Below are 72089 nucleotides of genomic sequence, written 5' to 3'. Positions count from 1 at the left end.
TAAATGAAATAGAGTCATTTAACGTGACCATGAATACTTTACAACTTACCTCAATACTAACTAGTAACCCTTTTACACAAAAGAGTTTTTATGGGGTTTTAGCATGTGACCAACTGCCTAAGGGTAGAATTAAAAAAAATCCTGCTTTGATCATCGTGAACACTCATCCTCAGAATTATCCAGGGGAACATTGGCTGGGCCTTTATTTAAAAGATGGGAACGGTGAATTTTTTGACTCATACGGTTACCCCCCGGATTTCGGATATTTTCCTAAAACTATTATGGAATTTTTATTCAAAAACTCTACACAGACTGTATTCAACAACCAACAGCTGCAAGGACCAAAGACCGCTACATGTGGACATCATTGTGTTTTTTTCTTATATCATAGTTCTAAAGGTCTTGCCTACCGTGAAATCCTGAAACTATATAGTGAAAATGTTGATAAAAACGATTATATGGTCTACAATTTCATTCAAAAAATATATCCCTCTAAATCAAAATATATGTGTGACGATGCGTGTGTGCAGTGTGTAAATTCCTGCCAGGCTTTTAAAAACAAATGTTTTAAATGTTAAATAAAAATGCTGTTTGAGACAATAAATCCTCAAACAATATATTTTTTATTGAATGTAGTCATTTTAAAAAATCAACAAGTATATTTGACACATGCATATGTACATAAAAAAGCAAACATTGAAAATACACAAGAAAAAAAGATTTACAAATTAATAGTCTTCCCAGTCATTTTTTCTCTTTTTCCTCCTTCTGGAGCTCTTAAGAGGGTTAATTTTAAAGGCCTGCACACGGCTGCGGGTCTGGGTATTAGGAATCACAGAATTGGGGATATTTATGCATGCTAGACCCTCTAGGAATTCATCCCAACCTGCTGGGGCCCTACGATCTGTAACATTACTGACCCCGGTAACTGTTTTAATTAAATCAACCATATGGGTTCCTCTCGCCACATTACCCCGTAAAATAAACTCTCCTTGATCGTTCCACAAAGTAGTACTAGAGTTCTGGATCATGGCCTGTAAAATAAATTCAGCATTCCTCTTGGATCTGTGAGGGACGCTTCTCATAACATAATCCTCTATCTGAGAAACTTTCTCTTGAGCAGTACTCTGTCCATCTTGAGGAGATGCCTGGGGCCCAGTTGTATTATCAGTGACAGCATCATTAGGAGGGGTTAACAGTGTAAAGTATTAGTTTCTTTTTCATCCTGTTTAATCAAGGTCAGATACCTTTGTAAAAAAGCAGTATATAGTTTAATTTTTTCATAATCGCTAATATCAGTTCTCAGTAACACACTTTTCATATCGTTATCAAGACGGCTTTCCACTGCTTTTCTAATAGGTTCAGGAGAAGTGGAACGGCCTTGTCGTAGTCTGTCAATCTGTTGTTGGGGAACGAGGTACATTTTCTGAGCATACTCCATACTTTTAACGTCTTGCTGTTAAAAGATCTGATAAAAAAGGGATGGCAATGCCTAACAAGGAACCTATAAAACCTCCTTTTTGGTTTACTGTTTTTCTCTTCTTTTTTAGAGGTTGTTTTTTATTACATAACTTCTTTATTACAACTTTTTTCTTTTTTAAGTCTTTTTAATTGGGCTTTGGTCAAAGGAATATTCCCCCTTAAAGTGTTTATGGCTATTTCAACAATAGATTTGATAAGATCATCAGAGGCCTCTTGTAAAACGATTCTTCTCTGGGGAGAAGACCCGCTGACTAACCTTTTTAAGAGGGGGAGGTTTCTTTTTATTCTAGCCGACATGTTGTCTGCTGTTGATAAAATAATCTTTTTAAGTATCTACAACCCTTTATAACCTCTTAGCCTTAGGTTTTTTCATAATATAGGTAGCAGGCCAATCAGGTTGGAACAAACCTGTTCGTAACCGATAATCTTCAGGGGTCTGTGCTTTTAAATCTACCAAGAGATAACCGTACGGTTGTTTTGTCGCATCTTCAAAAGCTTCTAAAAAGAAATTAGAGTTTCGCGGGTACATCTGTCTCGCTAGGGTGTTAATCTGCAGCTTGTCTCTGGGATTTTTAAAAAGAATCATTAGCATTTAAGTTTATGGTACGACTCATTTTACCCTGAAAAAACAAATTTTGTACTAGATATAATATACATAAATTCCTATGGTGCGTGTATTTTGTAAAGGCTTTCTGTATTTCATCATTTTCACTAGCTACCTCCATCAAATCGTCAATAATGATTAAATTGACTTTGTTAGGGGGGAGTAAGGTATCATCACAGAGAGATGAGGGTATCCCTTCAACAAATTTTAAATTGGGAAATTTACAAGCTAATTCATCGTATAATTTTTGCCAGCAACTATAACAGTATATTATATTCTCAGGAATTTGCGACAGAACCTGTGAAGAGTTTTCTAAAAGTTTTTTCACAAAAAAACTTTTCCCTGAACTAGAGGGTCCCGATATGATTGCTGCAAAAGGGATGGAAAGACGTACATCAAAACCTCCTTCAGTATCCATAGGGCAATGTGGTGTAGTCAGACTTCAATACTCTCTTATTGTACACAATCTGAAAAGTTTTCCTGTGTGGTCTATTTTCTAGCTGAAACTCTTTTTTATTTCTGTGAATTTGGGTCCCTTCGATCAAGATTTTTTCAGGAGGGGTGTCTCGATCAGGACTCACGAAATTCTGAACCAAATCTTTCAGAGATGAGAGATTAATAGTTTTGGAGTTTTCGTAATTAAGGGTTATGCCCTTAATTTTCAGACATGTTTTGCCGTCCTTTGTTTTATAACCGTATGTTTTAGGACCCCCTGAAACAAATTCTGTAATGTAATCACCCGGTTTAAGCTCACTGGTCAATTCCCCTAGATAATCACCTAGCGGAGGGTTCCAATCTCCTGGTTTGCTCACAAAGATTACAGAGTCGGTGTCATGGTAAAGGCACCTTCTCTGTAGGCGATCCATCAGGTCATACAGTTCTAAACGAGCGTATGCGGTTGTAAAGGCCGCGATAAAGATGTTTACATTACCAGGGGGTGTGTACGAGTCAGAAGCGTAGCGCCACTGCACTTGGGCCACGTTTTCACCGACAAAGAAAAAATGGGAAACCTTGTAGCGTTTTTAAAACACATACTGAAAAAATGCTGCAGGGTTTCTAACCAACGTCGTGGATAATGGGTTTGTTTTCTGCCCGAACTTCCCCCAAAGACTGTTGAGAAACAGTTTGGAAATCTGTCTTTTGGCAGGGTTCACTGTTATGTTCTCAGGGTCTAGGGCTATACCTTCTTTGAGAAGGTGATCGCTGATGTACTTCTCTTTGCTCTGGGCATCAACGCATTGAGATGGGTATCCAGAACTCTCTTGCTTACCCTTCAGATGGGCATTGATATACCCTGTAAACAGAGTATCAGAAGTCTGAGGGAAATGCCAAATTTCATGGATTTTAGTCACCGTATAACCCTTCTCAAGGGCTTTGAACACCTCCACAGAACACCAGACTCCTGTTAAGGATCTTTCAGCCTCATCATGGGTGCACGATTCTGTCTGATTTAGTGTCTCTGTACAAGTGCGACAAAGGGTGAACATCAGTTTACCACAGATTCTAGAGGGGAGCACTGGAAAATACAGACCCCTAGGGGGCAACACTGTTAATTTAAACAGACCAAAGTAATTACTCAAATCCTCAATGTCGTGATAAATTATGGTGGGGTGCTCTATGGGATACGTCTTGGTCTTGTTGACAAAGGGGTACAAACTTGTGAAATCGTAGTACTCTATCCTCTCGTTTTCTTCAGCTACATAATGCAACGTGATAGCATTCGTACGGCCTCCGAATAAGGATTCTCGAGGATTAAGGCGTTCTGGACCCTCATATTTACTCACAAAAGTCTGAACCGACGGATCCTGCTTTTTTAAAGCATTCCATTCATGTTCCCATATCACCCGTACATCTAGACCATAGACCTTTTTCAGCATCTTAACCTTAGCGTTAAAATGCTGGAACATCGTCCCGCACGATTCCTTAGTTAAAGGATGGCTGTCATTAGAGTCGTAACACACGGCGCAGCCATGGTAGAAACAGCCTGCAAATTCATAGGCTGTAGGAACACCCTCTACAACCGCGTAACCATCCACAAAATATCTCCCAAACTGTTTCTCACCATCGTTCAAAGCGTGCTGAATGTATATATTTTCAGTTTCAGCAACATACAACAGCCACTGTATTGAAGCATTTGAAAAACTCTTCTGCTGCTTTGCATAATTATCAGCGGGTACAATACCTATTGTGTTCTGAGGCAGAAATTTAGTCCTGTACATAGCCATGCACAAGGAGGCGATTGTAGTGCATTGGAAGGGGTCAATCTCGCCTACTTTGTAAACTTCTGTTTTGAAACGGATACACGCTTCTTTTAAAATCTCGACATCGTTCTTACAGTAAAACACCATCTCCTTTTTGAAATCAAACACGCCATCCTTAACGGTCGCATACCATGCATAAAAGTCCTCGCGGTCTTTAGCCATCATCTGGTGAATACCGTAGTACTTAGGATCCGGATACGGGCCCACATAGGTCTGGTTTTCAGCAGTATTGAAGAAATGTGGGAAATACCCTTTAGCGGCGTCAAATCCCATCGCTTTAGGCATAGCGCTCAGCCGCATAGGTAAAAAGTTCAAAGAATCAATATACCTCATATTGAAAGTTTTGTCAATGAAACACATCAGCTTGCTCCCCTGAGATATAATCTGGGGGGTGAGGGCATTGTGTACTAGATGATTCATGAGCAGATAACCATCATAACCTTTTGAGTTATGCGCTATAAAAGTATAGTCTTTATATCTGTAATTACGGTATCTCTGAAAGAAGGCCTTCACACAATCCTCTCCATCCCAAGACCATTCGACACCATCCAAATGGATGCAATGCAGATAATTGGGTACATGAACACCATCCTCCTGTCTACATTCAAAATCATAGAAGACATAATTCGTAGACACTTCAGGGGCCCTGAGAGGGGATATGAAGCATTTATGTGGGGAGTCAGGGTCCAGCGGGGCCTTACATGTCCTACACTGCGCTGCTAAACACATATGCTTTTTTGGTTTATCAGGATTGATGGTGACTAACCTACAACAAGATTCACACAATTTCAAGGTATCACAATGTGAAAACATCAGATCTAAAGTAACAGTGGAAGGGGTCCAAGCAGCCTTATGAGAATCATAACAAGATTGTGAACGACAATTTCTATGACACTCATCACATTTAACTTTCCCCTGAGGATCCTGAACACAGGATTCTTGAAAGCAAACATTGCAATAGTTCTCGCATTGATGGTCTGCCTTGTTGCTATAGACAGTGTAGCAGTGCTTACACATGTAACGGGCACCCAGAAAAGCCTTCAGATTTACAATGCCGTAATAATGCTGGTCATGAAAAAACAGAAACACCGTTTTTGCTTTAAGCTGGGGGGTTGTTTCGTATCTTGCAAAAGTATCTGTTTCAGGACATCTGTAAACCACTACGATTTTAACTTCAAGAAGCTGTTCAAATTTAGAAATGTCTGCAAATGAAACCATCTGATCTTTAGTCAAACCCACTGCTTCTTGCAATTTTAACCCCTCAACCACACATGCACTATGCGTTCTATCAACTTTAGGAAGCATCAAACCCGCTAAACAGTAAGAAAAGCACAGCTGATCGTCTTTGTTATAACAGATGATGAGATGTTGGGCTTTCTTTTTAATGATACCGCTGTTCATAATGGTTGATAAACCACGCGGCACTCCCCCGCCTCGGGGGCAACGGATAACATTCACTACAAGCATCAGGGTCTCATCAGCCAGAATTGAACTATGACTTTGCAGTAGGGATTCAATATGGAGGAGAAATTCATCAATAGACAGAGTAGCACCAGTCATGTTTAGAAATACCGGGATATCCAGCGAATCAGCTCTTAACTCTAGGTGTACAACGTCATCCGGTTTCAGGGTTTCCCTAATTGAGGCTATCATACTTTCTAAAACCTCATGCATTACCACAAACATTTCACCATAAGAACCAAGATCATACAGCCGTCTGAAATTAAACCTGTACCTCAACTCTGTGTTATTAAAGCGAGGGCGTTGAATAATCTGTACCCCATTCTCAGTGTTTTCAACAGATGTCTCTTCTGAAGAGGTCGTACTAGCGCTATCAATTGAAGAAAAAGATTCCTGACTACTATCAGAGTCCGCATCTCTTATAAGACCGCCTCCTTGGATCGGTAGAGTGCCAGGCTTTGACATACCCGAAGTACCAGGTCTTTCATTATCAACAGTGCAGGGGCCAGACAATTTTGAAGTACCAGGTCTTTCATTATCAACAGTGCAGGGTGCAGACAATTTTGAAGTACCAGGTCTTTCATTATCAACAGTGCAGGCAGCAGACAATTTTGCTAAAGCAGCATCCAAACACTCTAGATCATACATAGGATTAACTACAGAGCTTTCAACTTTTACAGTAATAGGAGTACATGGGGGGGTTTCTTCATTCAAATCAGGTAATGGAATGTTTGCACACGTTTCAGAAACCAGTTGTGTTATATCTTCAAGATTACAAGGAGGGCAATTTAAATCAGTTACCAAACTATTGCTAAGATCTAAATTAGATGCATCATCTAGAACAGGTCTTAGAGAGGTGTTAACAGTAGTCTTTTTAGCATTAAGCAGGGTATGAACATCGGCAGCATTGTCCATCTTCATTCTATCTTTTTTAGTCATTTTTTATCAGACGTGTTTTTTAATGATCTTAACACAGGTATAAGTTGTTCAATGTTACCTTCTAGGAGTTGTAAGATAAGGCTGAGATGGTTAAGATTATCTGAGACAAGGAACGGCGGTGAATCAGTCTGGGTAGCTACAGAGACCTTCTTCAGACGTGGGTCATCAATGATTAATGTCCTTTCAGCGGTTTTGTAGATCTTAGAGCTTCCAGGTAAAACAGGGGATGCGCAAGAGTATCGGAGGGTACGTCCTCTCTTCTTTTGTGGGGCTGAATAAGAGAAAGACATACAGGCTTGTAGAGTTGGCAAAAAAACCCTCCGCTTTTAAAAAATAAATAAATACATAAATAAAGAAAGAAAGAAAGAGGTCTTAATATACGTACCGTGAGAGATGTCTCTAGAAGAGTTGAAACGGGTTGTAGGGGTTTCTACCGGGCCGTGTATGGTTTCTTTAGTATGTGTAGGAGTCTTCTTAGGAATGTCAGTAATTAGGTTTCTCTTGAACCCTGCATCAGCAGGGGATGCTGGGGTTTTGCAGAACTTGGAGGAACTGTGCAGTGTTGGGGGTGCTCCAACTGCTCCGGGTCTACAAGACTTTTTCCTTTGTGGGGCTGTATAAGATAAAAACAAAGAGACTTATTGAGATGGGCTCTTTAAATAAATAAATAAATAAATAAATAAATAAATAAACAAGTATTAATACACGCACCATGAGATTTAGCCAAGGGTTTTATAAAGCGATCTTTAGGGGTGACTGCTGATCCATGAGAGTCTTTTTTAGGGCATGCTGGAGGCTTCCTAGCCCTCAGTTTACCCTTAATGGGGCCTGGTTTGTTGACAACAAAGTCTTCCAAAGTCCAGACTTTATCAGGATCTGAAGGGTTTAATTGTACATCCTTGACAGGCTTTGAAAGAGGTGTGGCATCTATAGTTTTAAAAAGAAAATTGTATTAGAGAAGAGCAGCATTTATATATATATATATATATACACACACACAGAAACATTAAAACTCTGAGAGGAAAAAACAACACTTACTGATATTAGTATCTACTAAAGCCTCTAACTCAGCCACTACAAGCCGTTCCTGACTGGGGCTACATATGTTATCGGCCAGGAAATGGAATGAATCGTCGACTGCTGAAGCGTCAGAGGAATATTTAGCTGTAAAAATAAATAAATAAATAAATAAATAAATAAATAAATAAATAAATAAATAAGTTAAAAGGGTCAGAAAAAAATAAAAAATAAATAAAAAAGACTTACTAATATTGCTTATAATTTCTGAAAATATTTTATAATCTTGGGATGCTGTACAGAGAGAACCGGGCAGGAGATCACACGACACAGCTGTGAAATCTGAGGGTGATTACGTTATAAGAACAGTGCTAAAATAAAAATAAAAAAGAAAATAAATAAATAAAATAAATAAATAAATAAATAAATAAATAAATAAATAAATAAATAAAGTATATAGGATGTAAAATGTTCACTTTAATACAAAGAACATATTGGTAACATCTATCAATGTCCAAATTACATTTTAAATCGTTTTTAGAGGACCTTACACATATCCAGGGGCACAGCCACTGCAATATTCAATTCGACCAGCAGATGGCAGTAGACGGCTTGCTTAATAATGCATCCTCTGCAATATTCAATTCGACCAGCAGATGGCAGTAGATGGCTTGCTTAATAATACAGCCACTGCAATATTCAATTCGAACAGCAGACACAAGTCAGCAGCATGTGTTTTTTTTCAAAGATCTGTCTACCCCCGTTTGAATACAGTACACAGAACGATCAATTAGACATGGCCGCGCGTCTTTTTTACACTCAAAGATGTAGGCGCAGTGAAACTATCAAATACTGTTATTTATATTAAAACGTTAGTTTTTACTATGAAACACGTTTTTTATACAATATTTATTTTTGAAAAATAATTAGAAACCGATGCTACAGACACAAGTCAGCAGCATGCTTAATCCGGCAGCACTGATACATTTTAACAGAAAAAGATGATTCTTGCACCTAACCACGCCGTGTATGGTTTTAAAATGTTCACTAATACAAAGAACATATTGGTAACATCTATCAATGTCCAAAATAACAGACAAAACGAGTACTAAAGTAACCACAACATTTTTTAAACATCAGACAACAAAACGGTATTACATTTTAAACAGGCGCCTTTGAAACAATTTTAAAATAAATGCACATACCTAATTTGCTGTCGAAGTAATCCATTATTTTAGAGAGTCCAAAGCATACGATATTTTCCAACGCAGATCAGGCAGTCAGGCAGGGAGTAGTTTTATCCAAAATAAGGTTTTCGGTATCAGCACCGTGCAGGCCTTAAATACTGTTACCTGAAGGAGGCATAATTAGATTAGCCATTACCCCTACCTTAAATCTATTGATTATCTGTTTTTTTTTTCAAAGATCTGTCTACCCCATTTGAATACAGTACACAGAACGATCAATTAGACATGGCTGCGTGTCTTTTTTTTTTTTTTTTTACAGTCCGATGATGTTGGAGCGGTGAAACTATCAAATACTGTTATTTATATTAAAACGTTAGTTTTTACTATCAAACACATTTTTTATACAATATTTATTTTTGAAAAATAATTAGAAACCGATGCTCGAATATTAAAACCGATGCTACAGACACAAGTCAGCAGCATGTGTTTTTTCAAAGATCTGTCTACCCCCGTTTGAATACAGTACACAGAACGATCAATTAGACATGGCCTCACGTCTTTTTTACACTCGAAGATGTAGGCGCAGTGAAACTATCAAATACTGTTATTTATATTAAAACGTTAGTTTTTACTATCAAACACGTTTTTTATACAATATTTATTTTTGAAAAATAATTAGAAACCGATGCTACAGACACAAGTCAGCAGCATGCTTAATCCGGCAGCACTGATACAGTTTAACAGAAAAAGACGATTCATGTACCTAACCACGCCGTGTATAGTTTTTTAAAATAATCGCAATAAGATAAATAATATTGTGGAAACATCAATCAACGTCTAAAATAAGTTTTTAAAAAAAAATACTGTTACCTGAAGGAGGCATAATTAGATTAGCCATTATCCCTACCTTCACTCTATTGATTATCTGTTTCTTTTTTTCAAAGAGCGGTCTACCCTCGTTTGAATACAGTACACAGAACGATCAATTAGACATGGCCTCGCGTCTTTTTTACACTCGAAGATGTAGGCGCAGTGAAACTATCAAATACTGTTATTTATATTAAAACGCTAGTTTTTACTATCAAACACGTTTTTTATACAATATTTATTTTTGAAAAATAATTAGAAACCGATGCTCGAATATTAAAAAAGAGCTACAGACACAAGTCAGCAGCATGTGTTTTTTTCAAAGAGCGGTCTACCCCCGTTTGAATACAGTACACAGAACGATCAATTAGACATGGCCTCGGGTCTTTTTTACACTCGAAGATGTAGGCGCAGTGAACCTATCAAATACTGTTATTTATATTAAAACGTTAGTTTTTACTATCAAACACGTTTTTATACAATATTTATTTTTGAAAATAATTAGAAACCGATGCTCACATATCCTGGGGTGCATCCCCTGCAATATTCAATTCGACCAGCAGATGGCAGTAGACGGCTTGCTTAATAATACAGCCCCTGCAATATTCAATTCGACCAGCAGATGGCAGTAGACGGCTTGCTTAATAATACAGCCACTGCAATATTCAATTTGACCAGCAGATGGCAGTAGACGGCATGCTTAATCCGGCAGCACTGATACAGTTTAACAGAATAAATATTATTCTTGTACCTAACCACGTCGTGTATCGTTTTAAAATGTTCACATTAATACAAAGAACATATTGGTAACATCTATCAATGTCCAAATTACATTTTAAATCGTTTTTTAGAGTTCTCTGTAAAGTTAATAGAAACAGTATGCAAATACAGGGCATTATGGGTAGGCTCCTAAAATACCCTAAAACCTTTACAATTCAGCCTGTGCTAACCTTTATTGGATTCAAAAACAACTTTAAATCGTTTTTTGGAACATGTTGTAATATTAAAATCAACTATTAGATGGAAACATGTTTATTATGGAATTGACACAGCTACCTACCACGGCCTGGAAATCCAACCGAAATGTAGGGCCCGGCGCCTTTGAGACTTGCTATTATGGGTTAGTTTTCAGTGTAGTATGTGTATAATATACTGATTATGAGACTCTTTTTAATGTTTAGGGACTCTCTGTATGGTAATAACCCCTGGTTATTGTTATAGAGGGTCTCAAACATAATCAAAAATGTTTAGGGACTCTCTGTATGGTAATAACCCCTGGTTATTGTTATAGAGGGTCTCAAACATAGTCAAAAATGTTTAGGGACTCTCTGTATGGTAATAACCCCTGGTTATTGTTATAGAGGGTCTCAAACATAGTCAAAAATGTTTAGGGACTCTCTGTATGGTAATAACCCCTGGTTATTGTTATAGAGGGTCTCAAACATAGTCAAAAATGTTTAGGGACTCTCTGTATGGTAATAACCCCTGGTTATTGTTATAGAGGGTCTCAAACATAATCAAAAATGTTTAGGGACTCTCTGTATGGTAATAACCCCTGGTTATTGTTATAGAGGGTCTCAAACATAGTCAAAAAACATTGCATTACGATACAACTTGCTTTCTCTTCTTTCTTTCTATCTTTTCTTTGTAGTAGTCTATAAAATAAGGATACAACAGATGCCATTTTTAGGTAGGGCTATTTTTGACGGATGTACGGTAAAAAAGGGACGGGTCATAAATCACTCAAAGCGTGGGGAAAAAGGAAGGGGCTTAAGGGTCATAAATCAATCAACCGTGGGGAAAAGGGGAGGAGCTTAAGGGTCATAAATCACTCAGGGGCGTGGAAGGGGGCGGGGCTTACAGTCATAAATCAATCAAAAGACATGAAAGGGGTGGGGCTTAGGGTTATAAATCAATCAAAAGATGTGAAAGGGGCGGGGCTTAGGGTCATAAATCAATCAAAAGGGGCGGGGCTTAGAAAAGTGACAGACGCTGTCGTACCATTACTACTAACACTGTTTCACAAGCTATTGTAAAGTGCTTGAGTAACTTTGATGTTAATTTTGATGTCAGTGCATTTCTCTGTATATTTGCTGTTTTTTTTTTAATAATAATATGTATAAGTCGTTTATTTTATATTTTCATGCACATTCAGTAAAATACGATATTTTACCCGTGACAATGCCGTGAATTTTAAAGAAAATGTCAGTGATTTTCACAGGGCCTTATTTATGTAGTGTTACAATGTTAAAATCAGCACAGCTGGAAAAACAGAATACGCTGACATGCATTAACTGTCCAGAGCTAATAGCTAAGTATTTTAGTTTATCTGTTAATCTGTATCAGGGCTAATTCATAAACTCTAGACGTAGTGAATATATCTGTATAATTTTACCTGTATGTTGATAATAAAACCTGATTACTGTGATTTGAAATTGTTAGTTGTGTCTAGTAATTTTCACTCTCGTGTTTCAATAAAGATTAAGAAAATATTAGGCCTTGTTTTCTTACAATTTGGCAACCAATTTCAATAAGAAGTCAGGAATACCCGCATTAAGACACATCAGTCATTTTCACTCTAGCGTAAGCAGTGAACAGGGAACAGGTTTTTAGAATTGACTAGCAGTTATAATTGCATATAGAGAACCTATTGATAAATAAGGATTATAACCTAATTACTATAAGTAGGGAAATAGTGTTGGTTTTACCAACCCCTGATATAAAGCATGTAGTGGGAGAACAAATGGGTAGTGTAAAGAGTGGCTGAAGAGAACTGTGAGGGGGTATAAGTGCCACAGTTTCACCAGAGTACACTACCATACGAGTAGAAAAGTTGGGAGTTGTTATTGCCGCGAGGGCCAGAGCACAACGTCTGGACATAGTGCGTACCACACAACTTAATAAAAAAGAAAAGTAGGCTGGCTACTGCGCTGCTCGGCTTGGAGGCAAGTCACAAAGTACAGATAAAAAAAATAAAAGTTAACTTCATGTCACGAGAATGCATGCAAGATTAAACAACAAATCTGATGCAGCTTAATGCTGACATCCACTTACATTTTAGAAAATAATTGAAAAGAATTGAAAGAGCAAATGAATGATACACAGGGAGCCATTAAGTGCAAAGCAAAAACAGCAGCACTGCATACACACCACAACCTTTCAGCTCCTTTTGACATCTAGAGCTGTAAAGTTTTATGTTTGTATTTTTTTTTCTAAGGCTGCTGCTTTTATTTTTAAACTTTTCTCTCAATTGGGGTACACATACACACACTTTACTTTTATTTCTGTGTGTGCATTGAGAAACCTGAACTTTTTTTCCCTCCATGCTTAATGTATCTCAGACCATGCAGCAACAGGGGCTGACATTTTTAAACATTTTACAATTCTCTTGTTATAGTAAGAAGGTATAAATCCTTAATTATCTCTACCCTGTAATCTCACACACTGCCAAATGCCCTGTCTGTTTGGGGAAACAGGATAAGATCTGGTTACTTTGAAGTTCAAAGTGCCCATTGAACTCAGGCAAAATATCCTGCTTTTCAAGGTGCTATTTCCCCTTACAGTGTGGATTTGGGCATTGGTGTTAAAAACATGATCACACCCGACAGAGTTAGGTTCCCACAGACAAGGTGTCAGGCTTTGGTTGGGGGAAGGAGGGGGGATGGTTTTGTTGGCTACTATACCTCTGTATTTTTAGTTTTTGCTTTCCATGGATTTAGTTTTTTGTGGTAACTTAGAAACTTGAAGTTTCTTTTTCGATTCTGGGTGATGTGCTCAGAAATAGCTGTTTTGTGATAAGACAAAAATAAAAAGACTTTGCCCTCTATCTGTCTCTCTCCCACTCTCTCTTTCCCTCCACCTTCCTCCTCTCTGTCTGTGTCATTCTCTCTCTCTATCTTTCCCTTCCCCCTCTTTCCCCCTCATTGCTCATAAGGAGGGGCTGCTTGTCAAGGAATGTAAGGGCTGTGGGTGGGGCTTGGAGGCTTTATGTAATGTTACAATGTTAAAATCAGCACAGATGGAAAAACAGGAGAGAGTCTGACACACACCAATTGTCCAAAACTTATAGCTAAGTATTTTACTTTATCTGTTACTCTGTATCAGGGCTAATTCATAAACTCTAATAGTAGTGAGTTTCTCTGTATAATTTTACCTGTATGTTGATAATAAAACCTGATTACAGTGATTTGAAATTGTTAGTTGTGTCTAGTAATTTTCACTCTCCTGTTAATAAATATTATTTATTTATTTATTTATTTATTTATTTATTTATTTATATTTATATAGCGCCTTTAACCAAGGCGCTTTACAATTATTAAACTAAACAGTACAATCAAGAGAAATGACTGAAGGAAGAAGGTACGTTTATTGGGCAAGGGTGAGGAAGTAGAGAGTGGTGCTACTGTGAGAACAGAGGCTAGGGCAGGGTTGGGCAAGCCAGCAGGGTCCTGACCGGGGGTTAGGGGCTAGGGCACACAGTGGGATAGGCTAGGGTGAAAAGATATGTTTTAAGGGAGGAGCGAAAACTGCGTAGTGTAGGTGACTGTTTTATATTGAGTGGGAGTTTATTCCAATGAAGGGGAGCCAGAAGGGGAAAGGAACAAAAACAGAATTGGGCACAAGGCGAGGGTGGGACCGAGAGGGATAACAGAGTTTGAGAGCGTAAGGGACGGGAGGGAGCATAGTAAGTGATAAGTGCAGCCAGGTAGGGTGGGGCGAGACCATGGAGGGATTTGTAGACTAGAGTAAGGAATTTAAATAAGCAGCGATAGTAAACAGGGAGCCAGTGTAGCTGGAGGAGAAGAGGGGAGGTATGAGAGGAGCGGGGGAGGTTGAATATGATACAGGCAGAGGCATTTTGAATTTGCTGTAGTGGTGTGAAGGCGTAGGAGGGAAGGCCAAGGAGGAGGGAGTTGCAGTAATCAAGACGGGTGAAGATGAGAGCATGAACCAGGAGTTTAGTGGCAGAGAAAGAGATGGAGGGGCGTATTTTGTGGATGTTAAATAGGTGGAATTGGCAGGTGCGTGTAGTGGCCGAGATATGATCAGCAAGGGAAAGGGTAGCGTCAAAGATGACGCTGAGATTGCGAGCAGAGTTAACCGGAATGAGGGACGGGAGGAAATGAAATGGTGGGGGTGGGAGGGGGAGAAGAAGGGGAGGGGAAGAAAAGGATTTCAGTTTTTGATGGGTTGATGAGGAGGTAATGGCGTGCCATCCAAGACTGAATAGCAGTCAGGCAAGCAGTTATACGGGTGGAAAGGTCAGGGGTGAAGGAAGGAAAGGAAAAGAAAATCTGGGTGCCAGCAAAGAAATGGTGGGGGAAGTTAAATGAAGAGATTAGAGCTTCAAGAGGTGAGGTGTACAGAGAGAATAACAAGGGTCCGAGGACAGAGCCCTGGGGAACACCAACAGTCAGAGGGGAGGGAGAAGTGAAGTGCGGGAGGATAGGTATGAGTGCAGCCAGCTAAGGGGTCTTCCAGAAATGCAGAGGTTGGAAAGGGTGGAGAGGAGGATGGGATGATCGACTGTGTCAAAGGCAGAGGAAAGATCAAGGAGAATGAGAACTGAAGAGAGGCCAGCGTGGGAGGAGTTGGCCAGATGATTCTGGACAGTGAGAAGGGCAGTCTCTGTGGAATGGAAAGGACGGAAACCAGATTGGAATCGGGGGTAGAGGGAGTTGGCAGATATGTATTGTGATAGGCGTACGTGAACTAGACGCTCAAGGAGTTTTGAAAAATATGGAAGGAGAGAGATTGGGCGGTAGTTGGCAGGGCAGGCAGGGTCGAGTGTGGGTTTTTTTAACAGAGGAATGATTTTTTTTAACAGATACCGGTGGACAGGGAGGAGTTAAAGAGGGAGACTAGACAGGGGAGGATAAGAGGGAGTAAAGTGGGTATGAGGGAAGCAGGGACGGGATCCAGGGGGGAAGAGGTTGGGTGGGCCTTGGAAATGATGGAGGAGAGTTCAGAATAAGATGTGGGGGGAAAGTCAGTAAAGGGGGCTGTCACAAAGACAGCCGGAGTGGGTGGTGTCAGACCAGAGCCAGGAAATAAACAACAGAGAGGTGTGGTTTGGTGGAGCTGAGCGAATGGTTTCGCTCAGCATTTAATAAACAGAACAGAAAATAAAAAGGTTTAAACAGAACGCAAAAACAGGACACGGCACTTGCGGCCAAAATAAACAGGTAAACAAAAACGAACAGACACTTAAATGGTGAACGGACATACAAACGGTGAGTGAAGCAAAACAAACGTTTCTTTCTTTCTTTCTTTCTTACTTTCTTTCTCTCTCCCGTTCTCCACTCACGAACACCCAACCCCGAGTGAATGAAAATGTGTCTATATATACTGTTGTGCTGGGATTCAATTACTAATTAATTATTCACTTGAATCCCAGCACGTGAATTCATTACATGCAACCCCGTGCTCACATATTACATTTAACCAGCACGTGAAGTGATTTGTGCCCTCCTCGTGCCAAATACAAATCTACATTTTTAAATACACGTGAAACACAGACCCGTTTATATCCTGTGTACCAATCTCTATACACCAACATTAACACACGCACGCAACATACAACATATAACACACAAATGCACACAGGGGCATTAGGAGCAGATGAGGTTGAAATCACCTAGGAGAATGAATGGGTGAGGGAGGGGTAGGAGGGAGGAGAGGAGGCAGTCAAGATGATCGAAGAATGAGGAGGGAGGGCCAGGGGGACGATAGATGACAAGGAAGGTAATGCGGTGGGGGGAGGTAAAGGAGGTAAGTTGGTACTCAAAAGAGGGGAAGGTGGTAATAATTGGGGGAGAAGGTGCAGGGGTCCAGGAGGAGGGTGTAAGAAGGCCAGTACCTCCGCCTTTACCAGCCAGGCACGGGGTATGGTAGAAAGTGGTGACTGAGGAGGTGAGAGCAGCAGGGGTGGCCATGTTCTGTGGTGAGATCCAAGTTTCAGTGAGCGCAAGGACATCAAGGTGGAGGGAGAGGAAGGCATCTAAGGTAGCTGCGGGTTTGTTGCAAACTGAGCATGTGTTCCAGAGGCCCGGTTTGATTAGGGAGGGATAGGGGGAGGTTCAGGGATTTGGGAGGTCAGGTGATGATGAGGAAGGGGAGGTTGGAGGGAATGGAGCTGGAGGGAATGGAGCGACGGAGGTTGATCACTTTGCGACGGGGAGAGATAGGAAGGAGGGGGATGTGAAATGTAAGGGGGGTACTGGGAGGCATGAAGGGGTCTGGGGTAAGGACCGAGGGAGAATAGTGATCAGAGTGACTCAGGTTGCCAGGGGCAAGGAGAAGTTGAACGAGGAGTAAAATGATAAAAGGAAGGGGAGGGGGGAGAGGGGAGGGACATGGGTGAAGGACTCGCTCTTACAGAGCCCAATAAATTGGTGAAATCATGAATGCTCTCACTTAAACAGGAACAGGGGGTGGAGATACCTAGGGGGGAAAGAGGGAAGAGAAGTAGAGAGACAGACTCACTCACACTGAGTCTGGGCATTGGCTACAGGGTCTAAACTGAAGCAGGGGGGGAAAGGAGTGGGAGTAGTTAAGTTTAGGTAGGGTACAGGGGAAAACAGAAAGAAAGAAAATGAACTGGTTATTCGTAGTGGTTCCAGAGTAGGTAATTATCAGTCCAGGTGGGAGAGAAACCAGTCAGCAACAATGCGGGTGTTGAAGGCCAAGGCAGGACAAGACATGGACGAGCACACACGAGCACCGCTCGGCGCGCCGCTATGCATCGAGCTTGAATGTAAATAGCGTCCCAGCCGTGGCCTGATGATGTAGTTGCCTGCTCCGCCTCCAGCAGGTTAGAAGCTGCTGGGATTTAGAGTCACAGTTTTTGAACAGCAGAGTCAGGCGAGCAACAAACAAACAGTGAGAAGTGCAGAGCTGATTGCAGACACAGACCTCCAAAACAGGAACGCCAGGACACAGAACAGCAAATGCAGACGGTAGACAGCAGGTAGTTGTGGTGAGTGGTGAGTTTGAATGTTGAATGAGTGCTACGCGGCGAGCTTGAATGTTAGGTCTTGTTTTCTTACAGCACACAATTATGCTGAGATGGGAAGTACAGTACCTATAGAAAGTCTACACCCCCTTGAACTTTTTTTCACATTTTGTTGTGTCAGTGCCTCAGAGTTTCATTCATTTAAATGAGGATCCACTTATCTACACACCATACTCCACACTGTTAAGGGGAAAAAGTTTTTATTGAGAAAAAAAAAATTATATATTAAAAATACAAAACTGAAAGATCATAATTGGATAAGTCTCCACCCCCCTGAGTTAATACTTGGTGGAAGCACCTTTGGCAGCAATTACAGCTATGAGTCTGTTGAGATAGGTCTCTACCAACTTTGCACACCTAGATTTGGCAATATTTGACCATTCTTCTTTACAAAACTGTTCAAGCTCTGTCAAGTTTCTTAGGGAGCGTTGATGGACAGCAAGTCATGCCACAAATTTTCGATGGGATTTAGGTCGGGGCTCTGAATGGCCCACTCAAGGACATTTACCTTTTTGTTCCTTACTCCCATGTAGGTTTGGCTGTGTGCTTTGGGTCATTGTCATGCTAAAAGGTGAACTTCCGTCCCAGTTTCAGCTTTCTTGCAGAGGGCAGCAGGTTTTCCTCAACAACTTCTCTGTACTTTGCTCCATTCATTTTCCCTTCTATCCTGACAAGTGCCCCAGTCCCTGCCGATGAGAAACATCCCCATAACATGGTGCTGCCACCACCATGCTTCACAGTAGGGATGGTGTTCTTTGGGTGATGCGCTGTGTTGGGTTTGCGCCAAACATAACGCTTTGCATTTAGGCCAAAAAGTTCCATTTTAGTTTCGTCAGACAACAAAACCTTTTACCACATGGCTACAGAATCTCCTGAGTCTTTTTTTGCATACTTCAAACAGGATTCAAGGTGGGCTTTATTGAGTAATGGCTTCCTTCTTGCCACCCTACCATACAGGCCAGATTTGTGGAGTGCTTGGGATATTGTTGTCACATGCACACTTTGACCAGTCTTGGCCATAAGCCTGTAGCTCCTGCAAAGTTGCCATTGGCCTCTTGGTAGCCTCTCTGATCAGTCTCCTTCTTGCTCGGTCATCCAGTTTGGAGGGACAGCCTGATCTAGGCAGGGTCTTGGTGGTGCCATACACCTTTCACTTCTTAATAATCGTCTTGACCGTGCTCCAGGGGATATTCAAGGCCTTTGATATTTTTTTATACCCATCCCCTGATTTGTGCCTTTCAACAACTTTGTCCCAGAGTTCTTTTGAAAGCGCCTTGGTGCTCATGGTTGAGTCTTTGCTTTGAAATGCACTACCCAGCAGAAGGAACCTACAAGAACTGCTGAATTTATCCTGAAATCATGTGAATCACTTCAATTTAACACAGGTGGAGGCCACTTAACTTGTTCAATTGATTAAAGCATTCAAAATTCTAAAAGGTATTGACAATGTCGACCCAGGGGACTTTTTCAACCTGAAAAAAGAAACAAGGACCAGGGGTCACAAATAGAGATTAGATAAAGGGGCATTCAAAACAGAAAATAGGAGGCACTTTTTTACACAGAGAATTGTGAGGGTCTGGAACCAACTCCCCAGTAATGTTGTTGAAGCTGATACCCTGGGATCCTTCAAGAAGCTGCTTGATGAGATTCTGGGATCAATAAGCTACTAACAACCAAACGAGCAAGATGGGCCAAATGCCTCCTCTCATTTGTAAACTTTCTTATGTTCTTATGTTCTTCTTAATAATTGGTCAGCACAAACAAAAAATAATATGGACTGGAAAACTGCACCTAAGACTGAAATAAACACAGTTCTAAGAAGTTTCTTTGCTGAAGTGAGAACATCAGCTAGCACACAGTATTTAGTTAGCAGCTAGAAGCTTGCAAGCTGGCCTGAATGGTTTTTAAAATTTTTCCACAGTGGGAAGATCTATAAAGCTAATTTCACATACACACTTTAAAAGAGCAAACAGCGTCTTAATTTCTCCTGAAAACTTACATGTGACAACAAAAAGTCACAACATCACCTTGCTGTAACCCAAACAGACTTAAACAAACTTAAGACATCGGTACTCAGGACGCAGATATCTCCCAACCCATTTTAAAAGTTATTTTAAGAAGCTATTGGGCACCTGCTGAGAAAGACAGGAGTCTTGGAGTTACATCCTCTCTGCAGTACTGTCAACTTGTAAAAAAAGGCAGAAACTAACTCCCCTACTCACAGTGCCACCTACTGCACAATCTGTCCAACTGTGTAACCAGCCATTTAATTTAGAAAACTGTACATTCCCAGGTACAGTCAACTTCATGAGACAAATACTGAAAATATTCTGATCATTTATTGAATTTATTTGAATTTATTTATTATTAAAAATAATTTGTTTATCTATTAAATTCATTGGAACTATTACATTTATTGGAACTATTTCTCCTAGCGTAGTAATATATTTAGGTAAAAATAAACCTATATTCATTTTTAAATACAAATGTGTCTATATATTTAATTCTAAAAACTAGTAACCCATTTCATAAGCGCAATAAGACACTCTAGAATAACCGCACTTCCTATAATAACCACTTGATTGTGGTGTGGTCTGTGACAAGATCAAATGAATGTCCCATCAGATAATATCGTACAGAGTGAGTAGCCCATTTAAAGACCAAACACTCCTTTTCAAATACGGAGTAGTTGCGCTCCTGAGGTAGCATCTTTTTACTGAGATACAATATCGGGTGTTCTACTCCGTCTACTTTTTGGGACAAGACAGCACCAAACCCACATCCGACGCATCGGTGTGGAGGATGAATCTCTGGGTGAAATTTGGGGCACTCTTTTTGGTGAGGTCTACTAAAGGGTTAACCACTGTGGCATACTCGGGGATAAAGCGGCGGTAATAACCGGCTAATCCCAGTAGTGACCTCACCTGAGTCTTGGTTTTGGGGATCGCCGCATCGACCAAAGCCTGGATTTTGGTGACAACGGGTCTCACCCTTCCATTTCCCATTAAAAATCCCAAATATTGAGTTTCTGTCTTGGCAAACACACATTTTCTCAAGTTAGCTGTCAGCCGTGTTACCCTTAGAGACTGAAGGATGGCTGTAACCCTAGCCAAATGCTCTTGCCAGGTGGCGCTGTAAATCACCACATCATCAATATATGCTGCTGCATATTCATGATGTGGGCGTAAAACCTGGTCCATCAGTCTCTGAAAGGCAGCGGGCGCACCATGTAGCCCAAACTGCATGGTTTTAAAGTGGAACAGCCCTTCTGGTGTTGAAAATGCAGTTTTCTCTCTAGAACTGCGGGTTAAGGGGATCTGCCAGTATCCCTTTATCAGGTCCAGAGTAGAGATAAACTTCGCCTTTCCCAGTCTATCTAGAAGTTCGTCGACCCAAGGCATAGGGTACGAAATCGAACTTGGCAATAGCGTTTACTTTCCGGAAGTCCACACAGAAGTGCTTGGTGCTGTCTTTCTTGGCCACTATGACAATTGGACTGCACCACTCGCTCCTGGAAGGTTCAAGTTTGAGCATGTCCCATACCTCTTTGCGAACGCCACTTCATCGACTTTCCGGGATCTGGTAAGGTCTCTCTCGTATTGTGACACCTGAGGAAGAGATAATGTCATATTCAACCAAGTTAGTCCTGCCGGGCAAGTCAGAAAAATATTGCTCCTCAATAAGCTTACGCAGTTCCTGTTGCTAATCTGTAACCAATTGTTCCGCCATCGAAATGATTTTAGTGCTAGGAGTCTCTGGACAGGGGCCTAAATTATCCTCTACATTGCCTGGGACTATAAATAAGACCTCCCTTGCCTGCCAGGGCTTTAATAAATTTATATGATCAATTTTACGTTCATTCCGGCGGTCGGGCTGTCTAATTTCGTAATTCACCTTTCCTATAGCCCGAATCACTACATATGGCCCCTGCCATTTAGCACATAATTTTGATTCTGAAGAGGGAAGCAGCAGCATTACCTTGTCTCCTGGTCAAAAGGTTTGAATTCTTGCATTTTTATAGTAATGCTGTTGTTGCCGGTGCTGAGCCGATTTGAGGTTGTCCTGGGCCAAACGACCGACTAAATCCAGGTGAGGTACCCAGCAAAAGGGATATTATGCGCCAGCCTCATGACCTCGGTCCGACAAGATGGGGGGGAACCAATAATTGTGTTACAGGCTGTTCTGTGCCCGTGGCTAGATTTACCCTATACAGTAATTGCACCTTGATACTGAAGTGTGGAAATACTGGCACCCCAGCGCCATCAACATCCTTACCTTCAATAGACCGGACCTGCCCCCAAGTGTGCACTAGTGATGGGTCATTATGTTGGCCCCACACTATGTACACGCTTGAGTACCACATGTCCAATATATCGAAAGGGGCAGGAGCAACCTCGCCCTCTCAGTCACACTGCGTTCCAGCTCCCTTTGACTGCCATTTGTTACCATCCGAGTGCTCTCCCACCAGACCCCAGCCTTGTCTCAGTGATGCTCCCTCCCATTTTGCGGTCCTTCTCTCTTTATTCGTTTTTCTAGGACGGAAAATAGGAGAAAACATTTCAGCTTGAAAAGGAAACACATCACCAATTCGATCCCTTTTTCTTTTTTTCTGCCACGTTTACGTGTGCAGCTGTGATAAAGAGAGAAAGGATCGATGCTGCAAATCTCCCTCCCGATTAGAAAGGGTGCTGTGTAAAGGTGAGGGTATGCTGCCTCCTAGATTTGCCACCTAGGTGGTAGGTGGAAACCGGAAGGTGACCATATTAGGAGGGGCGCGTAGCTGCAAGTACTGCAAGTACAGCAAGCTGCAAGACGATTCCATTGCAGTCAGCTGCGGGGCAGCCCTCTATTGGAGAAACCATGGCGACGCGTTGACTACAGGGAGAAGTTTGCTGGGTACAAAGAGGAAGCAGCTACGTCAGTACCGGAACTTTTGCGCTGAGAGAAATGAGCCACCAGCCGGAGCTGTTCTCGTTTTGTTTTGTGTTACGTGCTGTCTGTGTTTATCTTTACAGCGGAGGAGTAGGAGCGAGGGGCTGCAGCCACTGAGCCAGCACAATCCCTGGAACACTTCCCTCACAGCACGGCACCAACCACTCACCACAATCCCTGGAATTACAGAGCACAGTTTTCGTGCACGGAGGATCGTGGATTATGAGTGTTTTTCTTTTGTTATTTTGTTTCATAAACTTTATTAAATAAATCACTGACATTTTGGGTGAATCTGGTTTGGACATTGTATTTATTGCACCACGTCACTCGCATCCTGTCATAGTTGGTGTCAGAGTGGGATCCAGAATGGACGCCGTCGTGCTTGGAGCAATATTGGAGGCACAGGAGCGAAGACATCAAGAGGGAATGGCAACTATGATGGAGCGGATGCACGATGTTCCTGGAAGCCAATCGGGAGAGGGAACCGGCGACCGAACCAACAGTACCCTTACCGAAAATAAGGGTAGTAAAAATGTTGCTGGAGGATGATCCCGAGGCCTATTTGTTGGCCTTTGAAAGACAGGCAACAGCAGCACAATGGCCTTGGGATTGGTGGGCTACTCAGCTGGGACCCACTTTGATTGGGGAGGCCCAGGCAGCCTACCAAGCCTTGACTAATGAAGATGCCCTCAATTATGACCGAGTGAGGCAGGCCATTCTCCAGTGGCTGGATATTTCGGAGGAAACACATCGTCGCCGGTTCCGGGAATACCAGCGACCCCCAGGACTGCGACCTCGGGTGGTGGCGCAACAGCTGGTGGACCACGTGACCCGGTGGCTATGCCCCGGCACCAACGATGCAGAACAAATTACAGAGATGATTGCCATCGAACAGTTCATACAGGTGCTGGGGCCAGACACGTAAAACTGGGTCAGTCGCCACCGTCCCACCACCCTGGATGCAGCAGTCAGATTGGCTGAAGGGTTTGAGGATGCCCTGCGTACCCCTCCATTGGTTGCCATCCCGACTCCTGCCTCCAACAAGCCACGAGCGGCGGAACTCCCACCACCACGTCTCACCCTCACTTCCCCCGGACCAGCACTGCAACGTCACCCCATGGGCGGCCTCCCTCCAACACAATGGGGATCGAGGGCGACCCCAAGCGGGGTAAGAGCAGAGCACCCCTCCCCGTTGTCGAGCCGGCAACGGGACACGCAAGCTCCATGGGCACCCTTTCGCCCCACTTGTTACCGGTGCCAGGAGGTCGGCCACCTCGCCAGGAACTGCCCGGCGGCCATGGAATGTGGTGTGGCCTCGCATTATGTTCTAACAGCACCAGGTAAGTCCAGGGGTAATGATTGGGAGTGGCCTTGTATTGTTAATGTACGGGTTGGTGATGTGAGCACCCACGCATTAGTGGACTCAGGATGTGGGCAAACTTTGATTTTGAAAGCTCTATTGAAGGGGGTACCTTGATGGTCACGGGGGGTTGTGGTCATTTCCTGTATCCATGGGGATAACAAGGACTACCCCCCCTCACCAAATTTGACCCAGCACAATCCCTGGAGCACTTCCCTCACAGCACGGCACCAACCACTCACCACAATCCCTGAAATTACAGAGCACAGTTTTCGTGCACGGAGGATCGTGGATTAGGGTTTTTCTTTTGTTATTTTGTTTCATAAACTTTATTAAATAAATCACAGACATTTTGGGAGAATCTGGTTTGGACATTGTATTTATTGTGCCACATCACTCGCATCCTGTCACAGCAGCTGAGACTGCTATTATTTGCATTAATTATTTAAATTTTGGCCAGTCTCGGCCCAGAATAACTGGTTGTATCAACCTTCCCGCCACCCCTACTATCAGGTGACGTTTTATTGGTCCTACCAATAAGTACATTTTTAGTGTGTGGTATGCCGCCGTGTCTCCATGGATACAGGAGGGACACCTGACCTCATGGCCGCCACGACACACCACCCAAGAGAGCTGTTATAATCAAGGTCTGCTCACATCCTGTGTCCACTAATGCGTGGGTTTTCACATTTCCTAAAACCACATCAATCTTACAAGGCCCCTCCTGACCATTTTCCCCGCACTTACCTATTTCAGGTGCCCAATTACACGAGACCACGTCACACTCCATGGCAGCGGGGCATGACCTGGCCAGATGTCCCTGTTGGTTGCACCTAAAACAAGTTGGGGGGACACGGGGCATTGGTAAGATATCAGCCCCGTTGCAACCAAGACCATCTCCATAAGATGCTCGAGAGTGGCAGGGGCGTTGCACAGCCTGAAATGCATGACTCTAAACTGCCAGAGCCCCCTGCCGGTGGAAAAGGCTGTCTTTGGTTGGGCATCGGGTGCCAGGGCTACCTGATAGTAGCCACTCCGCAGGTCGATGGAGGATAACCAGGAGGAGCCTGCCATAAGGTCCAGTATGAGTCTTGTTACTTTTCTTGTCATTCAGATGGCGATAGTCCACACAAAGTCACCACATGCTGTCCTTCGGAACCATCACCACTGGCGCCGTCCAGGGGCTGTCCATCGGTTCGATCAGTCCTACCTCTGTCATATCTTTCAACCGGTGAGGCCTCAGTTTAACGGGAGCTGCTTCCCCTGTGTTGATTGTGTGCTGGACCCGGTGGGTGCGTCCTGTCTCCTCTGTGCTGATTGCGAAGCTGTCCTTGTACTCCAACAGCAGTTCCAGCAGCTGGGTCTTCTGCTCTGGGCCAAGCCCCTCGCAGTTGCGATGCCAGATAGCTATCACTGCAGTTAGAGTCGCACTTCCGATGTCTTTGTGCAGGGGTTGTGGTGCCATGTTGGAGGGGGTTGGGTTGGGTGGACGCTGGAGGGGAGCTGGTGGGGATAACTCAGGATGGTTGTTTGGCAGACGTGGTGGCCTATTCTGAAGCCACAGGCTGTCATTTGGGGCTCCTTTAAGAAGAACATAAGAACATAAGAAAGTTTACAAACGAGAGGAGGCCATTCAGCCCATCTTGCTCGTTTGGTTGTTAGTAGCTTATTGATCCCAGAATCTCATCAAGCAGCCTCTTGAAGGATCCCAGGGTGTCAGCTTCAACAACATTACTGGGGAGTTGGTTCCAGACCCTCACACTTCTCTGTGTAAAAAAGTGCCTCCTACCTTCCGTTCTGAATGCCCCCCTATCCAATCTCCATTTATGACCCCTGGTCCTTGTTTCTTTGTTCAGGTCAAAGAAGTCCCCTGGGTCGACACTGTCTATACCTTTTAGGATTTTGAATGTTTGAATCAGATCGCCGCATAGTCTTCTTTGTTCAAGACTGAATAGATTCAATTCTTTTAGCCTGTCTGCATACGACATGCCTTTTAAACCTGGGATAATTCTGGTTGCTCTTCTTTGCACTCTTTCTGGAGCAGCAATATCCTTTTTGTAACGAGGTGACCAGAACTGAACACAATATTCTAGGTGAGGTCTTACTAATGCATTGTAGAGTTTTAACATTACTTCCCTTGATTTAAATTCAACACTTCTCACAATATATCCAAGCATCTTGTTAGCCTTTTTTATAGCTTCCCCACATTGTCTAGATGAAGACATTTCTGAGTCAACATAAACTCCTAGGTCTTTTTCATAGTTCCCTTCTTCAATTTCACTATCTCCCATATGATATTTATAATGCACATTTTTATTGCCCGCATGCAATACTTTACATTTTTCTCTATTAAATTTCATTTGCCATGTGTCTGCCCAATTTTGAATGCTGTCTAGATCATTTTGAATGACCTTTGCTGCTTCAACAGTGTCTGCCACTCCTCCTATTTTTGTGTCGTCTGCAAATTTAACGAGTTTGCTTACTATATCAGAGTCTAAATCATTAATGTAGATTAGGAATAGCAGAGGACCTAATACTGATCCCTGTGGTACACCACTGGTTACCTCACTCCATTTCGAGGTTTCTCCTCTAATCAGTACTTTCTGTTTTCTACCTGTTAACCACTCCCTAATCCATGTGCATGCATTTCCTTGAATCCCTACTGCGTTCAGTTTGAGAATTAATCTTTTATGCGGGACTTTGTCAAAAGCTTTCTGGAAATCTAAATAGACCATGTCGTATGCTTCGCAGTTATCCATTGTCAATGTTGCATCCTCAAAAAAGTCAAGCAGGTTAGTTAGACACGATCTCCCTTTCCTAAAACCATGCTGCCTGTCTCCCAGGATATTGTTACCATATAGGTAATTTTCCATTTTAGATCTTATTATAGTTTCCATAAGTTTACATATAATAGAAGTCAGGCTTATTGGTCTGTAGTTACCTGGTTCGGTTTTGTCTCCCTTTTTGTGGATCGGTATTACGTTTGCAATTTTCCAGTCTGTCGGTACAACCCCTGTGTCAAGAGACTGTTGCATGATCTTGGTTAGCGGTTTGTAAATAACTTCTTTCATTTCTTTGAGTACTATTGGGAGGATCTCATCCGGCCCAGGGGATTTGTTTATTTTAAGAGCTCCTAGTCCCTTCAACACTTCTGCCTCTGTTATGCTAAAGTTATTTAAAACTGGATAGGAACAGGTCAACATGTGGGGCATGTTGTCCGTGTCCTCCTTTGTAAAAACCTGTGAAAAGTAATAATTTAATATATTTGCTATTTTTTTTTCTTCATCTATGATTTTGCCATTTGTGTCTTTCAGACATTTAACCTCCTCTTTGAATGTTCTCTTGCTGTTATAAGATTGGAAAAACATTTTGGAATTGGTTTTATCCCCCTTAGCAATATTGATTTCTATCTCTCTCTTGGCCTTTCTAACTTCCTTTTTGACTTGTGTTTGCAGTTCCAAGTACTCTTTCTGTGTACTTTGTTTTTGGTCACTTTTAAACGCTCTGAAAAGTGCCTTTTTTCGCTGAATATTTTTGTAATTGCTCTATTAAACCATTTTGGCCATTTTGTTTTAGATTTAGATTTTTCTACTTTTGGGATATACTACATTTTTAAAAAACATCTATCCTTTTTCTGTGGATTTTCTCTTTATTTTACTCCAATCTACTTCTGTTAGTCTCTGTTTCATACCTCCATAGTTTGCTTTTCTAAAATTGTAAACCTAGCTTTAGTCATTACTTTTGGGGTTTTAAAAAACACTTCAAATGAGACCATGTTGTGGTCTGAGTTTGCCAATGGCTCTCTGACCTCTGTTTTAGTTATTCTGTCTTCATTATTTGAGAAGACTAAATCAAGGCATGCCTCCCCTCTAGTCGGTGCCTTGACAAATTGCATTAGGAAGCAGTCATTTCACATTTCCACCATTTCAATTTCATCCGTCGTGCTCCCCACCGGGTTCTCCCATTTTATACGGGGGAAGTTGAAATCCCCCATTAGTATGGCTTCTCCTTTTCTACACTCATTTCTAATGTCATGTATAACAGATTATTTTGCTCAGCTATTCAAGACTATTTCTTATGTGTAGCGCTACCCCTCCACCTCTTCTGTCCTGCCTGTCTTTCCTATACAGTGTGTACCCACTAATATTATATTTGTCTCCATCACTCTCAGACAACCAAGTTTTTGTAACACCCATCACATCGTATTATGTAGACATAATAAATACTTGTCGCAGGAACTACAGCTTTTTCAGTGTGACCTGATTGATGAAGACAAACATGGTGATCCACCGAATTATAAAATATAGTCAACCCTCTTTATACCGCCAGGTAAGGACCATGGGCAAAAACAGGCAATAAGCGAGGGTGGTGTTATAGTGAGGGTGAACAAAAAAAAAAGAAACACACACACACACACAACCTACTATATTTGCAATAAATACAAATGTTTTATTTTTCCAGTTATACAATTACAGTATCTCCAGGCCATTTTAATAAAACATTAATCTTTTTTAAAACTACAGTACTAGTTCTTAACACAACAGTAGGTCTACTAGTGACGTTTTAACATCTTTTCCCATCTGTATGAAACATACACAGTTACTTTAAAGGAACAATTTATACTTAATAAATAAATAAATAAATAAATAAACAATTAAAAAGTAAACACTCATTTAGTGTCAAATCACCCAAACAACAGTTCCATAAAAACAAAAAAGCGTACCAATTTTTTTTTTTTTTTTTACTGTACTGGTCATTTGAACTTCACTGCTTCTAGCACGACTGTAAGCCTGCAGAATACTATCCCCGATTGAGCACTTCCATATATTTATTTTACAAAGCAATTTAAGCTCAACAGCATTCTTTTTTAAGCAGCTAAAAAAAACCATTGAATATGTACAGGTAAACACTTTTTTTTAAACGAAAATTAAAAAAAAAAAAAAAAAAAATTCTCCCAGCCAGCATGTCTGAGTGAGCCCCATATGTGTTACCCCCTGGGCCCCAACTGGGCTGCCCACATGGGCCCCAGTTAATTTTGGCCACGGGCTCCACGTGGGCCCCATATGGGCTAACTCCTGGGCCCCAACTGGGCTGCCCACATGGGCCCCAGTTAATTTTGGCCACAGGCTCCATGTGGTGCCCTAACTGGGCTAAAGGTGGGTCCTGCATGGGCCCCATGTGGGCTGTTTATGGACTCTTTGTGGGGTTCCTCACTAAAAACCCAGGTTCCAACTGGGCTACATATGTATTTGCTTTTTTGAGCCTGCATTGAAACACTGAAATACCAAATTCATATTCTATATATTGTTGTCTCATAATACGTTGTGTTATATATTTAAATACAATTAGTTTAATGTTAAATATTTGAGAAAGAACAATATATTTAAGTTACTCTGAGACAAATATTACAATGAATGGGGAAACAGATTTATGATCACGCAAATTTCCATTAGTAGTTTCAATTTCACTTAAACATCCCCTCATAATGTTTTCTTAAAACTATATAAAAAAATACATTTTACATACCTGCACATGGCTAAATAGTTTGTTCTATCAAAGCATCCAAAATAAAAAAAAACATAATTTTACTCATATTTCATAACCATATCTGTTTTATTATCTATTAACATACCATTTTCCTTCAACCTTATAAAAACATACAGTACATATGTAAAGTACAAGACAAGTAAAGAGAAGACATGCACAATTTTGAAAAGAAACCGTTTATTTTAGAACCTTACGTAACATTGGCAAAATATTAATGTCTGCACAAATTTATTAATGTCTGCACGAGTTTATTAAGTCTGCGTGACTGTCAGCTAGGTAAATAATAAGTAGCTGACAGTCACGCATTCTCACGAGGAACCTAAAATAAAATAAAACAATAACAAATAATGGCGGTGGTTTTTTCGGCCGCACCACATACAATACAATAATTTATAAATTATATAAAGGGGCGGGACACTCCGCCACATGCCCCCAGTAGACTGGTGTTTCAAGGAGAAGGGTGGGATGCTTCTCTGTCTCCATCTCCAGCTCCTGTTCCACATAATTTCCACTTTCCTGATGTGGGAGAAAAAAATAATTGTAAAATGAGCATTTGTGTACATCCAATTATTGTTATTATTATTGCTATTATCATTATATGTTGATTTGCTTTAATCAAAATTGTTATTAATATATTGTAGCATGCATGGGGCTCGGCAGCAGAAGACATAAGCTCGATATATGCTCCTTGCAATGGAGCCGGCTCTTTTGTACAGCGGTATCAGCGCTATGCTTTAGTGCGAGAGGTCCCAGCTTACTGCCCGCCCTCCGCCTGTGTGTGGATTGCCTCGCCCTGTGTGATATTATATTATACAAAAACAGTATTTTAAAAAAATGTATTAGGACCTGCCTTAACTCATTATATATTTTTGTCTTATAGTAGGAATATTTCATATTTTGTTGATTTCACGAAGAGGCTCAAAAATATGATTTGACCAAAAATATATACTGGTATATATACAGTTGCAGACTGAAGTCTTGGCACCCTTCATTTAAAAGCATTATTCACAGATTAATTTAGTTTCACACGAATTGTTTATTAAACAATACTTATTTATCAATTATATATGTTCAGAGTTTGAATTTTCAGAGAATGAATAAGGCCCCCAAGAGCCTATAAGGTATTTCAGGGAGAAAGATTGGATGGTTCCCATCTCCAGCTCCCGTTCCACTTTATTTCCACTTTCCTGAGAGAACATTCTAATAAAATAAGCATTTGTACACATCCAATTATTATTATTATTATTATTATTATTATTATTATTATTATTATTATTATTATTATTATTATATGCACATTTACATTAATTAAAATACTTAATATATTATAAGATTTTCCTAAAACAACATTTTTCTAAAATGTATTAGGACCTGCCCTAACTTTATATCAGCGCATCTCTCCCAGAGGCCCTTTTTGCTGTCTTGAACTGCGTCTCTCTTTTTCCTTCTCAGCCCTGCGCACACGATTTCCATCTTGATCTTGGCTTCCGGTCAGCCACTTTGAGACAGCTCTCTCCACATCCTTACGATTGTTTGTGGCAGTTTGTCTATTCTTTTTGATAGCTTCTGTTGATTAAAAGAGGAAGAAAAAAATATTTTTACCTTATCTAAAGCAAATTACATACCTACATAAGAAGAAAAAAATATTTTTACCTTATCTAGCAAATTACATTTTCTTACAATGGTATTGTAAGAAAATCCAAGGACTACTTTTAGCAGGGGACCCACCCACAATTATGAAGCAAAAGTGTCTGACTGCTCCCGTATAAACTGAGTATTCCTTCGCCAGTACACAAGGAGAATTAGTCCCCAACAAGACTAATTCTGCATGGTTTGTCCAAAAACGCTGCACATAGCAATTGAAGATATATATATATATATATAATTTACTTTAGATAAGGTAAAAATGGAATTTTCATAATTCTAGTAATCACGTGAAATAAATTGAATGAACTCTTCTTGCAGAGTTTGACGAGGATCTACAATACAGAACACTTCAATTCTAAAATATATTAAAGGGTTTTTACTGTATGCAACTTCAAAGTGACGCAAAGTCCCAAATGCAGTCTTGCCATGCCGACCAACATAATTGTATTCTAGTGACAAGTTATTTGTCATGACAAAGTTAATTATGCGTTTAGCCACCTCATGTACATTTCTTCACCCCAGGTCTCCAAGAATACCAACCTAATAAAAAATAAAATAACTGGTTATAATACGTTTCAGTTATCTAATAAGTAGATTGTAATGGTACATCTGTAAAACATATGTGTCCAAAGGGAATTTGGGATAAATTAAAAATCATAAATAGGTGATAAATCCTAATAAAATGTCAGTATTCATTTTATTATAGTCTATAGTCTAGTGAGAATAAAGTTAACATTGAAGCTTGAAAACTAGGATAATTTTAGAGATGGTATCTTATTTTATAATGACTAGTGACTATGATGTCCATACTGCAGTAATAAAATATATAGGGATTTTGTCCTGAAAGACAAAACATTAAAAAAAAACAAATATTGTGGGTATTATTGCAATGTACTTTACAAATGCTTAAATATGTAAGACTGTAAATTGAAAAAAAAAAGATGTTCTTAAATACCAGGTCATAGCTTCAACATATCTACAGATTGCCAGTGCCAGTATTTAGACAAGGATTGGTTTAATTATTGTATTAATATAAAATATTTTGAAGAAAACTGTGAAATACACTCACCACCCCATTCTGAAAAATTGGATCAATTAGCTTCTGCTCCATAGCCTCAAACTCGGCAGAAGACTTCAGGGGATACGTGGCTCCCTCTGACAGTGAAAAGTCCTCATGACCTCTACTGGACTGACGCATTAGGGACTGAATCATGCTGCCTTGTCACATATGGTGTCAGGAATGGGATGACAGCGGCCCCAAGCGTCAGACCAGGGAAAGTGCATTCTTTTTTTGAAGTGTCCTTTTGGGAAAAAATAAAAAAATAAAAAAATTAATAAATAAAAAAAAAAGGATTACAAATATCGTTTTTGGGGGAAAGAAAGAGGAAATGGAAGGCTGGAGAGACGGCTGCCGGGACCTGGAGGACCTCCTCGGGGGCCTCGAGGACCAAGGCTGGTACCTTGCCTGTGGGGTCTATGGACACACAGTGGCGATCTGCCCCTTCCAAGGTGAGGAGGAGGAGGAACTGGCCCAGGAGAGGTAGGTAGGGAGAAGGAGTAGGAAGAGAAGGGAGAAAGGAAAGCAGCAACAGCAGGAGAAGGTCGGGGATGATGGCTGGGAGGTTTTTTTAAAGAACCTTGCGGCAGAGTTATGCCCTGACTGTGGGGCATATGGGCACACGTTAGCCATATGCCCCACGCAGTATGAAGAGGAGGAACTAGCGCCCAGACGGGGGGACCGCGAGCGTCCAGCGCCCAGACGGGGGTACCGCGAGCATCCAGTGTCCAGACGGGGGGACGGCGAGCGTCCAGCGCCCAGACGGGGGGACCGCGGGAATCCAAAGCCCGAGAGGCAGCTGTTCCCACCTCCACCAGCAGAGCAAGAATGCCTGCTGTCCCCACTTCCACCAGCAGACGGAAATTGCCTGCTGGTATCACTTCCCCCACCGTCACCATCACGAGGAGAGGAGCCGGAGCTGCCTCTGCCTCCACCATCACCACCACCACCAACAGAGGGAGCATGCCTGCTGTCCCCATCACAACCAGCAGAGGAAGAATGCCTGCTGGTTTCCCCATCACAACCAGCAGAGGAAGAATGCCTTCCGAGACAGAGGGAGACCCGCACCCGTCCCCTGCAAGTAAGGTAGAGCTGCACCAGTCCCCTGCAAGAGAGGGAGAATCACACCAGTCCCCTGCAAGAGCAGGAGACTACACGCTGCTCCCACCTCCGTCGCCAGGAGACTACACGCTGCCGCCACATTCACTGGAAGGAGCAGAGTAGCAGGAGCTGCCTCTGCCTCCACCGCAAGGAGCAGAGCTGCCTCTGCTTCCACCACCTCCACTGCAAGAAGCAGAGCAGCAGGAGCTGCCTCTGCCTCCACCTCCTTCACCGCCTGGAGCAGAGCAGCAGGAGTTGCCTCTGCCTCCACCACCTCCACCAGGAGCAGAGCAGCAGGAGCTGCCTCTGACTCCACCACCTCCACCAGGAGCAGAGCAGCAGGAGCTGCCTCTGCCTCCACCTCCTTCACCGCCTGGAGCAGAGCAGCAGGAGCTGCCTCTGCCTCCACCACCTCCAGGAGCAGAGCAGCAGGAGCTGCCTCTGACTCCACCACCTTCACCGTCAGGAGCAGAGCAGCAGGAGTTGCCTCTGCCTCCACCACCTCCACCAGGAGCAGAGCAGCAGGAGCTGCCTCTGACTCCACCACCTCCACCAGGAGCAGAGCAGCAGGAGCTGCCTCTGACTCCACCACCTTCACCGTCAGGAGCACAGCAGCAGGAGCTGCCTCTGCCTCCACCACCTCCACCAGGAGCAGAGCAGCAGGAACTGTCTCTGCTTCCACCACCTCCACCGCCTGGAGCAGAGCAGCAGGAGCTGCCTCTGCCTCCACCACTTCCAGGAGCAGAGCAGCAGGAGCTGCCTCTGCCTCCACCACCTCCACCAGGAGCAGAGCAGCAGGAAATGTCTCTGCTTCCATCACCTCCACCGGCAGGAGCAGAGCAGCAGGAGCTACCTCTGCCTCCTCCACCAGCAGAGGGTGAATACCTGCTGGTTCCGCCTTCACTGTCGTGGGAGGACTGCTTGCCCCTCCCACCTCCACCAGCAGAGGGTGAATACCTGCTGGTTCCGCCTTCACCACTGTGGGAAGATTGTTTGCCGCTCCCACTTCCACCACCAGAGGAGCTGCAGCTGAGTTTTGCACCGCCCAAGGATGCCTGCCTCGCACCGCCCAAGGATGCCTGCCTCGCACCGCCCACGGATGCCTGCCTCACACCACCCAAGGATGCCTGCCTCGCTTCACCCAAGGATGCCTGCCTCGCTTCGCCCAAAGATGCAAGCCTCGCTTTGCCCAAGGATGCCAGCCTCGCATCGCCTGGGGTTGACTGGTGCTCCGCATCGCCTGGGGCTGCCTGGTGCTCCGCATCGCCTGGGGCTGCCTGGTGCTCCGTAATGCCTGGGGCTGCCTGTTGCTCCGCATCGCAGCAGGAAGTACTGTGGCCGGAACCCCACCAAGGGGAGCTGCCGGCCACGAAGAAGGGGGAGGAGGTCCGGAGACCACAAACCCCAGCAGCGGTTTCGCTGCCGGAGATCATGGGGAAGGTCAGGAGACCTGCTCCCACTGCAGCACTTTCGCTGCCGGAAGTACTGTGGCCGGAGCCCCACGGGGGGATCTGCCGGCTACGAAGAAGGGGGGAGGTCAGGAGACCACCCCCCAAGCAGCCTTTCCGCTGCCAGGACTACCCCAGATGGTGGAGCCAGACTGGGAGCCATTAATGTCTCTGCTGACCGCATTTCCGCTGTCAGCTGGGAAGCTGCCGACATTGCCACCAGCAGCAGAAGAGTGGCAGGAGTAAGCCACCCCGCTGTCAGCATTTCTGTTGACAGCCTTACGACCTGTGGTCCCCTTGAAGCCTCCAGTTCTGGCCCAGGACTTTGTGCTGGACTTTGGGGCTTTTAAGGGGGGAGGTGGCCATTGAGGCCATGTGTGCTGCACACAAGGGGGGAGGGGGGGGGGGGGGATATGTGGCAATATGTCCCGCCCCTGTGTGCATTTGTGTGTTATATGTTGCATGTTGTGAATTAATGTTGGTGTATAGATATGGCTGCACGGGATATAAATGGGTGTGTGCAGCACAAGTTATTTAAAATGTATAATTGTATTTAGGCACAGGAATTTCACTTCACGTGCATTTAAAGTATTTAATATGTGAGCATGAGGTTGCACATAATTAATTCACGTGCTAGGATTCAAGTGAATAATTAATTAGTAATTGAATCCCGGCACAACAGTATATATAGATGCACGTTTCACTCACTCTGGGTTGTGTGTTCGAGAGTGGAGAACGGGAGAGAAAGAGGAGAAACAAAAATAACAAATGCTACTCATGCGAAAGGGCTCACACGATACTTGTTTGGTTCGTCCACGTTGTTTGTCTGTCTATCTGTCTGTCTATTTATTTTGGCCAACGCGCCGGTTTTTTTGTTTGTGCAGTCAGTGTTCTCTGTTTTGTTCAACCTTTTTATTTGCAATAAACCGGCGCAAGCAAGCGCCTTCATCATTTCACCGTCCTGTGTGTGTTTCCTTTCCGGGGTCTGACGTCATCACTCAGCCAGCCTTGTCACACCTGCTTTTCCTAAAATACGTATGTCATATACTTTCCAGGATTCACTGGAGTTCACTTCAGCTTTCACAAGCCTCTCTGCTTTGGATGACTTGCAGGGAGACCAATAGCACTTTTCTTCCTCCTCACTTGTGAACCACGTCACAGGGATGACTGCCACAGATTTGGATTGGGAAAACTCTACCACAGCAAATGGTAGCATTGTGCTACAACATGAAAAACATTGTAAAAGTTTAGAATACAAGAAAGGTTAAAAATTAAAGGAGGCCAATCGACTCATTTGTTTGCAAGTGTTTATTTATCCAAAAAATACATCAAAATATTTCTTGAAAGAAGTGTTTTCTATTTACAGTCCTGAATAAAAAAAAATCCATGTCTGTCCCTGGGTCCTTGTTTGAGTGAGCTTGAAGATTGTGAATACAGTACTTGAATTAAATGCTCACATCATTTTCTCTGTTCTAAACTATAAGATTCAGTTCCTGTAACCTGTCAGTGTGTATCATACTTGATAGTATCAATGAGTATGCAACAGTTGCATGGCCACAAAAATCTGCTTGAATGGCAACAGTACCAACTTTTTGGCTAAGTCACACACTGAAGCAACATGTAATTTTCCAGAGAGCTTAGATATAACACAAATTCCTAGACAGGCTGACTCAAGAGGATACTGAAAGAAAGACTCTATCCTTTCAAAATCTTCAAAAACAATGTGAGTTTCTCCCAAAGGAGAAAGTAGGATGTCTCACAAGGGCAACTCTGCCATTCACCTCAAAACAATTGTTTGCTTGCGAGGATGAAATGAAGGTGTCTTTTCCTCGATACTGTCTGTACTGGAGACAATTTTTGTATGTTTGAGGCAGTGGCCCGGAAAAGTTGGCCTTTCCATGTTGACTTGCTATTACATTTCATTCTTGATTTGTCTGGTTTTGTTTTTCTGTAATACGTCGAACAATTTGACCGACTGGGTTTTGTGGTCTTCGTACCATTTTCTTAATTCTGCCCACAAAAATTCTCATAAGGAAATGCGGAGATGTTGTCTAATGCCCCATATCTTCTTGCGTCCTGCACAAGGTGAACCAAACTGTGTACCTTGTATACCAGCATCTCATCTCTGTAGATGGCAGCAAAATTCTTAACAGAGTCAGCAACTCCTCAGCATAATCGCAATACTTTGAACAAAGAGCTGGATTCAGAAGAAAACTAATTGCAACTGAACGCGGCATGAAGTTGCGATACATAGGTCTAGGAAGATGATCTCGCAGTACGATCGGGCCAGTGTAAAGCAAGAATTGACGGAATTCAGTAGCTTTCCAATGCCTGACCTCTAAAAGAGATCTAGGCTTCCTTGTGAACTCCCTTGGTAGCCTCTGTCTGATGGACATCAATTCCTCTGAAATAACTTTGAGCAGATTAGCTGACATTCTGCATTTCAAGGGCCCCTTGATCCACGAAAAAATGAGCTTTCTGACAACACCTAAGCAAACAAGATGCATGTAATCTAAAGGAAACTGGGTAACAAAGCCAATTCCTAATTCATTCAGGGGTGAAATGTGTGGTGTTCCTCGTCCCTCATTTCAGCAAACTGGATGTCTGTCTCTGCTGATGGTTTCATTTCTGGGAAGGTCATTCTGCCACCTATGTACACTCCATTCTGTGTACATCTCTTACAGGATTGTAGTCAGAGTGGCTTTTTATGCATTTTATAAATGCTCGAGCTGGGGCGTCACATATAAGCATCCAAAACAATCCTAAAATGTCTGGTATTGAAATGAAGACCCTCTGAAGCTATGTTTTTCATTTCCTGTACAAAGTCAGTCAAGTAATCGTGTAACGAGGACGGTTTGTAGAGCCGGAGTACACCCCAATTACAAATGGATCGGAGTCTGGTAATTCTTTAATCATGCCAAGGATTGGCCAGAGGTTTACAGTGGGACTTCTAAAAAGTGGCAGTCCATCAATGTTGACATGGAGTGTGAGAGTATCTTTCTCATCTAAGCAAGAAGAAAAGCTTTCCAATGTTATTAGAATGGATTTTGCAGCACCAAAGTGGTCATAGGCTCCTCCAGCCACATTTTTTTACTTCAGCCTGCCTTGGTGTGCCAAGCAGTGTCCTGGGGTCCCTGGGCACATCCAGTTTGGACTGTTTGAGAATGTTGAACAATGCTGTTGAACAATGTATGTGGGATTGAAAGTTGTACAATGTATGTGGGACATTGAAAGTTGTAGCCCATTCACCCAGTTGCTCAGTAGTGTCAACTCCATTACAATCGCTTTCTTCACTACTTCCCTCATCTCTCTCCTCAATGTAGGATGAAACACAGAGTTCACCTTTGTAATTTATTGATGACATTGAGGAATCTCTGACAGAAATGAAATTTTCTGATATATCATTGTTCAATGGGTGTTGAGGGACCACTGAAATGTACTTCTGTCATTACATCAAAGTCATGATATGTGCTTTGGTCAAAAACTACACTACTTTCTGAAGTAGATTCTCTTTTACTTTACCACTGACTTTGTGACGTTTTGTTCTTGCACTGCATTCTGAATAATGATCAATCCTTCCCTAAAAGACATTAAAAAAAATCCTTCTTGCAAACTCACAGTCATAGAGTTTTGCATTTATATGAAATTCTCAAAGCTGATGCGAAACTTTCCGCAGTAGACCCAGTACACTGGGCTGAGTGGGCTCCCATATAAGCCCCGCCCACTCTGTCCAATCCTTCTTTTTATTATCCTGTTGTGATTAGTCCAACTTTTGCAGACAGGAAAAAAGTCGCTAGGAAAGTGGTACGTCACGTTCCCATGACAACAGAGCCTCTGTTTCTAAACAAAGCCTGATCAAGCCTACAGTATCCATTGATCTCTGCCAAAAATGACTATACAGTTACTTTAAAATTAAATTAGCTGCTTTTTATTATTATTTATTTTTTAGCAGACGCCCTTATCCAGGGTGACTTACAATTGTTACAAGATATCACATTATACATTATTTCACATTATACAGATATCATGTTATTTTTACATACAATGACCCATTTATACAGTTAGGTTTTTACTGGAGCAATCTAGGTAAAGTACCTTGCTCAAGGGTACAACAGCAGTGTCCCCCAGTGGGGATTGAACCCACGACCCTCCGGTCAAGAGTCCAGAGCCCTAACCACTACTCCACACTGCTGCCCCACCCACACTTTTTATGAATTATAATGAGAATTCATGGTGTTTTGCACTCGACTGCAACCACCAGAGTGAAAGAGTAAGTTGTACATTTTCCAGTTTTCCGACGGATAAAAACCAATTCAGAATATGGCAAAAGAGATGCAGGCTTGTACGCTATTATTATTATTATTACTATTATTATTATTATTATTATTATTCATATTTTTTTCTTTACTAAAAATCTAAAAAATAGTCATTAAATATAATAATATATATATATTGATGTACCATGTTTGCTGTAATCTATAACTATAAATGTTTTTTGTAACAGCTTTACTGAAGGTACCATCTTCATTTATGTGCATCTAGAATATTTTTTTTTATTTCACTGTAATTAGCAAAACAGCCTGGTTGGAACAGCAAACAAAGCGTTTCCACCACCTGCACAAAACTTAGTACTCCATGAAAGCAATCACTGGTGACCAGTAGCTGTATTTTACAATGTACTGGACATGGCAGCCATCAATTCCTTTGTTTTGTACAATGAATGCACCGGGGAAAATATCATCTTATGATGCTGGCCATGGAGCTTTGGCAGAAACATTTCGATCAGAAAACTGCAAAGCGGCAGGGAAACGCAGCTCAACCTGGATACAGTGCGCATCAAGTGACACACGCAACAGAAAACAATGCCAGGTAACTAAATGCAATAAAAATAATTCTGATATCTGTGCCCAGCGTGAAAGAGCAGTATGTGGTAAATGCACACGACAAGTTGATAAACGTTAAATCTGCCTGGATTGTGATATGGGGCTGCTTTGAAGTATGTTTCCCTGAATGTGCATTCCCATTACACAATATGAGTTATTTTCTTTTTTATAAATAATTATTTCGATTTTACAATTATATATTAAGCCTACATATAACCAGTTTACAGGTTACACAATATTTTCTTTTGAAATGTTTATTTTATTATTTTTTGAAGTCATGCTATGTAGTAGGTTAATATGAAAAAAAGCCTTTTATGTTATAAATAATTATTTAGTTTTTACAATTGTGTATGTACATATAGCAGTTTACACCAGTTTACACAATATCTTCTTTTGAAATATTTATTTTATTATAGTTTTTCATTTTTTTAAGTCATGCATTATATGCGCTAATTTGAAAAAAAAAACGTGTTATTTTTGTAAATAATTATTTCGTTTTTACAATTTTGTATGTACATATAGCAGTTTATACCTGTTTACCCAGTATCTTCTTTTGAAATGTTTATTTTATTATAGTTTTTATTTTTTTATGTCATGCATTATATGCGCTAATTTCGAAGCCTTTTTATGTTTATTTTTTCATTTAAATACGGTGTTTCTGCTCTGCAAATGTTAGCTATGATGTTCATAAATAAAACTTTTGCGTTGTATCTGTGAGTTTGTGTTTCATTTTCATATCGAAGCTGTTTAGAATGTACCTGTCAAAATGACTACCGCTGGTGGTTGTAAGTAGTAGCATAAACCCAGCGGTTCTTAATGTCACCGCCACCAAAAAAATAAATTAAAAAGGTAACATATGAACCATCTATCTCACAGCCACTAGCAAACCAAAAACAGTGAGTCTTCCTTCAGTTCAATGAAATAACGAAGGAAGAGTATGCACCCGACAAATTTAAACATAGTGGCTTTGCGAAGCCATACATGAAGAGAGAACCCCATCCCCTTATTTGATTCCGCCAATCACCATATAGGTCTAGTCGATTCAATACAGTGACCACCTATCATAACTCATAGTTGTTCTAAATGACAGCATTGCCCTAGTGACAGCCTAGCAACCCACGAGAGTTCCTTTGCCTCAGCAGCCTGACAGTTTGACAGGGAGCTCCCGGGCTCGTGAGAGACGCTAACTCGATTTCCTATATTCAGTGCTTTTTTATTTTATATTTTTAAAATATAAATATATATAAAACAGTTTTAAATATATATATAAAACAGTTCACTCATTTGTTATTTTTTCCCCATATCCTCCCATCCTGGTCCAACAAAAATACAATAAATTAATTTCATACTGACAGAAAATAACGGAAATTCGATATAAATATAAATCAGTAAGAACTAAGAGATCTCTGTCAATTAATGTTTGTCGTGTGAGGGCGTTAATATTGACATTTCACAAAAGGCACTTTAAATTACAAATATTATAACCTTCTAAATATATTTATCAAATATATAGTGTACTTACCTTAATTTGATGTAGGAGTCTTCTGTCTGTTTTTGTTTTATCTATCCTATCTATATCTATCTATTTTCTAATTTATAATTTATTTATCGAATATAACTAAATTACTTATCTAATAACTTATCTAACTATCCAATATAACTAACTTAAATCTCTATCTATCTAATATAATTTATCTAACACCTATATAAACTATCGAATATAACTAATTTACGCCTCTATCTATCTAACACCTATAAAACGTATCTATCTATTCTATTAATTCTATCTATCTATCTTTAACCAAGCACTTTCTTATCGCTCTTTTACTGTCACCGCCTTCTGAGAATGTGTCGCTCGAGCATCTTCAGTTGACGCTGGGGTGCTCGCTGATTTTTTTTCTCATCTTACTCGACCAATGAGATTGTAAGAATTAATTCAGCTTCGTTTACGTTTTCACTTTTATTTAATTTAATTTCGTACAGTATACATGACTGCTGAATGGTGTTTGGATGAACACAGAAGACATAGACTCATGAGTTTCATGTTTTCAAAGGTATGTGTTTTAAAGTCATATTTCTAAGCCTCTTTATGAAATCATCAAAATATTAAATAAGATAAATATATAGAGTTAAATCAGGTCCTAATAGATTTCTGTAAAATATTGTTTTAGGAAAATCTTATATATTAAAACTTTTTTAATTAATGAAAATCTGCATATAATAATAGTAATAACAATAATAATTTATTATGTCCTTAATAATAATAATAATAATAATGAGATTATTATTATTATTATTATTATTATTATTATTATTTTTATTTTTATTTTTTACACAAATGCTCATTTTACAATGTTTTTCTCCCTCCGCAGGAAAGTGGAAATTAAGTGGAACGGGAGCTGGAGATTGGGAACCATCCGATCTTTCTCCTTGAAACACTGCTCTCCTTGGGGGGTTACAGTGGAAAAGATTGTTAACAATACTCCATGCTTTTATTATCAAATGCACAATGCTTACACTGTCTGCTGGACTGAAAGGGCGGCACCAAAGCATTAAGGGTTTCTATAAACCTATGAATATAATATAAAATACCTTTGCATCAGAACTCAGGATCCCCAAATGATCCGATCGTTTTCCAAAAAAGCCCACCTGCTATGATACGTTTGGTACAGCCAAGAAGAACAAGTCTCGATAGCCTTGCGTATGAAAGGCGAGTGTTTACATTTATAAATGGTTTAAAATTGCCCTACAGAATGCAACTTGTTGGAAAACTAACAGACCATATTAAATCATTTAGGGATCCTGACAAGTAAGCAAAGATATTTAATATGACATTGATAGTTTATAGAAACCCTTTAACTAAGGTGACCATATGGCTCTGTGTTCAGCGGGACAGTTTGGGACAGTTCAAACTTTTTTAATCTCACAGCCCAATGCATTCTGGTACATTTTACCTATCAACCCAATGCATTCTGGTACGTTTTACCTGTCTCAGGTACCATTCTTGCCTTTAAGAGAAGCTGGACTATGCTTACTTGAATTATTATTATTATTTGTTTATTTAGCAGACGCCTTTATCCAAGGCGACTTACAGAGACTAGGGTGTGTGAACTATGCGTCAGCTGCAGTGTCACTTACAATTACGTCTCACCTGAAAGACGGAGCACAAGGAGGTCAAGTGACTTGTTCAGAGTCACACAATGAGTCAGTGGCTGAGGTGGGATTTGAACCGGGGACCTCCTGGTTACAAGCCCTTTTCTTTAACCACTGGACCACACAGCCTCTTTTTCCCCCATTTATAGTTGCTTATGTCTCAGAATCAACACTTTGTGAATAGTGTTCTTTTTCTAACTTTAAAATAACTGTACACAATGTATAACTGATTTAAATATAATACTAATGTGTAATGAGACATACAATATATTGAAATACATAGATTATAAAGTTGGTATTTCAGTGAGTCAATTAAAAGCAAGCTCAAAAAAGCTTATACTGTACATATGTAGCCCAGCTGGAACCTGGGTTTTAAGTGAGGAAACCCACATAGAGTCCACATGGGGCCCATGCAGGACCCACCCTTTAGCCTAGTTCAGGCCCACATGGTTAGCCTGTGGCCAAAATTAACTGGGGCCCATGTGGGCAGCCCAGTTGGCGCCCAGGAGGTAGGTTTTTTTTTAACATTTACTGCGGTTTATAAGTCACTTATTTTAGACTGCGTCAAGCCTTTTTCAGGTTAAACAAATCGACCCGTTCCATCAAGGTAAGCCATTTGTTTTTATCCATTAGAATGTCTCAGATTTTCCATCGATTAACAGTATGTGCCTGACTTAGGCGAGAAAACATTTGCAATGTTTTGCTCACTTGCTTTCTTATTTTCAGATGCATAAGTAGTAAAGGCCTGACAGCGCCTGTCACTTTTCTAAGCCCGCCCCCCTTTGATTGATTTATGACCCTAAGCCCCACCCCTTTCCATGCCTCTGAGTGATTTATGACCATTAAACTCCTCCCCCTTTTCCCACGCTTTGATTGATTTATGACCCTTAAACTCCTCCCCCTTTTCCCACGCTTTGATTGATTTATGACCCTTAAGCCCCTCCCCTTTTTCCCACGCTTTGAGTGATTTATGGCTCTAAAGCCTCACCCCTTTTTCCCACGCTTTGAGTGATTTATGGCTCTAAAGCCTCGCCCCCTTCTTCCCACACTTTTGAGTGATTTATGACCCATCCCTTTTTCCCAGACATCCATCAAAAATCACCCTCCCTAAAAATGGCATCTGTTGTACCCTTATTTTATAGACTATTATAAAGAAAAGACAGAAAGAAAGAAAGAAGAGAAAGCAAGTTGTATTGTAATGCATTGTTTTTTGACTATGTTTGAGACCCTCCGTAACAATAACCAGGGGTTATTACCATACAGAGAGTCTCTAAACATTTTTTGATTATGTTTGAGACCCTCTGTAACAATAACCACAGTTATTACCATACAGAGAGTCCATACACATTGAAAAGAGTCTCATAATCAGTATATTATACACATACTACACTGAAAATTAACCCATAACAGCAAGTCTCAAATGCGCCGGGCCCTACATTTCGATTGGATTTCCATGCCGTGGTAGGTAGCTGTGTCAATTCCATAATAAACATGTTTCCATCTAATAGTTGATTTTAATATTACAACATGTTCCAAAAAACGATTTAAAGTTGTTTTTGAATCCAATAAAGGTTAGCACAGGCTGAATTGTAAAGGTTTTAGGGTATTTTAGGAGCCTACCCATAATGCCCTGTATTTGCATACTGGTTTCTATTAACTTTACAGAGAACTCTAAAAAACGATTTAAAATGTATTTTAGACATTGATAGATGTTACCAATACGTTCTTTGTATTAATGTGGTTATTTTAAAACCATACACGACGTGTTTAGGTACAAGAATAATCTTTTTCTGTTCAAAAATGTTTAAATGCTGCAGTATTAAGCATGCCGCCTACTGCCATCTGCTGGTCGAATTGAATATTGCAGTGGCTGCGCCCTGGATATGTGTAAGGTACTCTAAAAAACGATTTAAAATGTAATTTAGACATTGATAGATGTTACCAATAGGTTCTTTGTATTATTGTGAACATTTTAAAACCATACACGACGTGGTTAGGCACAAGAATAATATTTATTCTGTTAAACTGTATCAATGCTGCAGGATTAAGCAAGCCGCAGACTCGTGTCTGTAGCTCGTTTTAAATATGTGCGCATCGGTTTCTAATTATTTTCAAAATAAATATTTTATAAAATGTGTGTTTGAAAGTGAAAACTAATGTTTTAATATGAATAAAAGTATTTTTGTTAGTTTCACCGCGCCTACATCCACGGGCTGTAAAAAAGACGCGAGGTCATGTCTAATTGATCGTTCGTGTACTGTATTCAAATGGGGTAGACAGCTCTTTGAAAAACAAATAATCAATAGCGTTAAGTTATGGTTTAATGGCTGATCTAATTATGCCTCCTTCAGGTAACAGTTTTTTTTTTAAACCTGTTATTTTAGACGTTGATAGATGTTACCACAATATTATTTGACTTATTGTGCTTATTTTAAAACCATACACGACGTGATTAGGTATAAGAATAATATTTTTCTGTTAAAAAAAAAACAAACAAAAAAAAACTGTATCAATGCTGCAGGATTAAGCAAGCCGCAGACTCGTGTCTGTAGCTCGTTTTTAATATGTGAGCATCGGTTTCTAATTATTTTCAAAATAAATATTTTATAAAAAGCGTGTTTGAAAGTGAAAACTAATGTTTTAATATGAATAAAAGTATTTGATAGTTTCACCGCGCCTACATCCGCGGCTGTAAAAAAAGACGCGTGTAACGAGGCCATGTCTAATTGATCGTTCTGTGTACTGTATTCAAATGGCGTAGACATCTCTTTGAAAACAAATAATCAAAAAGGGATTTTTTATGCCTCCTTCAGTTAACAGTATTTTTTTTAAAAAAAACTGTTATTTTAGACGTTGATAGATGTTTCCACAATATTATTTGTCTTATTGCGATTATTTTAAAACCATACACGGTGTGGTTAGGTACAAGAATAATATTTATTCTGTTAAACTGTATCAATGCAGCAGGATTAAGCATTCCGCAGACTCGTGTCTGTAGCATCGGTTTCTAATTATTTTCAAAATAAATATTGTATAAAAAGCATATTTGAAAGCAAAAGCTAATGTTTTAATATGAATAAAAGTCTTATCGATAGTTTCAACTCTCGTACATCCGCAGGCTGTAAGAAAGATGCTGTGTAAAAATAGCCCTCCCTAAAAATGGCGTCCGTTGTACCCTTATTTTATTACAAAGAAAAGACAAAAAGAAAGAAGAGAAAGCAAGTTGTATTGTAGTGCATTGCTTTTTTACTATATTCGAGACCCTCCGTAACAATAACCAGGGGTTATTACCATACAGAGAGTCCCTAAACATTTTTTACTATGTTCGAGACTCTCCGTACAAAAACCTGGGGTTATTACCATACAGAGAGTCCCTAAACATTTTTTACTATGTTTGAGCCTCCGTAACAATAACCAAGGGCTATTAAGAACATAAGAACATAAGAAAGTTTACAAACGAGAGGAGGCCATTCAGCCCATCTTGCTCGTTTGGTTGTTAGTAGCTTATTGATCCCAGAATCTCATCGAGCAGCTTCTTGAAGGATCCCAGGGTGTCAGCTTCAACAACATTACTGGGGAGTTGGTTCCAGACCCTCACAATTCTCTGTGTAAAAAAGTGCCTCCTATTTTCTGTTCTGAATGCCCCTTTATCTAATCTCCATTTGTGACCCCTGGTCCTTGTTTCTTTTTTCAGGTCACAGAAGTCCCCTGGGTTGACATTGTCTATACCTTTTAGGATTTTGAATGTTTGAATCAGATCGCCGCGTAGTCTTCTTTGTTCAAGACTGAATAGATTCAATTCTTTTAGCCTGTCTGCATACGACATGCCTTTTAAACCTGGGATAATTCTGGTTGCTCTTCTTTGCACTCTTTCTAGAGCAGCAATATCCTTTTTGTAACGAGGTGACCAGAACTGAACACAATATTCTAGGTGAGGTCTTACTAATGCATTGTAGAGTTTTAACATTACTTCCCTTGATTTAAATTCAACACTTCTCACAATATATCCAAGCATCTTGTTAGCCTTTTTTATAGCTTCCCCACATTGTCTAGATGAAGACATATCTGAGTCAACATAAACTCCTAGGTCTTTTTCATAGTTCCCTTCTTCAATTTCACTATCTCCCATATGATATTTATAATGCACATTTTTACTGCCCGCATGCAATACTTTACACTTTTCTCTATTAAATTTCATTTGCCATGTGTCTGCCCAATTTTGAATGCTGTCTAGATCATTTTGAATGACCTTTGCTGCTTCAACAGTGTCTGCCACTCCTCCTATTTTTGTGTCGTCTGCAAATTTAATGAGTTTGCTTACTATATCAGAGTCTAAATCATTAATGTAGATTAGGAATAGCAGAGGACCTAATACTGATCCCTGTGGTACACCACTGGTTACCTCGCTCCATTTTGAGGTTTCTCCTCTAATCAGTACTTTCTGTTTTCTACTTGTTAACCACTCCCTAATCCATGTGCATGCATTTCCTTGAATCCCTACTGCGTTCAGTTTGAGAATTAATCTTTTATGCGGGACTTTGTCAAAAGCTTTCTGGAAATCTAAATAAACCATGTCGTATGCTTTGCAGTTATCCATTTTCAATGTTGCATCCTCAAAAAAGTCAAGCAGGTTAGTTAGACATGATCTCCCTTTCCTAAAACCATGCTGGCTGTCTCCCAGGATATTGTTACCATATAAGTAATTTTCCATTTTAGATCTTATTATAGTTTCCATAAGTTTACATATAATAGAAGTCAGGCTTATTGGTCTGTAGTTACCTGGTTCGGTTTTGTCTCCCTTTTTGTGGATTGGTATTACATTTGCTATTTTCCAGTCTGTTGGTACAACCCCTGTGTCAAGAGACTGTTGCATGATCTTGGTTAACGGTTTGTAAACAACTTCTTTCATTTCTTTGAGTACTATTGGGAGGATCTCATCCGGCCCAGGGGATTTGTTTATTTTAAGAGCTCCTAGTCCCTTTAACACTTCTGCCTCTGTTATGCTAAAGTTATTTAAAAGTGGATAGGAACAGGTCGACATGTGGGGCATGTTGTCCATGTCCTCCTTTGTAAAAACCTGTGAAAAGTAATCATTTAATATATTTGCTATTTTTTTTTCTTCATCTATGATTTTGCCATTTGTGTCTCGTAGACATTTAACCTCCTCTTTGAATGTTCTCTTGCTGTTATAACACTGGAAAAACATGTTGGAATTATTACCATACAGAGAGTCCATAAACATAGAACAGAGTCTCATAATCAGTATATTATACACATATTACACTGAAAATTAACCCATAATAGCAAGTCTCAAATGCGCCGGGGCCCTACATTTCGGTTGGATTTCCAGGCCATGGTAGATAGCTGTGTCAATTCCATAATAAACATGTATCCATCTAATGGTTGATTTTAATATTACAACATGTTCTAAAAAAACTATTTAAAGTGGTTTTTGAATCCAATAAAGGTTAGCACAGGCTGAATTGTAAAGGTTTTAGGGTTTTTTAGGAGCCTCCCCATAATGCACCTGTATTTGCATACCGGTTTCTTTTAACATTACAGAGAACTCTAATTATTATTATTATTTATTTATTAGCAGACTCCCTTATGCAGGGCGACTTACAATTGTAAGCAAAGACATCTAATTAATGTTATTTTTGAAGCTAAAAAATTTGACTACTACATTCTTTGGCTTAATACGTGATTAGGGCTAAGGGTCATCTTTCCCTGTTAAAACTGAATATATTTTGGGATTTCTCAGGACTAGTAAGAAATTATAGAGAAAGTCTGTTTTTTAACCAAGCAGCAGAGTTATGGGGAATATGGTGAACAGACCCTGTCTGTTGGCCAAGAAGAAAGAAGCAGTCCTATAGAAGAAAAGGTACAAAAACCTGTTTTTTTATTTAGTAAGAAATTTTTCTTAAATACAAGTCTTATCTAACTGTGAAAAGTCTATTGAGCCTGTTCTTTTTTTCAGGGAGGTAGACTTGGGGGTGGGCTGCTCACTGTGTAATTTTTTATTATTATTTATTTCTTAGCAGACACCCTTATCCAGGACGACTTCCAATTGTTACGCGATATCACATTATTTTTTACATACAATTACCCATTTATACAGTTGGGTTTTTACTGGAGCAATCTGAGTAAAGTACCTTGCTCAAGGGTAATGCATGGACTGTTCCCACAAGGCTGTTGGCTGATATTCGAATACGGGATCTTTCTATCTACTGTATACAGGTTCTCTAATTATTTTCAAATTAAAGTTCTAAAAACAAAAAATAAATGAAAATCTTTCAAAGTTGGCTGTTTGGTCGTGTGTAAATTCAATTCTTTAATAATTACAATTATTTTAGTTAAGATGAAAACATTTACAAAGCGATGAAATTAATAAATACACAATTAAATAAATAAATGTCTGCTGTTCAAGTATAGTCTATAATTGTAGACAGTGTTCAAGTTTGTTACAAATATTTTAGTTCAGATGTAAGCAGCGCCAAACTATGGACGCTTATCTTTGAATTGACTGAATGGAGGTCAGAAATTGTTTTACAATCACAAATGGTCGGACATTATGTAAAAAAAAACATGTTTTTAGTACTGTGTTTCTGATTTTACTGGGCGGATAGGCAGCTGCAAATGTGATATGGTTGTCTTTTTATGATACACTTAATATGATCTAACTTAACATGATATGGCTTGTATGTTATGATGTTTAAGATTTTACTGCATTTAACTAAGTATTTGCATTATTTTAACATATTCATTTTAGATCTTGAAACAAAATGACATACTTAAAATACCTGAATCTTATCAAACACCTTTGTGGTATTTTTCATACATCTGGATTAAAAAATTAATTTCTCTACATAAGTTATTTGGGCCTCATTTATTTTGGAATTGTTTCTTTTCTGTTAGATTAAGATTTTTTGTTGTCAAATTATAATAGATATGTTATAAAAGAAGAAAGATTAATAGATAAAAAACATACAAAAAGACTTTTGTATATATTTATAAAAGAAAAAAAAAACATAATGATTTATTTTCAATGTCTAACGTTCGAAATATACACATCAATTTCACATGTATTACATACATCCTAACTAGTCATATATTTAAAAAACAGCTTTTTTAAAAAAAAACAAAAACTACATCCTTAATGATAACATCTTTACTGCGTCTCTCGAATTGTGTGAAAGCATGGCCCCCATACTAGCTCCCCCCCCCCCCCCCCCCCCCCCCAAGTGTTTGTATGCTAACATTCTCATTGTGTTGTTGCGTCCCTGATAGAGAGACAAAATAAACAAGTCTAAACAAGTTTAAACTACTTTGAAAGCCCCCCGCATTTTAATTAATTACATAAATGGAATTACAATTGGGTAGTTTTATATTTATGAGGCTGTTTCTAATGATGAAGTTTGGGGGTAGTGATTGCTGTGTGCGTATGTGTGTGTGTGCGTGTTTGGCCTGTTAATATAAAGTTTATGAAGGAGGGGATAGTGATAGTGTTAAAAGGGGTGCTTTGTAACCTACCTACACTGTAAATAAATGTACAATAAAAAATGGCTAAAACAGATAAAGCACAGATTACAACAGAAGTAAAAATAATGACTGAAATGTAATTTCTTGTAACTTATTTTTAAACAAAAAAAAAAGCTGTCATGCAGCTAAAATTACTATTTAAAGAAATACACCGTAGTCAACAAACATTTTCATGAATTAAAAAAAATAAATAAGTGGTGTTACTTTTAACAGTAAGCTTTCTGTTTTATAGCAGCTATGTTACTGTTTATTTAAGTGCTCTTACTGTAGTTACGTTTTTCCTACAAACATCAAAATATGTTCCATTAGTTTGAATTTGAACTGGATGGTGTGCAGAATAGCCGTTGAGAAACATGATAATGCTATAAATAGAGAGTTAAATAAAGAGTTATATTATGTACTGGCGGTGAAAGTTTTTCAGAACTTCTCTGAATTTACTATTCATAATCATAGTGAACTATTTCTGTTCTGTACTGGTGATACTTTATTAATACATTTGATAAACTCCTCAGCCTTAAATGAAATGGTAATAGAAAAATAAACGTGAAGGATAGCGTTCATGGAACTGTCCCTGTTAAATCTGTTTTGACCAAGTAAGTTAGATGCAGTTCTGTACATGGCCCCGATGTGCTCCTGCAATACAAGCTTACTGCATAGAGTTTGCAAGCATCATCTATTACATGCACTTAAAACAACGTGTATTTTAATAATGAAAAAAGTGATTAAGAGGAACGGTGATACTCGTGGGTGGCCAAATGTATTCCTACCCTAGCGGTGTTACCTGAATCCTGCATACTCTGTAACAACCTCTTCTAAAATGTCACCAGATGGATGATTTCATACCTTTTGCAAGAGGGAAATAGGTCATTTTGTTACGTACACAAATTGTTTACTATCCGACATTTTATTTTGCTTGTTGAGTTTCAACACAGAAGACGGTCCATGATAGTACTTGTAAAAACTTTTGACGCTCAGAATTTTAAAATGAAAAAACTTGCTTATAGTAATCGTTTACTAATTTATAAAAATACAGTTTAGCGATTGTTTTTAGGAAATATATTATCTACAATCTACTCACGTCTTAAAATAAATAAATAAATAAATAAATACAGGGTCTTTAGTAAACTGAAATCTTAGCTGCCTAAATTGAAGAAGGCCTATAAGATAGAGGCGTGAACCTACTCCACTTTATTACTTCCTTCTAATTTATTTTACAGTAAACAGGTCTACTGTATTTGATTTTGCACGACAGCAACGCATATACAGAGACCGTGCTTCCTTTTGTTTTCTTCAAAATCGCACTTGAAGTACCAAAAATAACCCAGCCAAAAATGAAAAAAAATAAGTTAGTTTTATTTTCTAAATAATAATAAAAAAAAACATTTTATTGTTTTACTTAATTTATTCCTAAAATATTCCGTGTACAAAATGTGTTTTTCGGAGCGAGGGGTGGGCTTCTCGAACGTGCAGCCGTCATAGAGGGATACATATGGAAGCTTGCCTCCATATGTATAGGATAGATTGACTTAATTAAAATAAAGAAAGAAAGAATGAATACAAGTAACATTCACTAAACTATACTGAAAGATCGCCTTTTAAAAACAAATGAACATCAACTGAAAACAAACACAAAATAAAGAAAACACAAAAACATTAAATTACCTATGGCGTTTCAAAGAGTCCTCCGATTGAAAGTGTACACCCCCATTACTGAACGAACAAGTGGAGATACCTAGGGTGTGCGTGGAGGGTTCAAAAAAAAAAAAAAAAAAGTAACATCGTTGTCATGGGTCAAAAACAGCCAGGGGTTTGTACGAGATCTTAACATGTAAATTAAGCAAAGGTGTTTTATGACGCTGCTTTACAAAGACAGGAGACGTCCTCAATAGTTCAAAGCTGTGTCGGCACCCCTATTCAACTGTTCTGGACTTGTTTTGAGGCTGCCTGTCCCGACACCACAGACTTGTCAAACATAAACAGAAGAGCCGATACAAGGAATCTATCAACCCTAAAATAAAGTGCACGTATATATGGGTACTGCTTCTTTGTATGTTTTTCGCATGGCTTCTAAATATATTATTCTTTGGTGGTTGTATTATTTAAGAATGTAAAACAGCTAGTTTAGAGATATGCTGACTGTGGTGTTATGTTTAACAGGAATCTTTCTGTTTTAAAACAGCTAGTTTAGATATATGCTGATTTTCTTTATACACACCCTGGTGAAGGTTGAAATGATTCCCTTTGTAAAGGGTATTTTGTATCCTCTTTATGCAATATGCTTTGTTGTTCTCATTCATACTGTTTGTAAATTCCCAGTCATTCTACCAGTTAATGTATGCTTGTTTTAATCTTTCTTCTTTTATAACATATCTATTATAATTTGACAGCAAAAAATCTTAATCTAACAGAAAAGAAACAATTCCAAAATAAATGAGGCCCAAATAACTTATGTAGAGTGTGGCAGGGATGGACGAGTGGTCTGACGTCACGGCAGAAGAAGGCACAACAAAATCAAAAAGGTATTGTGCAGTGGCGCGGGCGCCGTTTTATTTAAAGCAACCAAAAATAAATATTTAAACAAAAATAAACACTTGCTCGCAGAGCAGAAATAAAACAAGTAAACAAAAATAAATCTCGAACACAAAATAAATACGGTCAGGCTGAGCAACTGCCTTCACTGATCCGTACGTTTTAAATAAATGTATCTCCTCTCGCTCTCGCGTATCCTCTTAAACACTCCACCTAAAACACCCACCACGAGTTGGAGATCTGCAGGCTTTTTATAACAGGTGACCATCTCCCGATTAGCAACAAATTAAATCACCTAATTAATTCGGGAGATGGCCACCTTCTGCACGAGTTTTAATTATTACTCCTGGCAGAGGACGAGCACCGATCTCGCCTCTGCCAGGACACGTTTTAAAAATAAACAAAACAATAACACGGCGCTACGCCGTCATAAATACAATACAATAAAACATACGGCGCTCGCCGACATAAATACAATAATACAATAAATCATAATAAACAAAAACAATACTCTGCACAGGGGCGGAGGGGGAGACCCCGATCTAAAAATAAACAATGTACAGGGCTGCTCGCCCTGTTACATATCCCCCCTCTTGTGCAACGCACACATGGCCCCAACGGCCACCTCCCCCCTCAGTCTCAATGTCCCGGAAGACGGGGAAGCAAGTTGTTTCCGGGGGGTGGCCATGGTGGAATCTCCGGCACCCCCCAATTTTTCGTGGCTGGCAGCTCCCTCTTCCGGGGCTCCCTCCACACTCTCTCCTGCCGCGAAAGTGCGGCTGGGGGAGCTGGTCTCCTGACCTTCCCCCTCCTCTTCATGGCCAGCAGTTCCCCTCTGTGGGGCTCTGACCACCCAAACCCCTGCCGCGAAAGTGCGGCTGGGGGAGCTGGTCTCCTGACCTCCCCCCCTTTCTTGATGGCCGGCAGCTCCCCTCCGTGGGGCTCCGACCACATGACCTCCGGCCGCGAAAGTGCGGCTGGGGGAGCTGGTCTCCTGACCTCTACCCCTTTCTTCATGGCCGTCCATTCCCCTCCGTAGGGCTCCGGCCATAGCGTAGTGATCCCAGGCGAAACCGGATCCCTGGTAACCCCAGGCGAAGCAGGATCCCTGGCGACCCCAGGCGAAGCAGGATCCCTGGCGACCCCAGGCGAAGCAGGATCCCTGGCGACCCCAGGCGAAGCAGGATCCCTGGCGACCCCAGGCGACGGCAGGGGACCCTCGGGAGGCGACGGCAGCGGACCCTCGGGAGGCGACGGCAGCTGACCCTCGGGAAGCGACGCAGGACCGGCAGCAACCCTAGGAGATGCAAGGGAGACACAGGTGACCCTAGGCGATGCCGACGGCGGGAGGGGAGCCCCTGGCCATGAAGGCGGCAGCAGGAGCTCCACTTCTCCCAATGGTGGTGGTGGTGGAGGTTGAGGTAGCTCCTGCTCCTCTCCTCTTGACAGTAAAGGCGGCAGGGGCTCCTCCTCTTCTGGCGGCCAAGGCGGCAGGGGTTTCTCCCCTTCTGGCCGAGGCGGTAGGGGCTCCTCCCCTTCAGGCGGCCAAGGCGGCAGGGGCTCCTCCTCTTCAGGCGGCCAAGGCGGCAGGGCTTCCTCCCCTTCAGGCTGCGAAGGCGGCAGGGCTTCCTCCCCTTCAGGCTGCGAAGGCGGCAGGGCTTCCTCCCCTTCACGCTGCGAAGGCGGCAGGGCTTCCTCCCCTTCAGGCTGCGAAGGCGGCAGGGCTTCCTCCCCTTCATGCTGCGAAGGCGGCACCTCCCCTTCATGCTGCGAAGGCGGCACCTCCCCTTCTGGCAGCGAAGGCGGCTCCTCCCCTTCTGGCAGCGAAGGCAGCAGGGGCGCCTCCCCTTCTGGCTGCAACAGGGAAACCAGCAGGCATGCTCCCTCTGCTGGTGGTGGTGGGAGCGACTCACAGTCCTCCCAGGGCGGTGGAGGTGGAACCAGCAGGTATTCTCCCTCTGCTGGCGAAGGTGGGCGCGACTCACAGTCCTCCCAGGGCAGTGGAGATGGCACCAGCAGGTATGCTCCCTCTGCTGGCAGAGGTGGGAGCGACTCACAGTCCTCCCACGGAGACGGAGGTGGCACCAGCAGGAACTCTCCCTCTGCTGGCAGGTACCTGGGCTGTGGACCTTCGGCCTTCCCCTTCTTGGGCTGTGGACGCACCGACTCCCCCCTCTTGGGCCGAGGACGCACCGACTCCCCCCTCTTGGGCCGTGGACGCACCGACTCCCCCCTCTTGGGCCGTGGACGCACCGACTCCCCCCTCTTGGGCCGTGGACGTTCGGGCTCCTCCCACTCAGGCGCAGGACGTTCGGGCTCCTCCCACTCAGGCGCAGGACGTTCGGGCTCCTCCCACTCAGGCGCAGGACGTTCGGGCTCCTCCCATTCAGGCGCAGGACGTTCGGGCTCCTCCCACTTGGGCTGTGGACGCTCAGTCTCCCTCTCCAGGTCTCCTCTCTCAGGTGGTGATGGGACCAGCAGGCACTCTCCCTCTGCTGGTGGGAATGGGCATAGCAGGCACCCCTCTGACAAGAGAGGGCAGTTGAGTGGAGAATGCCCCCGCTCACCACAGATGGGGCACCAGCAGTCATGCATGACCGCCCGGAGGATGGCATCCCAGCTGCTCTCCCGCTTGGTGGCCGCGGCTGGTCGCTCCCGCTTCTGGGGTCTCCCCCGGGGTATCTGGTCCTGGCTCGCTTGGGCAGCCCACTCCTCTCCCTGGTATTGGGTGGGGCAGATGGCCACGGTGTGCCCAAACTCCCCACAACCAGGGCACCACTCCTCCACCACAACAACCCCTGGTGGCCACTGTTGCAGCTCCTTTTGCTGCCTTCTGCAGCTCTTCCTCCTCTCTCCTCTCATCTTTCTTCCTCCCATCTTCCTTTCTCCTCTTCACTCCACTTTTTCTCCACACACAAAAAAAAAAGAAAAAAAAATGAAAAAGATGCAGTACCCTTTTCTGCCTGCGTCCTGGAGGCGCTGCAATCCCACGCAGGACACCACGTGTGACAGGAATGACCAAGGGTCTGACGTCAGGCAGAAGCAGGAAGGGAAAAATAAAACTGACACCGGGGAAGTACTGCAGTTCAAAAGAAAGAATCGGCTGGCTGCCGTTTTTATTAATAACAAAAATAAAATAAATATTTAAACAAAAGAACACGTGCGCTCACAGAGCAAAATAAAAGGGTTAAACAAAAACAAATCACGAACACAAAATCCACAATAAATAATACAGGTCAGGCTGGGCTGTAGCCTTCACTGTTCCTGTAATCGTTTTAAACGCTCTCGTTCCTCTCCTCGCTCTCTACTCTCGCTCCTCTGGACTCCCAACCCGAGTTAGCGAGCTGCAGGCTTTTTATAACAGGTGACCATCTCCCGATTAGCAACAAATTAAATCACCTAATTAATTCAGGAGATGGCCACCTTCTGCACAAGTTTTAATTATTACTCCTGGCAGAGGACGAGCACCGATCTCGCCTCTGCCAGGACACGTTTTAAAAATAAACAAAACAATAACACGGCGCTACGCCGTCATAAATACAATACAATAAAACATACGGCGCTCGCCGACATAAATACAATAATACAATAAATCATAATAAACAAAAACAATACTCTGCACAGGGGCGGAGGGGGAGACCCCGATCTAAAAATAAACAATGTACAGGGCTGCTCGCCCTGTTACATAGAGAAATTAATTTTTTAATCCAGATGTATGAAAAATACCACAAAGGTGTTTGATAAGATTTTCAGGTATTTTAAGTATGTCATTTTGTTTCAAGATCTAAAATGAATATGTTAAAACAATGCAAATAGTTAAATGCAGTAAAATCTTAAACATCATAACATACAGGCCATATCATGTTAAGTTAGATCATATTAAGTGTATCATAAAAAGACAACCATATCACATTTGCAGCTGCCTATCCGCCCAGTAAAATCAGAAACACAGTACTAAAAACATGTTTTTTTTTTACATAATGTCCGACCATTTGTGATTGTAAAACAATTTCTGACCTCCATTCAATCAATTCAAAGATAAGCGTCCATAGTTTGGCGCTGCTTACATCTGAACTAAAATATTTGTAACAAACTTGAACACTGTCTACAATTATAGACTATACTTGAACAGCAGACATTTATTTATTTAATTGTGTATTTATTAATTTCATCGCTTTGTAAATGTTTTCATCTTAACTAAAATAATTGTAATTATTAAAGAATTGAATTTACACACGACCAAACAGCCAACTTTGAAAGATTTTCATTTATTTTTTGTTTTTAGAACTTTAATTTGAAAATAATTAGAGAACCTGTATACAGTAGATAGAAAGACCCCCGTATTCGAATATCAGCCAACAGCCTTGTGGGAACAGTCCATGCATTACCCTTGAGCAAGGTACTTTACTCAGATTGCTCCAGTAAAAACCCAACTGTATAAATGGGTAATTGTATGTAAAAAATAATGTGATATCGTGTAACAATTGGAAGTCGTCCTGGATAAGGGTGTCTGCTAAGAAATAAATAATAATAAAAAATTACACAGTGAGCAGCCCACCCCCAAGTCTACCTCCCTGAAAAAAGAACAGGCTCAATAGACTTTTCACAATTAGATAAGACTTGTATTTAAGAAAAATTTCTTACTAAATAAAAAAACAGGTTTTTGTACCTTTTCTTCTATAGGACTGCTTCTTTCTTCTTGGCCAACAGACAGGGTCTGTTCACCATATTCCCCATAACTCTGCTGCTTGGTTAAAAAACAGACTTTCTCTATAATTTCTTACTAGTCCTGAGAAATCCCAAAATATATTCAGTTTTAACAGAAAAAGATGACCCTTACTCCTAATCACGTATTAAGCCAAAGAATGCAGTGGTCAAATTTTTTAGCTTCAAAAATAACATTAATTAGATGTCTTTGCTTACAATTGTAAGTCGCCCTGCATAAGGGAGTCTGCTAATAAATAAATAATAATAATAATTAGAGTTCTCTGTAATGTTAAAAGAAACCGGTATGCAAATACAGGTGCATTATGGGTAGGCTCCTAAAATACCCTAAAACCTTTACAATTCAGCCTGTGCTAACCTTTATTGGATTCAAAAACAACTTTAAATCGTTTTTTGGAACATGTTGTAATATTAAAATCAACTATTAGATGGAAACATGTTTATTATGGAATTGACACAGCTGCCTACCACGGCCTGGAAATCCAACCGAAATGTAGGGCCCGGCACATTTGAGACTTGCTATTATGGGTTAATTTTCAGTGTAGTATGTGTATAATATATTGATTATGAGACTCTTTTCAATGTGTATGTACTCTCTGTATGGTAATAACTGTGGTTATTATTACGGAGAGTCTCAAACATAGTAAAAAAAAATGTTTAGGGACTCTCTGTATGGTAATACCCCCTGGTTATTGTTACAGAGGGTCTCAAACATAGTCAAAAAGCAATGCATTACAATACAACTTGCTTTCTCTTCTTTCTTTCTATCTTTTCTTTATAATAGTCTATAAACGCCATTTTTAGGGAGGGCTATTTTTGACGGATGTCCGGTAAAAAGGGACGGGTCATAAATCACTCAAAAGCGTGGGAAAAAGGGGGCGAGGCTTTAGAGCCATAAATCACTCAAAGCGTGGGAAAAAGGGGCGAGGCTTTAGAGCCATAAATCACTCAAAGTGTGGGAAAAAGGGGCGAGGCTTTAGAGCCATAAATCACTCAAAGCGTGGGGAAAAGGGGAGGGGCTTAAGGGTCATAAATCAATCAAAAAGGAGGAGGAGCTTAAGGGTCATAAATCACTCAGAGGCGTGGAAAGGGGCGGGGCTTAAGGTCATAGATCAACCAATAGGGGCGGGTGTAGGGTCATAAATCAATCAAAATGTGTGAAAGGGGCGGGGCTTATACATGCCGATTTTTTTCTTTTGTTCTGGTGTTAAATGTAGGGTCGTCTCACCATTTTGTACTTTCTGAACTTTTCGAACGGGTAGAAATAGCACTGTTTTATATTGGTGACATTTATTCAGAGGGAATAGCTGGCGGTATGCAAGGGTGGCATTATAAAGGGGGGTGGTATAACACGGGACAACTGTATACCCCATGTTTAAACAAGCATCTTTTGAAAAACAAAACATTACCAGACATTTGATTCCCACAGAAGACACAGACAGAGTGAAAAATCAAGAGGTCAATTTAAACTTTTTTTATTAACAGAATGTTAAGATTTGTTTTAAGTTGTACACATATATATTTTACCTCAACTTTATTTGACTGAATACTTGCATTAAGTTTCACAGACCCTATTTTACTGTCTTGACTTGTCAAAAAAAACAAAACATTTACCTAATTTTGCTTGGCAGGTGCTGTTTTGTTCACTCTCAAGTATTGGCATCTCTGGGTTTGTGAAACGAGCAGTTCAAGTTCACTTATTACTTGAATCTTAACTTCATTCAGTTTGGGTTACAGCAAAAAATCCAACACGGCAGCGGATAAAAGATTCCTGCTAATTTCCAGCTTTTTTTTTTTACTTCTCCTCACTTTCATCTCTGATGTGTCAGTCTTTAAAAAGACACTGGAAATGCGTGCCAAGGAAGATTTCTATAGCGGTCAGAATACTGGATACAGTCACAGCATGATCAAGTACTGAACCATCGCAGTGGCTGATGTGGAAGGATCGCTATGTTGGTAGGATAAACCAGGATACCCTACCCCCCCCCCCCCCCCAACTGTGCTCTCCCTGGTGCTCCCTGGAATTGCCGCTCGGCTTCCAACAAAGCTGACTTTATCTCTGCCTTTGCCTCTCACCTCTCTCGACTTCTTATCTCTCACTGAAACCTGGATCTCCCAGATAACTCTATCACTCTGGCCACCCTTTCCTCTCTCTACGTCCTCTCCCACTCTCCTTGCCCCCCTGGACGAGGTGGGGGAACAGGACTTCTGCTCTCTCCCTTCCTGCTGTTTTCTGTCCCCCTCCTCTCTCCTCTCCATTAGCACCTTTGAGTTTCACGCTGTTGAAATCACCTCTCCTTGTCGTCTCCTCCTCATTGCTCTCTACCGCTCATCTCTACCACATATAGTACGCTGGGTCCTGTTGCAACCAATATAATATGAAAGGAAATTTCGTGGCCTTTCATTTGATATAGGTGACATCATGCAGCACAAACAATCCAGTAGTTAAACATACATAAATGAAAACAGTGAAAAACAGGCAGAAATAGATATGAGCGTAATTAAGCAAGGCATTTTCAGAATGACGTGCTTGCCTTTTTTCTGTCCCATGAGAGTCTGACTCTCTCTAAAGCAGCACAGTGTGTTTTTGACCCAGATGGCTTTCCAAAGAGATCACTATGTGTGCTTGCCCATAATCTGGTTTGATTACTTTTTGCTGTCTAAAACTTGTAAATACAGGTTCAAGAGCTGATGTGTTGATTCTTTTTTGTTCTTTATTTTTTGTATATATTAATCTCCCATATCACACAGCTCTTTTTCATTTGCCATTTTTTAAACTGTCGCGCAACTTCTGGTGAGACGGTAAATAAGTGCAAGGTATTTTTGTCATTTCAGAATTTTGTATCCGAATACATGTCAAAAAATATTTGTTTGAATATTCTGATATTTGTTTTTATGGACAAAACATTGTAACACTTGAATGTATTTGTATTTGCTTGCGATTGTAAGTCGTCCTGGATAAGGGCGTCTGCTAAGAAATAAATAAATAAAAAAAATAAAAAAGAGGCATTTTGAGACCATGTGAAATTAACCGAATGTCTTGTCCATTAAAACCTGTTTAAACTAACATAAAGGGTTACTACGTTATGTTAAGTCACTTATGTTGTCTAGTGGGAACCCACCAGTACTTAATTTGTGCCGGGGCTTGCCGGGGCACAGCCCCGGAACCTCTGGGTGTGCAGAGTCATAGCGCCGGTACCTCTAGTTAAAAATCTCATAAAATGCTTTCTTTTTAAATTCACAACACAGTTGTATCAAATCTGCAAGTTCTTGCGTGCACGCTAAAGAGAGACAGTTTGCTGCCACGTTTCTAGCCTACTTTAAATTACTTTACGATTTCAGCTTGAGTGCCTTTAAGTAAGATAACACTGGCTGCAACTCTATTGTAATTTTTTTACACACAAATAAGCTTACTTGATTTGAAAAATGTCATGAACGATACAAGCAACTTCTTACACTACTTGGTTTGATTAAATGAGTAGTACACAACAAAATATGAAAGCTGAACATTAATTTCAACAAAGAACAACAACAAATTTTTTATGAAAAAAAATATTACTTCAATAGGAACATTAGCCTGCTATATTATATTAAACCAAAACAATCAAAAATAATAACGATCTGGTTCTCTCTGGCCTTTTTCAATGTCTTCATCTAGACAATGTGGGGAAGCTATAAAAAAGGCCAACAAGATGCTTGGATATATTGTGAAAAGTGTTGAATTTAAATCAAGGGAAGCAATGTTAAAACTTTACAATGCATTAGTAAGACCTCACCTAGAATACTGTGTTCAGTTCTGGTCACCTCGTTACAAAAAGGATATTGCTGCTCTAGAAAGAGTGCAAAGAAGAGCAACCAGAATTATCCCGGGTTTAAAAGGCATGTCATATGCAGACAGGCTAAAATAATTTAATCTGTTCAGTCTTGAACAAAGAAGACTACGCGACGATCTGATTCAAACATTCAAAATCCTAAAAGGTATAGACAATGTCAACCCAGGGGACTTCTTTGACTTGAAAAAAGAAAAAAGGACCAGGGGTCATAAATGGAGATTAGATAAAGGGGCATTCAGAACAGAAAATACGAGGCACTTTTTTACACAGAGAATTGTGAGGGTCTGGAAGCAACTCCCCAGTAATGTTGTTGAAGCTGACACCCTGGGATCCTTCAAGAAGCTGCTTGATGAGATTCTGGGATCAATAAGCTACTAACAACCAAACGAGCAAGATAGCCTGTCTGCATACGACATGCCTTTTAAACCCGGGATAATTCTGGTTGCTCTTCTTTGCACTCTTTCTAGAGCAGCAATATCCTTTTTGTAACGAGGTGACCAGAACTGAACACAATATTCTAGGTGAGGTCTTACTAATGCATTGTAGAGTTTTAACATTACTTCCCTTGATTTAAATTCAACACTTCTCACACTATATCCGAGCATCTTGTTAGCCTTTTTTATAGCTTCCCCACATTGACTATGAAGATGAAGACATTTCTGAGTCAACATAAACTCCTAGGTCTTTTTCATAGTTCCCTTCTTCAATTTCACTATCTCCCAAATGATATTTATAATGCACATTTTTATTGCCCGCATGCAATACTTTACACTTTTCTCTATTAAATTTCATTTGCCATGTGTCTGCCCAATTCTGAATGCATGTTTCACTCACTCGGGGTTGTGTGTTTGTGAGTGGAGAACGGGTGTGGAGAGGAGGTAAAAACTATTAAAAAGAAACTAGAAAATAATTGCTACAACGTGCTGGAAATACCAGCACGGTACTTGTTTTGTTTTTAGAGTTTGTCCACCCTGTTTGTTAGTGTCTATTCGTTTTGTTTCTCTGTTTATTTTGGCCTAAAGTGCCATGTCCTGTTTTCTGTTTTGTTCAACCTTTTTATTTTCTGTGTGTTAATAAAACACTGAGCGCAGCAGCATCTCAGATTCACTACCAACAACTGTCTGTCTGTGTACTCCTTTCTGGTCTGATGTAACCGCTAAAGCCAGCTTGTCATACATCATCAGTGAATACACATTGTGATGGGTGCTTAATTGCAGGACACTCAGTTTAAATTGGAGCTGCCATGTACGTAAATGTCTGCAATGGCTTGTAGTGGTAGTTTGTGTAGTTTTTATTCAAAGGTTATGAAACTTAGTAAGGACAATCTTTAGCTTGAGTATCATACAGTAGGGCTATATAGAGGCATATCATCCATCAATTTTTATTTGATATAGCGCCCTTCACAATAAATTATCGCAAGGCACTTCACAGGTACAACATAACTGTAATTATTAATACTACACAAGCAATAACAAGCATTAAAACATTTAATAGAAAAATCAATTAAAATACAATACAAGGTAAAAACATTACTTTATATTAAGATGTGAACTGTAGATTATAAAAGTGTGTCTTCAGTCGTGTTTTAAAAAATGCAACAGTTGGTGCCTCCCTTACGGAAACTAGCCGATTCCATAATTCAGAGGCCCTGAAGCCAAATGCTGTAGTAAGCAATCCTGCGTCCTGGGATCGCAGTGATCATCTAAGTATATATGGGATTAAAATATCATTTAAATATGAAGGAGCCAAACCGTTTAAAGGGTACATATGGACCTTCTTATTTTATTGTGTTACATGGTCCAACTGTTTACGTAAGTTGTGTGTATTGTTTTCATTTTTTGTTTACATTTTGACCACTTTTTTAAACATTTAAATTGCATTCCCTGTGTCAAGATGGCTTCCCATGTACCCGCATGGACCTCAGAACTACATTTCCTACATGATGGGAAATATAGTTCTGAGTGGTCAATTTCTTACGTAAACAGTTAATAAAATAAAAAGGTCCTAATGTACCCTTTAATGTTTTGTAAGCAGCGTTCCCACTAAGCTTTTTAGATACTGAGAAACTTGCCATTTTGACCGAGAAAGGGTAAATTATCAGTGAGAAACCTTCGGCCACGCATTAACCCTTTTAATATATTTTTGTTGCATTATACAATTTTGAAACAATATTCCAACACATGTATCTCAACAGTTTTACAATTTACTTTAAATTTAAACAAGACATTTATTGTGGCTCTGCCTCTGATTTTGAGTCATCCTCTGATCCTATACAGCCTTGTTAGTTGTTATCATAGATATAGACTGCATGCTTAATTGGTGGTCTGCATAAAATTGATGTATACTACTGCATAAAACAGTGGCATCAGCACTGCCTTCAATTATAACCATCTTTAGGTTTTTTCATTCAGACTCTTGTTGCTATAATAGTAAGTAAAGCACCTGAAGACACTTCTAATCTGTCATAATGTTTATAGACATCACTTGGCTTATTGCTGGCATTAGAATAACCAAGAAAACCTAAGAAAACAACAGTTCAGAAAAACAAACGTCCAGCACAGTTGTGAGAATCATATTTACAGTCTTCCACTAACACAGTAGTTCAGTCTACAAATAAAGGTGTTTTGAAAAGACCTGTTTAGCTTATTGCTGGCATTTACAATAACAATAAAAAATATGAAACAGTTTCGTAACAGTCCAGCAATGTCCTGTGAGAGTAGATGTACAGTACTCCACACATTAAGTTTAGCATTTTACTGGCATTATAACAATAACCAGGATAAAATATGAAACACTGATAAAGGCGTGTTGACTGACACGTTGCTGTAAAACAGGTTCATTGCTGTGTATTACCTGATTGTAATTTAAATAGCGCCTCTTTTAATGTAAACGCATGATTAATCCTCTCAATTGTTTCTTTCCTAATTCTGCAGTGTTATTTGCAAGATTTGAAAAGAGGTGTGTCTCCAGACAGAATGTCTTTATGAAACCAACGGTGTGTAGTGTAGTGACTATATCCTTTACACAGTAAAGTGATAAATTTCCTTTAAGGATTGTATAGCTAGAAAAATAGTTTTGAGCTAATTTCAGAAAATATAATTCAATTAAGAAACAGCCATGGTTTAAAGTTGCTAATTATAGCTTCATTAAAGGCAGGTAGCGTGGAAATAAATAAAATAAACAGTAATGAAATATGCAATTAATTTAGCTTACTTACTTCGGGAAAGCTCCGCCTTGAGAGAAGTACCTTAGGTCTTAGTTTTTCAGCATAGAAGAATGCAGTGTGTTGCCATTGTTGCCGTCTTATTTGCTTTCTTATTCTCTACATGTTTATGACTGGCATTATGATATGTAATAGTATTTACTCGTACATGATCACGCGAATGACAGCAAAACTTTAAGAATACTACTGCACCATCCTCATATAGATAATCAGATTTCTTTTAGTTCTGTCTTACTGAAACCTTGCTTTTTTCTTCGTTGATGCAGTCGCCATGTTGATGCAGAGTGAAATCACATGATGAATAAACTCGCAAAAAATAATGGTATGTCTTCTTCAATTACTATACACTTAAATGTGTATTTTCGACTAATGTGCTGATTACATTTTTACTAGTTTCAAAATGCTTGAGATGATTTCTGAAATGGTCGGTTTTTAAAAGGGAAATAAAACAATACCGTCAAAGTGTGAGTATTGTGATTGTTATTTGTTTACCGGAGTATTTATACTTCTAAATAATGCAGGAAGATTGTGCTTCACTGATTTTAGTATTCAATTATACAACGAGTTAAAAACTGTAAAGTTCATGAGCAGCACCGAGCAGCACTCTCTACAGAGGCAGAATCGCCAGATGCCTGCTTCGCCCACCCTGTACCAGTAGCAAATATACTTATGTTAATGCTTTGTAAAAATGGTCTCAAAATAATAGGTTTACCTCGAGAGGCTGGAGTCTTGATTGAGGTTGATATTTATGATAATAACTTGCGAAAGTTAGTAAACCGAGTGTGAAGGTTGTTGCCAGTTACTGTGAAAAATGTGTGCATTTTAGCCTTAGAGGGAACGCTGTTTGTAAGTAATACGCATTACCTTAAAATCGACCATAAACATAACAGGATGCCAATGTACAGCTGCCAATACCGGCGTCATGTGATCATGTCTTCTACTTCTTGGTTAAAACCTGGCAGAAGCGTTTTGCACAAGCTGCAGTCGGGATAACACATATTTGGGAATACCAGAAAACAGAGCATTGCAATAATCCGGTCTGGATTTTATGCATCAGTCTCTCTGCATCTTCCATGGAAAGAAAGTGATATTTCTTAAATGAAAAAGACACTTAAGTTACTTTTCTACTATGAGGTTCAAATGAGAGATCTGGGTTAAAAATGACACCCAGATTTCTCATTTCAGACCTCAAGTTAAATGGGAAGCTGTCAACTTCAAGAACATCTGAATTTGTATTGTTTTAGTAGATTTTTTGATCCCAATACCATTACTCTGTTTTATCAGAGTTTTATGTCGACCAGACAGACAGTAAGGATATTTGTGATTGAGGTGTCACCTGGTTTAAGGGATAAATATAATTAGGTATCATCTGCATAGCAGTGAAAATTGACATCATGTCTACGGATAACATCACCCAAAGGCAGCATGTAGAGGGAGAACAAAATTAGCCCAAGAACAGAACCTTGTGGGACGCCACATTTAACCAGTGATGTGTATTTAATATCCATTTATGTTTTCCCTCAATCAAATTTAGATATGACTGGGTGACAGCAAACATAATTCTGACTTATCTAAAAAGGGTGCATTTTTTTATAAATAATGATTCACTGATCTATCGGTTTTCCTTTAGAAAAACAAGTTATTTCTTTGCTGTATTTGTCAATAAAAATACATTTTTATTTTCAAGCTAGCAGAGAGCAGTTGCCATTCAATGTTATCATGCCATTAGTTACTCTGGTGTGTAGACTAGACACTTTAGAGCTGACAAGTCATTGGGGCAAGACTGAGGTAAAAAAAAAAAAAAAGATATGAAAAAATGTATTTCCCTTGACAGCACAAACACAGATGGAGACTTCATTCTGACCATATTGCCTGCTTGAAAACCATCCCTGAAGCCATTAACTAGCACAGTGCTCAGGTAATTTATTTCCTAACATTTTTTTGCCCTCTGTTGCTGTTCCCTTATCTGTGTTGGATTGAAGATGTCTCTTGGAAGTAGTGACTCCAGTAAGTAAATTGACAGTGTGCAGGAATGGTGTTTGCTTTGAGAAATATATATAAAAAATATATAACATCATAAAATGCTATGTTCACGGTAACCCAAAAAATCTGACCAAGAGCTTTCTTATATGGGAAACGGCTTCACTAAAATAATAACCAGAAAAACAATGGTTTCATCATGTATGGTTTCTACTTTTTGCAGTACCACTCCATATGAAGATTGTAGCACAGCTGTTTATTATGCCATACACATTTGATGAGGCATGAAATCTGGTCTATGGGTAAATTAGAAATAAGCCATGACAAATTAGACAATGGGGTAATTTCCATGGAAAAAGAAAAATAAGCCTTACCTTTCTCACTCTATTTTGGTAGTACTTTTGGGTTGTGTGTTTCCATGTAGTTTTCTTTTAGCTGGAGAAAAAACCTAATTTATATTAAATACAGGAGGGTATATTTAAATGTTTCTGTCTGAGTTCCAATTTGGCCTTGTGCGATGACCGATCTTGCAGCACTGAGAGAAAGTCACATTTTTGTGGTACTCGTCATTCACAAATTAAAAACAAAAAACTGTTCTTTTAACATTTTATTTTTCAAATCTTTAAGTTTTTTATTCTTTCTAAAGTAGTTGTGCACCTTTTTTGTTAAAACCTTTTTTATTTAGTTGTTTTATTTGTTTTTTTCTCCCTGCACTTGTGTTTTGTTTACAAGTGCAGGAGGGACTTTTTCTTTTTGTTTATTTTATTTTTCTTATCTGTCCCCCTTGACAATGTCGATCCAGGGGACTTTTTTGGTCACAAATGGAGATTAGATAAAGGAGCATTCAGAACAGAAAATAGGAGGCACTTTTTTACACAGAGAATTGTGAGTGTCTGGAAGCAACTCCCTAGTAATGTTGTTGAAGCTGACACCCTGGGATCCTTTAAGAAGCTGCTTGATGAGATTCTGGGATCAATAAGCTACTAACAACCAAACGAGCAAGATGGGCCAAATGGCCTCCTCTCGTTTGTAAACTTTTATGTTCTTATGTTCTTAAAGACCAGCCCCTCAGATACATGCTGTTATTCCGCCACCAGGTCACCATCCACCTGGCAGGAAATTTTGTCGTCATCTTTGAGGGGACCAATTACGTCATTTTCTAATCCTCGGAGGAAGTGCGATGCTACCACTGCAAGGAGCTGGGGTACCAAAAAACGAGGTGCCCCAAGCTCAAGCAGGGCGCAAGTGCCGCACTCCTCTGAGTCCATCTCCCCCAGGGCCCTCTAAGAGGCCAACAGAGGGGGGTAAAACAACACCTGCCCCCCTCCCAACAACACCTGAAGGGGAAAGGGAGAGGAAGCCTGTGGGACGGGATCGGTCAAATTGTGAGTGTGTTTTGCTTTCTCCCATCCAGAGGAAGACGATGGAGACCTGGGGGAGAGGGAGGATGACACAAAGTCATTTGTAGCATGGGCTCAGAAGTTGTCCACCTCTTCTTCAGACATCCCTGCAGCAGAGCACCTAGAATTTCTAATTTCTACTGCAGGAAGAAAGCAGAGCTGGCCCTGGGGGTGGAGGGAGTGTCTTTCAGCCACCTCATGGAAACATCTTGTGGGGTGGCGATGCTCTTCTCCCAGTCCTTTTGTCCAAAGGTTACCAATGTGAACAATGGCTTGCTGGGCCGTCTGTTACACCACCGGATTCAGGACAGAAATAGTATCGTTCACCTTGAACGTGTACACTCCATCCTCGGGTGCGGAGAGACTCCAGTTCTTTCGCATCAACAGGGTGTGTGTGGGGGGGGGGGTGGGTGATCGGTCAAATTAAAAATAAAGCGCAACTTGCTCACACAACAGCATGAGGGTGTTGTGCTTTTCCATCGAGAGGAGAGTGGACTCTGAGTTGTCCACCTCTTCTTCAGATGTCACTTCAGCAGAGCTCCTAGAATTTCTGGAGGCCACTATGCATTGCAGGAAGAAGGCAGAGCTGGCTCTGGAGAACTGGAATGATCCTTCCTCAGAGCCAGCAATGCCGAGAAAACTTTGGGCTCGGGAGTGAACATTTGATCTTGAAAGTTTCATAACCAGTTGGTGAGCTTACGGGAGAACTCAGGGGCTCCTGTGAGTATCACCAACAAATCCTGACTAAAGATCTTGTATCACATCGGTACACTAAACACCAATGGGTGTAAGGACCACTTCTGCAGGCCCCAGATAATCTCCTACCTGAAAAAGTTACTCATATGTGCTTCCTGCAGGAAACACACACCACTCCAGAGGCTGAATCCAACTGGCTACTTCGGGCGGGGGGGTGGGGGGGAGGGGATTCTTTCAGCCACCTCAAGGGAACGTCTTGCGGGGTGGTGACGCTCTTCTCCAAGTCCTTTCGTCCAAAGGATTCCGCTGTCAACAATGTTTTGACAGGACGGAGATAGTATCATTCACATCTTGAACATGTACGCTCCGTCCATGGGTCCAGAGAGACTCCAGTTATTTCACCAGATGTCGACCTACATGACCAATATCAGTGCCGACGAGTGTGTGGTCCTTGGAAGGAGGGGGGGATTTTAATTGCACCCTGGAGGCCACAGACAGGGTGGGGCGAGAACCCTAACCGCTCTCAACAGGAGCGCTAAGGGGGGAGCTGACAAATCAGTCCCAGATTCTACGTTTCACGGAACCATTTGCATTGTGTCAGCTCCTCCGGCACCGTTCACAGACCACAATCTGGTGGTCATGACAGTAATCCTGATGCCATTTTAACAACACCTTGTTGGAGGATAAGTGCTTTGCGCAGTTGTTCTGGGCCTTCTGGACGATCTCGCTTCCCCACGTGGAGCCAATGGTAGGATTGTGGGGGAAAGTGCAGATCAAGGTTATCTGTCAGGATTACACGAGGGGCGCGAGCAGGCAGAGGGATTCGCAGATCAAGCAGCTAGAAAGGGAGCTGCTGAAGCCGCCTTGCTCTTGGAGACCAACTCATGCAGAGTGCCTAGGACAAGAAGAGCCCCTTGTGGGACCTGCAGCTCAAGAGGTCCCATGGGGCATTTGTGCGCTCGTGGGTCCAGTTCCTTTGGGAGATGGACCGTGGCACACACTTCTTCTACGCATTAGAGAAAAAGGGAGACCACAAGAACATCATCAGTCTTCTGGCAGAGGATCAATCAATCAATCAATCAATCAATATTTATTTTATATAGCTCACGATTATCTCTTTGGAACCCTGCAAGCATTCGGATTCGGGCCGCAATTTGTCACCCTCTTCCGAATGCTGTATGCCTCTGCTGAGTGCCTTTTGAAGGTTAACTGGTTCCTAATGCCGGCCCTCGTTTTCAGGAGAGAAGTGCGTCAAGGATGCCCTCTGTCCGGTCAATTATACAGGCTGTGCATTGAGCCCTTCCTCTGTCTCCTGCAAAGGACTCACACAGGGATGGTGCTCAGCAGACCAGACAAGAGAGTAGTCCTCTAAGCTTACGGCGACGACATACTCCTAGTGGCCTCTGATCAGTTTTTTGGAGAGGATGTGGAACTGCCACAGTGTTTACTCTGCCACATGTTCTGCCAGGATCAACTGGAACAAATGCTCTGGGTTATTGGTAGGTCCCTAGCAGGTGGACTCGCTTCCTGTCATGCTCCAACACTTTCAGTGGAACACAAACAGTATTAAATATCTGGGAGTCCACCTGAGCCAAGCTGAGACCTCGCCAACTAGGTGGAGTTGGAGGACAAAGTTGCTGCGAGACTGAGGTCCTGGTCGGGTCTCCTGAAATGGCTTTCCTTCAGGGACAGGGTTCTGTTGTTCAACCAGCTTACCACGTTGATGCTTTGGCTGATCGCTCTGAGCCTGTCCTCTGAGTTTATCACTAGGGTCCAGAAGAAGATGACTGAATTCTTCTGGGCTGGAAAGCATTGGGTCTCTGTTGGGGTTCTGTGACTCCCTCTGAACAAGAGAGGGCAAGGATTGGTGTGCATCAAGAGCCAGGTGCACACCTTCCAGCTACAGACCATATAGAGATACCTGTACACAGACCCAACCCCGCAATGGTGTGCGCTGGCCTCCTTCCTCTTGTGCCAGCTGCCAGTCTTTTAACAGGACCTGATAAAAACCTGGAGCATGTTATCAGTGAGCCAAGACTCTGTTCCGACTGAGAAGGTAAGTATTCCTTCTGGAGCCTTTGCTGCACGACCCCTATTTTACTGTGCAGGTGTTGGAATCCCCAGCTGTGCAGAATTAGCTGGTCTCGGCCAGAGAAACCAGACTCTGGGATGTCCTGGATCACAAATGATCATAGTGTCTGGCTCCAGAGACACTTGCCACTGAAGCACCTCAGTGGACCAACAGGGCAGCCCGCCACATGATCCAGGAATGGAAAGCAGCCATGCACCCAGCCTCTGTCAGGTATCTTGAGGGGGACCAGAGAGCCAACATCACTCCCCACCCCCATCTCTCCGGTCCTGCTTATAGAACTGAAAGCACGGGACCCTCCTCAGCCTTCCCTCGAGAACACAGCACAGAGCCGTTGTGTCAGGAGAGCTCCTGCGTCACTTTACTGACTCGGACGCCGCATGCCCTTTTTGCGGTAAGTAAGTCGGTGTTCCACATTTATTTTGTGCACCAGACTGCAACCCTTCTTCTGAGGAACCTCCTGCTGCACGTCTGTCTGCATATTTCCCCCACCCTGTTTATTTTTGGGCCCCCTGTTCATGGCTACACCAAGGCGAGAGACCACCTGGTGATTCTGCTCCTGGGTCTTGGTAAACTGGCCATTTTCAAGACCAGGAAGCGCAAGATTGCCAGGGAGGGTCTTTTTGTCTGTGGAGCCATGTTCAGGGCCCTGGTCCAGTCTCAGCTTTGTTCAATCAAGGCCTTTATCAAAGCCATGGCAAAGGTGGTGGTGCTATCTGATGTACGGGGAGGCAGTTTTCTTCCTTCAGTCGCGATTAAACACCGCGATTGAAAGGGGTTTCATGTTAGCATGTTCGTCCCCATCGAACCCCTTGTGGGACTAGGCAGTAGGGACATCCTGCCTACCTTTTTACTGTTGTCCATCAAATCAACAGTACGAAGGTCACTCTTGAAATCAGGACTTAAAGGATGTGTTGCAGTAAGAATACCTCTGTTAAGAAAGGGGAACAAGACTGAAAGGCTAAAATATGCACAAGAATACAGAAATTGGACTATAAGAAATGGCAGGTGGCATTGAAAATACAATTCCCAGGGTGCTTAGCTCTGCTTAGTGGAAGGGGCAGGGCATCCTGGGGGATAAAAAGGAAGTGTGCACTTGAGTACGGGGGAAGGCC

This window comes from Acipenser ruthenus, chromosome 1 (assembly GCF_902713425.1).
Source record: "Acipenser ruthenus chromosome 1, fAciRut3.2 maternal haplotype, whole genome shotgun sequence".
Classification (NCBI taxonomy): Eukaryota; Metazoa; Chordata; class Actinopteri; order Acipenseriformes; family Acipenseridae; genus Acipenser; species Acipenser ruthenus.
This window is presented reverse-complemented; position numbering follows the sequence as displayed.